The 52,644-nt window shown below is 44.5% G+C and overlaps 1 protein-coding gene across 2 annotated transcripts; it reads left to right on the top strand.

Annotated features, from left to right (window-relative positions):
• Window positions 1-642: 642 nt before the first annotated feature.
• On the top strand, window positions 643-51,519 carry RELL1 (RELT like 1). 2 transcript variants are annotated; one of them, XR_014459025.1, is made up of 9 exons: window positions 643-865; window positions 25,695-25,916; window positions 38,167-38,241; window positions 39,797-39,872; window positions 43,598-43,834; window positions 44,410-44,548; window positions 47,288-47,320; window positions 47,946-47,999; window positions 50,036-51,519. XR_014459025.1 is itself a non-coding variant. In XM_083158527.1 (8 exons), the coding sequence occupies exons 1-7, from the start codon at window positions 802-804 to the stop codon at window positions 47,309-47,311; spliced, it is 837 nt and encodes a 278-aa protein (XP_083014653.1). In that variant the 5' UTR covers window positions 645-801; the 3' UTR covers window positions 47,312-47,320; window positions 50,036-51,519. The 2 variants fall into 2 exon arrangements, 1 of the variants encoding a protein (XP_083014653.1); XM_083158527.1 differs by lacking the exon at window positions 47,946-47,999 and having other exon boundaries at window positions 645-865.
• Window positions 51,520-52,644: the final 1,125 nt, after the last annotated feature.

The raw sequence follows: 52,644 nt of genomic DNA on the forward strand, positions 1-52,644 counted from the left end.
TTTTTTTTTGTCCCGAATTTCGACACATGACATGGACACTAAAATGTAGCACCGTGTCCCCTCGCATGGCTCTCCGCACTCGCTGCGCTCGGCACACTATTTTATTCTCCCACCACGCTCTAGTGGATGGTAGGGCATGAAATACCGCCTGTCAGCACGTCGGCTCGAAAAAAAAGTGAAAAACCCCAATGTCGACCTTTTGACTGTCGGCCTTCCCCATCTCGAACTAATGCTTGTGTCAACCTAATGACCTGTCGACCTAATCCATGTGGACCTCGGACCTTCATTCATGTCGACCTTTCTGCATGTCAACCTAATGCTTGTCGACTCAATGCTTGTAGACCTAGTGACCGTATATCCCACTAAACCAGTTTGGTAAGACAGTAAGTTCATGTCAGTGTGGTTTATGTAGCTGCATTGAGGCAGTGACTGCCATGAATTACCCCAGTAAAACCCTAAATAATAATTATTATACAAGGAGTAATAAGTAATTACATATGATAAAAATGTTCTGCCCTTAGTGTGTCATACTGTACATGTTTTCTCCAGCGTTTATGGATTTAGTACTAGTGAGTGGTGCATGCCTGCATACAAAAGCTAAGACTCATAATCAGTTTTTACGTCCAGTCCCACTCCACAAAGTCACAGGCAAGATGGCGGGGGGCGAGGGCTCCGGAGGAGACACAGGCTCAGCACTCACCCTGCCCAGCCTGACTACGTCACCGCCCAGCCCCGGGATCCGCCCGGCGGGCGGCACTCACCCACAGACTGCAGGCAGAGGCAGCGGGTGTAATAGCAGCGATGTCCCCTGTACTGAGGACCCGGGAATGGCAGGAGGCTCCCTGGAGGATAGAACGCAGCGCCGGTAAGAGACAGCCGGTGGGACCTGCAACTGCGTGGGGGGATGGGGGGGGGGGGGGTATATACTGTACTGTAGTGTACATCCCTAATGCAGCTAAGCCACTGTACCTGCTCTGCTGCAATACATGTGGCAGAATAATGTCAATGCAGGGGACCAAGTGTTTGTGTGTGTGTATGTATATATATTTATTTCACAGGGGATCTCCTGTCTCTGTAGGCAGCTTTACCACCTACATTGACCTCTTATGCACTATATGTCCCCCGGGTCTTCCCTTTGATAGGACTTCTATGGACTTTGCTCAGTGTTTCCCAACTGTCTTAGAACTTTGCAGCCACACTTTGTTACTATACTACACTCACTGCACAATTAAGGGAGGATCAAGGCACTTACTCATACACATAAATTATTTACACACTTCTAGATGACTGTATGAGTGTGCAGAATTCCATTTAATAATGGAGTCACATCTGTCACATAAACATCTGTAACAGGATACGTCTGTGACACGTGTAATGGGGGCCAGACATATCCAGAAAAGATACATAAATTGCTGATACTTTCCAGTGGTTGACAGATCATTTTCATACAAAGATCAGTTCTGTAGATCCCTAGAAAGTGCCCATTTTACTAGTACAACACCAGTAACAGTCTCCAAGTCACTTGATTATTATGTATTAATAATACATTGTCTGATTGTCACCATATTCTGGCAGACCTTTGCATGTAATCAGTGATTCCCTATACATTAACATTTTATATATATTTTTTTTATACACCAAAACGCGGAATTGCCGCAATTGATTGCTGATGTATGAGCCCCTTAATGCTAATGCTGGATTACCTAACACAGCAATGGAGAACCTTCAACCCTCCAGCTGTTGTTGAACTGCACATCCCAGCATGCCCTGCAACAGTTTTGCTATTTGGCCATACTAAAACTGTTGCAGGACATGCTGGGATGTGTAGTTCAACAACAGCTGGAGGGCCAAAGGTTCCCCATCCCTGAACTGAGAGAACATGGGTAATCACTATGCTATGGTAATGCCTATGCTAATCTATGCTCCGCCATGGATTCTTTAGAAAAACTACCCAAAAAATGAGTATGTCCTGCCGTAGATTACAGACATTCGTTTCGCACAGGGACAGCATGGAGATAAAACCTACAGTTGTTATTGCATGCATAGAGTTTTTGTAAACAAAGAAGTTTGAGAGGTTTTGATTATATTGTAAGATGTATAGAAATAGTACCTTCATATCCTACAGTCACATTAACTAACCTGTAGCTGGCTAAACCTTTCTAGCTGTGACTTGTAGTTCCTTCGTGACTGGAGTGTAAGCAGCGTTCACAAGTTACCAGCTTATATTGATAACGGAAGTATCACAGTCCACAATGTTCATGTAAAGTTGGGTTCATTGTTTAAAAACAATCAATAGTTCTGAGGCTAATCAGGAATCAGATGTATTCCTGTGATCAACATTTATCTCTTCCCACAGCATTTTTATACCAATAAGCACAAATGATACCTGTGCCTTGTTTTGTGCCAAGTGTAGATTTATATTATGAGTATGTTAATTGGTGATGTTTACACTGATGGTCACCAAGTTTGTATGAAGGGTAATGGTGTCTTTGTTTTGTGGAGTTCCTGTATTGACTCAGTATTCCATTTACTCTTCTGCTTGTGTTTACATTTTTGGAGTGGGTTTGGCATCCTCCTCTCCCCACGTACTACCGCTCTATATCCTGCCTACAGCTCTTTGCAGCACAAAATCCTGCAGGTAGCCTGATGTATATAGGTGGACTGTATCCGCCATCCTAATCCATACGCATGTCTGAACTCTATATTGCAATTGCAATGTTGACAAACTCTGACAGAGCTGCAGCACCTGTAACTGGGCATACAGTTGGTGGAATTCAATAGGATGAGAGATTCAGAAAGTGAGAGATTTGGTAATCATTTACACTGCAAACCCAGTTTGATTGTGCAGATTGTGTTCCCGCTAGGCTGTTTTAGCGGGGCCCTGCCCCTCTAGCAGTGCCCAGCTAAAACAGCCTGGTGTCTGCCCCGACACACCGCACGGGGAAGCCCAGCGCCGCCGTAGACGGCAGCACAGCGAATTCGGAGGAGCAGGCCCGCCCCCTTTGGTGACGGCTGTGGCTGGGCCCGCCCCCCTTTAATGACGGCGGTGGCCGGGCCCGCCCTCTTTGACGTCGCAGCCCGGGCACGCCCCTTTTGTGACGTCAGCGGGCCCGGTCCGCCCCCCGGGGCCCTGCCCGCACAAAATGCTACAGTGAACACTATGCAGTGTATGCAGTGTAAATGATTGCTGCTTTAAAAAAACCTGGAGATTTCTTACCAAATCTCTCACTTTCTGAATCTCTCATCCTATTATAGTATCTCTAACAGTTCTTGTATACTTTTATAGTAACTGGGCACGACTGACTTTCGCTAACCTAGTGCAAACATTGCTCTTTATACAGCAGGCATCAGAGTATGCCACTGGCGGCACCCAAAGATCAAGCCTTTACTTGCAGCCCCCTCCTTTATTGTCATATCTGTTTATTATAGATTGTAGCACTTGCTTCACATGCCTGCTGATATGTTATTACAGAAAGTTGTCTGTTTCATTAATGAAATGTATTCCTTTATTTTACTATTTGGAATTAGAGAATTGTGTGACCATTTTAAAGGGGTAGAGGGTATCCCAATGCGGCCTCTAAAGTGTATCAGGTTACTTATCTCTGGTGTATGTTCAGCCACCCATGTACTTGCTGCAGATGCAAAATGGCTTGTGAAGTGTTAACTGTTATTTTTTTTAAACTGACATGCCAGATTTGCCTATTGACCTGTTTGTACCTGGCTGCACGTTGGTACAGTTTTGCATAAAAGTTTCTTTGTTTTTCTTTCCTTATGATTTTATTTTTGCGGTCCTATTTTTCATTGCAGCTGATGTTGTTGTTTTTTTGTTTGTATATTTAATTTTTTATATAGTTGGTTTACAATATTGTTGTTATCCTGTGTATTTTGCTAACATATAGTAACCCAGCAATGTCTATTCAGCAAAAGCAAAAACACAGTGGTCTCTACCTGTAGAAAGTCTGCTAATTTCAAAGACCGTGTATATGACAGCTGCACAGAAACAAAATATTTTCTTTGAAAGCGTAGGTGTACCGAGAATTCCTTCCCCACGAGAGCAAGGAGTTTATAGTTTCATTACTCATAGGAGTCAGAAAGGTTTTACTCAAAGTTGTCTGGAGGAGGAAACCAAATCTGTTTTGGTTACGGGATTCATTAGGATATATGCTTTGTATGTTTGTCTGTAAATATTGTGATGTTGAAGTCAAAGGACAATGAGGACTTCTGCAGCTGGTGCCTTTAACCCCAGTCTTAAGATGGCTCGATCATTATTATGTTCCTGTTCCTAACCTGGACTTTACGAATTGATTAAATATAACTGCGCTCAAAATGCGGGTAGCAGCTCAGTTATATGGGAACGGTATTAAAATAGATATGAGCGCTGAAGTAATAAGAGGAAAAAGTGAAAATGAATAAAAAAGTGGAAATAAGAATGAAAATAAAAGTAATGATAAATTAAAGTAAAAACAAAATTGTAAAAATAATAATTATTCTCCCTCCAGGGGTGTCGTGGACACCCACGGAGGGAGAAAGTGTCGGGATTCTGAACGCCGGGATCCCGACCACTGGGATTTAAACTGCATCCCCCCTGCCTGGGGTGTCGCTGTCTGCTGTGGTATTTCTAGCACAGATCTGGTTTGCATATCAGTGCTGATATACAGACCACACTGTGCTAGAAGCACTACAGCAGACAGCGACACCCCAGGCAGGGAAGAGGAACTGCATGGGTTTCCAAAGCTGGCGGGTGCTAGAATGAATACTTACCTTTCCTAGAAGTCGTTCTTCTGCTCGCGGCACAGTAGAATTGTATATGCTTGTTGTGGATGTTAAATATTGTTATGGCTTGTTCTGGTCAAATAAACGTTCTACCCCTCTCATGACAAAGCCCTGACTTCAATCTGGGATACTGAACACCGGTCATAGCTGTGGCTGTACAACCCAGATTAGCCATTTCACCACAAGCAAGTTACCGGGGCTTGGCGTGAAAGGGATTCTGTATGTAATCTGTCTTTACCTGTCACTCACAGTATACAATTGTCTTATATCAAATGAATCAGCAGAGTCTCCTTGTGCATCCTGGTTGCAGTGATTTGTGACTTAGATGCATTTTAGCACAAAAAGATGGCCGACGTTAGCAAAGTTGCACGGGACCTGGTGGCTCGCGCTGCATGGCGTATTGAGTCTAGATGTATGAGGATGCTGTGTGTCTATTACATTTTTTCATTCTCTGAGATGGTCTACATGTTTTGACAATGGGACCAACTTGTGAAACAAGTTTCTTCTTTCAATTGTATCAAGTTCCCAGCTCAGGAGCATGAGAGATTAGTTTTCTCATGATTCGGTAGTAATTTATCTGGCAGTTGTTACTAATCCCCCTTTCCCCTGGTGTCTGTGTCAGCAGCACCTGAGTGTTGATGTCGCTCTTCAGGAATGCGTTCTAGAGCATCTGCAGTAAAGGCCTTTGGCTGATTTATGTATTGCTAGAGATGTGATCCAGTGCTTGGGTCAGTGTGATAGCTGCACAAGTAATCTCGCTACCCTGTCGGTGAGAGTGGATGATGTAATGCTGCACTAGAGGGGTAAGATAACCCTAGGGGTGTATTTACTAAATCGTGGGTTTTCAAAAGTGGATATGTTGCCCCTAGCAACCAGTCCGATTCTATTTGGTATTTATCGAACATCAATTGTTGCTGTGTGGTTTTAAGTGACTAGTTGGTATCCTAACGTTCCTGTACACCAGTAGTTCCGCAGCTCCGTCCTTATTACCCCCATTCATTTCATATTTCCCAGGTCACCCAGCATGAGCTCAGGTGCGCTAATTATTTTACTTGTGATTCCGTGCGAATAACTGAAAACATGCATTGTTTGGCGTCCTGAGAGCCCAGTTTGACCATCCCTGCTCTATACAGTGAGGATGCATAAGGAAGAATACTGTATGATCATTACCGACCTGTGAGTCTTGCATTCAGAGTACGGAGATTAATAGAATCACACTGTGCCTGGGCCACATGGATTTGCTGCTGGAAGGGAATGTGTGATCATGTCGAACCATTCTATTGTAAAATAAAATAGACTAGTGTATTAGTAAATCAGGTTACTGAGATGTCTGTGGGGCAGGTGGTAAAAATAACTCACTATAAATGAATATATAAAGGTCCATACACACTGGGCAATTTTGCCCAGCCTGTATGCTGACTGATGATGGGGAAGATCGCTTGGGGGAAATCACTCAGTTCATACACACTGGGCATTTTCCCCCTGTTTTGGCATTTTTTCCCCCAGGGTGGATGACTTTCCATAGCAGGAGGTTCAAGCATGTGGGAGTCAACAGGCAGATGGGTTGGGGTGCACAGGGGGTCTGAGCGGAGGATCTCACAAAGGCGAGGGAGGAGCACGGTACTAAGCAACATTCGTTATCCACAGGATAGGTCACAGCAGGCGGAAGTTCTGCGGCCAGCCATGGAGTGGTGCCAGGAATAGAGGAGACAGCCCAGCCCCATGAGACTGTACCACCCATATGTGGGGACGAGCTGAAGCCATTAGACTGGAGGAGGGTAGCCCTGGTCGGTTCAAGGATTAAGTTGCAAGAAGGTGACCCTGGCCCCCCAGGTCGGTACATGATTCAGTTGTGATAAGGGTTGGTGTCCCGCAGTACCATCTTAGCCACGAATGACATTATAGTACATTTATACTCCAATTAATAAACGGTGACCTTTTTTTTAATGGGGGAAGGGGTAGGTTTTTGAGGAGTGTTGGTGGCATCAAAGGGTTATCTGCTTATATCAGGCAGATAATTGTAGCGTGTATGCCCAGCAGCAGGGTTGCCAAGAGAAACCCTGGGCCCTGGTACAAAAACTTTCCGGGGGCCCCTTGGAGGGCGTTTTTCTCAAGGCTCTCTGTTCACAAAGAGCTTTGAGAAAAATGTCCTGCATGGTGCTGAAACGACGGCCCGCCTTTTGCAGTAATACGCTTGTACTTTGGACCCCGAGCTGCTCCAGATGACCCACTCCCAAGGAACAAACCGCATCGGGTTCCGAATCTCTCGCGCCTGACGTCACTTCCGCATTGCTGACATCCGGCTCTGCCGGAGTGCCGCTGCCGGCGCCTGCAGAGCTGCCCATGACTACACGCTGTGCAATGGCCAGGGCATCTCCACATCTAGGAAACTTCCCCAGGCGGTGCCGGGGGATATCACCATACCTTACCGTCACTATTGCGTGTAATGAGAGCAGCCTTCCCCTGCCATGACGACAGCATAGTGCAGGTGGGCTCCTGTGGCGCTGTTACTGCCCCACATACTCTCCGTACTAGTTATACAGTTTTGGCAGGTTCCAGGCTGGAGGGCTGTGTAGCAGGTGCCGGGGCTCCAGCACAGTGCGGGTCACAGCCAGCCATATACATGCACACTGCCGCCATGTCTGTACGGGGAGCATTGCACGTATCAGGGGCAGATGTGCCGCTTACCCTGCCACGTGAGAGCAGGCACGTATAGGCAGGTGGCCGCCTGGCGAAAGAGGATAGCAGCAGCGTCAGTGCGTTCCCCAGTACAACTTCCTCATGTGCATGTTTTGCTGGATAATGAGTAGCGCTCCTCCGTGGCTATTCCTGTCACATACCCAGCCACACACAGACAGCCCCCGCATTTACTGAGCCTAACTTTTCTTCTAGAAGAGGGGGGGGAGGCGATTGGCCCCTTTGCGACCCCTTGTATCTATCCTCCCCCTCCCTGCTTGCATTTGTACCTGAGCCGGGTCTGAAGGAGAGCAGGGTCAGCTTAGTATGCAGTGGCTCTGTGTGACACAGTTGTCAGGATGGTGGTCGAGACACTCGCACAGCTGCAGACAGAATGGTGAGATGATGAAATCATCATCTCGCGAGAGTGTCAGGAGAGCTCCGCAGAGGTGGAGGACCCACTCCCATCCTGACAACTGTGTCTCGCACGGCCGCCGCTACATACTAAGCTGACCCGGCCGCCCTGCCCGCGCACTCGCTGCCGGCAAAATAAAAAATTGTATGTCCGGGCCCCCCTGACCAGCCGGGCCCAGGTAAACTGTACCCGTCCCCCCCCCCCCCCCCATTTCTCGGAGGCCCTGTCGAGCAGTATTGGTCTGCAGGTATTTCTTTCTGCAGATGATGAAAAGCTCTGATATAAGTACAACTTGTAGGTGATTCAGATATAATAGAGGAAAAGACTGATGACTCAAGGTAAAATAAAGCATTAAGGTTCGGGATATCTGAAATCAGATAAGAGTGAATGATTATATAATGTCAACAGAGGAGAGGAAGCTCGGGGGTTATAGGTCCAGATTCAGATATGGTGAGCACACAGCAGGAGTAGCCAGCAGGGATCTGTGTGTACAGGAAGAGGCATTACAGGTTTGGTCTCCCATGCCTAAATTGCTTGGGAACAGAAGTATTTTGGATATTCTGGAGGTTGGCATATTTGCATAACATAGGGCCAATGCGTTAAGCCTTATGGGGCCTACACAAGGGGTGATTTCAATGCATTTTCTAAGCGACCTGACTTAAATTGTCTAGATTGCTTAGAAAATACCCCTAGATAGCTCCGTGTGTAGGGGCCATGGCAATGGCGATGAGCGGCCCCACGCACCGCTATTGCCCTGCAATTAAGGTCCAGCATTATGGATGAATCTAGTTAGATCACCAGGCAGGGCCAGTGTTCTCACCAGAAAAAACTGACCCTGACAGATCGCTCCGCACACGTCGCTGTGCAGCCCTGCGTGCTGTGTGATCTAGGATCGCTCAGCAAAATCTCTACGTGTGTAGGCCCCATTAGCGAGTGAGAAAGTACTAGCCAATCAGCTCCTATCTGCCATGTCACAGGCTGTGTTTGAAAAATGTCAGACAGCAGCTGATTGGCTGGTTGTTTATCACTCTCCACTTTATCACTTTTGAAGCTTAGTGCATCTGGCCCTGTGTTTGAGAAATGACAGTAGCTGATTGGCTGCTACTTACTTTATCACTCTTAATCATTCTCCACTTTATCACTTGTTAAGGCATAATACATTTGTCCCATAATGTGATGTCTTGGGCATGAGATCATTTGGAAGCATTTATTTTTCATATACACCTTATATACACACAGCCTGAAGGTCATTGTATAAAATATTTTCAATCATTTTGTGCATGAAACATCGTTTGTGTTCAGGGAACCACAAAAAGCAATGGTGCCACTATCTCAGTTGCACTTAAAGAAATCCATAATTTTGGTATGGGAGACACTAGTAATATCCCTTTCACATTGCAGAAATAATCCGGGTTAACGTGCAGTGTGAATGAGCCTTTTGAAATGATCTGGGTTAATCCCAGGTCGGACCCGGGTTGTTGTGTAGTGTGAAGAAGTAACCTGGGTTGAGCGACCCTGGTCCCATTCACACTATAGGGAGGATGCAGTGTCTGCTTCAAGCACTGCCTCCTCACCCCGTCCCCCCAATGATGCGCCGCCACCCTGCTCCCTTTCTGACGTCAATAAGCCAGGTCGCTGTGGGGGCTAAACATCGGCATTTGCAATGTGAAAGGGGTATACAGGTCACTGGTAACATGTTCTCTATTGGATTCCCTGACCCCAAAAGAGAGACCATGATACTGCATAATAACATTTATTCTGCCTTATAAAACTTTGAGGAGGGCTTCAACTTCTGAACATGTACGAGAAGCTATATGGGTAATATGAAGAAACCATTAATATGAGGAAACCATTAAAAATAACAAAATAATTAATATGCAGCAATGGTTACAGATTAGGTTTTCTAAAACATAATGACACACTTGGGAGTAGAGGGCGACTGAACAGGAACAGGAGGAAGTCTCAGAGCCTTGGAATAATAGCTGGGCCGGGGACTTTCACAGTTAAATAAGTCAAAAATGTATAAGCGACACATTACCCGCAAAGGGCAGAATGCTTGGTTCTGTGACACTCATTTTGTCACGTAGAAATAGTCAAACCCAATATAGCATTTGTATTTGTAAGACATTTTTGCTGTATAAAGGACAGGGCCCTTTCCAATGACCGGAATAGCTGATCTGTAGCGGAGACTATGGGGTTCCGCTGTGGCGCTTGGCAGAGGGACTGTACTTTTTGCTTATTCTTCTTCTGCGGTTGCCAAGCCCTTGCTGACTGATTAATGTGAGTAGGGGTCTCTTAATGCTGAGAACCTTCCATGGCCGGATAAAGTCATACTATTGTAGTAAGGAGTTTTTGCTCGACCTTTCTATCACATCTATGTATCCTGGTTCCGGGTGATAGATCTACAGTGTCTAGATCACAGGTTCTCAAACTCGGTCCTTGGAACCCCACACAGTGCATGTTTTGCAGGTCTCCTCACAGAATCCCAAGTGAAATAATGATCTTTTAAAATGTGTCAATGAGTAATTAATGCACCTGCCAGATAACCTGAAGAACGTGAACTGGATGGGGTCCTGAGGACAGAGTTTGAGAACCCCTGGTTTATATAAACAGTCAATAGGTCTACCTCAAAAGGTCAAAATGTCTAGGGGCATGCATGAGTACCGATAAACCTAAACCTTGGATTATAGTGGAAAGGGGCCTAGCATCTCAGTTCCCTCTCATGGACCTATTATGGTTACCTCCCTCAGACATAAAGCAATTCACCCAAACCTCCACAGTAGTCCAGGGGATATGCAAAACATGGAATACTTTTAGGTCCCGTATGTTAGGAGGGCCACTACCCACGTTAGAACTATCATTGAGGGGGTTAGCACGACTGATCCCGAATTTGTCCCTCGACTTGTGGATATCTAATAACATTATCTCCCCGAAAGACATAATAGACTCAGGAACATTACTTTCCTTCACCCAAATTCAAGAAAAATATTCTATACCTTGGAAAGAGTTCTACAAATACTTACAAGTGAGACACTGGTTGCGAACTATTTCCCCACCCCCTCAGGCTCTAAAGCCAATACCCAATGCGATAGGAGCATTACTCCAAAAGACAAATGGTAAAGGCGCAATATCTAGGTGGTATACATTCCTAGTCACACCCCAACATTTTTCAAAGCTCTCTTCTCAAATCAAATGGGAGGCGGATATGGGCTTGACCTTATCAGAAGAGGAATGGCAATCCGTGTTTCAGATGTGTTTTAAATTGTCTAAATGTATATCCCATGTTGAACAATATTTTAAACTCCTACATAGGTTGTATGTGACTCCCACCCTTCTCCACAGGATAAGCGCCACGAACCCTTGTTCCTGCTGGGGTAACTGTGGCATGGTGGGATCAATATATCACAGATTCTGGTCTTGCCCTCTATTGACTGATCTATGGAGACGAGTATTCCGACTTGTCTCCACTATATTACATAGAGCTATCGCCCCACAATCAAAAATTGCATTGTTCCATATTTTTCCAGACATCACCTCATCCTCTGATAAATATGTAATTGGGCATATACTGTCCTCAACTAAACGTCTCCTAGCCCGCAAATGGAGGACAACTAATATACCTAGTCTTATAGAGATAGAAGAGGCGGTGCAATCTCATTTTGAATTTGAAACGGCTGGCATAACTTATAGTGCATCACCATCATATTCAGCAACCAAGCTATGGCTAAATTGGAAGGAATATAAATCGGATCTAGCAATGTAGAATATAGAAATTGTATGTATTCTCTGAATATGACCATTCTATTGTATTGTATTATTGCACTAATACCGTACCCCCCCCCCCCATTCCACCCCACGCTTGTCTTTATTCTGTACCCTCCCCCCCCCAAAAAAAATCAAACAGTCATAACAACGCTTGAAATGCTCTATTGTTTATTTTGATATGTGACATTCAATACAAATTTAAATTTCAAAATGTCGGAATGAAAAAAGTAGACTGTTGACCAGGTCAACTTGAGTTTTTCATGATTTTTATTTTACCCATCTTGTTCTTACTTCACCATACGGGTTTGATATGAAATCCCGGCATTCAAAATCCCGACAAGGGGGGGATGTGGATGCCCCCCCCCCCCTTGCGGGCTCACTGTGCTCGCCACGCAGCGGGCCCGGTGCCTCGCTACGCTTGGCACACTAATTTATTCTCCCTCTATGGGTGTCGTGGACACCCATAGAGGGAGAAAGTGTCGGGATTCCGGCGGTCATTTCATTAGCAGCTCGTCTAAAGAGGACTCAAAGCGTATGTCTTCTCTGTCTAACCAAAATGTCAATGAAGAACGCCTTACTGTTGTGGTTGGGAATCAAAGAGATTTGGAACTACTTTGTGTTCCATCTTATCAACCTGGCTCTGATCGAAAACCAGGTGATCTCATTGCTGAATCTTCAGGGGCATGGTGAGCCACATAAATCTCATCTCAGATTCTTCAAAATTTGTATGCAATATATCCTTAACAATTCTAAAAAATGTAGCATGGGAGAAAAAAAAATCATTTTTCTTTTAAAAATTCATGGGGCGTTTGATGCACCCTAATGTCAGCATAGAAGGAGAACATAGTGCCAGGCAAGTGCCGTGTCAACAGTTGTCGACATTGACACCCAAATTTGAAAAAATTATGACAACCATTTCATGTGTCTACCTTTTTTGTCAGGTCCACATTTTGACCCTGTCACCCTTTCCTGTGTTGACCTTTTGACCATAAAATTGCACATGTTCATCTTCTGGGAGTCTTCATTAAATAACTTTTTGGTTCTCTAGAAAAAGCTTTAACCTGGTTTGAGAAGAGATCACATTTCCCTGGCGTCTGTGTATTAGCATAGTTAGGAATTCAGGCAGAATAACAGAGTCTCTGTGCCTGGCTACAGAGCTGTATCTAGTGTCCAGAATATAATCACTGACAGACTCTGATGGTTCCTGAGATAACTGACCTTTTATTACATACGCTGTACAACTGACTACAACCTATTATTATCTGTATGACAGGCTTCCTGCTGTCCAATCTGCCAATGTGTGCACTGCATTACATTCATGGTGATCACATTACTTGTGGTAGGTTTGTGATGATATTGGTATCTGGGTGGTAGAGCAACAATAGGTCAACACCAGATGGTCAATGGGGACATAGGGGCAGATGTATTAAGCCTGGTGAAGAGATAAACTGGAGATAAAGTGGAAGGAGATAACATACCAGCCAATCAGCTGTGTTTGAAATATGACAGTTGGGAGTTGATTGGCTGGTGTGTTTTCTCCTTCCACTTTTTTTCCACTTTATCTCCAGTTTATCTCTTCGCCAAGCTTAATACATCTGCCCCATTATGTAGACTGGTAATTCTTCAAGGTAGTGGCACTCGGAGGCTGGCAACTGGTGTCAATGACAATTTCATTCAAAAAAGATGCATGTAAAAATTCCAACCTTTTGGAGTATACAAACATATACCTTTTTGTTGGAACTGTGCAGCTAAAAATGGATGGAAACATCATTGAACAAGTAGATACCCTAAATACCTGATTTCAACTACAAAGAGTCAACAAATAGCTGCTACAAGCATCTTCATACGTCATATAGGTTGTGCCACAGCCAGCTCTGAAAAAAGGCCTCTGAAACCAAAAGTTCAGTGCTATTGCCATAAAAAATAAGGTATTCAAGGCATCAGTGAGAACAAGATGACTTTAAGATTCAGAATCATGGACAATCCTTAAATATGACTTAACAAGGGTGGAATGTTTCCAAATGAGGTGCTTACAAAACATACTAAAAGTAAAACTAACAGTTCTCACTCGCAGTGAGAATACGGTATAAAAGAATACAATACCAGCCACTAAATATCAACACTCCCAGATGGATGGAATATACAGTAGCAGGTGATGCTCCACAGAAAAAATGTCCTTCAACCAAATTCTCTGCCTTTTGGCTGTCAAAAGTCTAGGTAAGTTCACTTTACCGACACTAATTATAATTAAATCTAAGTTGGCAAATCAGACATACAGTATTTTGTCTATTTGGAGGGGGTGGATCAAAAGGATCCAGAGACATTAATAATAAAAAAAAGATTGATCATTATCATTGGAAAATGTTATAATGGGTAGACATTCTTTTAATGCTGTTCCACAGAGCCCCCTGAGAGTACCCAGTCATATGCTGGCAGATTGAAACTACTAGCAAGGGAATATGAGTGTGGCACATTTGCAAGTGACCTCAGCAGAGATGCGATTGTGTGCGGGGCTTGAAAAGAAGTAACGGTACTTGTTTAGTTTCACGGCAGTTCATAACCCCACTATCCACTACGCATGGAGTTGATTTTATATAGTGTGGTGAGCGAAGTAATCCGCGTCCCCTCGCGGGGCTCGGTGGCTCGCTGTGCTAGCCACACTATATCAAATCAGCTTAGTGGATAGTGGGGTTATAAACAGGTAAAAAATTGCATCGGATCAGCCGATATCGCATCCGATATATCGGCCGCCGTGAAACTAAACAAGTACCGCAGAAACTCACGCACATTTATTACATGAGCAGGAATGAATGCAGGATACTGCCATACACATATGCATACTGCATGGTCAGTCCAATATAAGTGCAGGAGAGTTTAAAAGACTCTGATCTATGCGGCTTCCAGAAACCTGCAGCAATATTCACTCCGTATGAATTGCAGCAGCTGCCATGCTCATTAGTGCCTTAATAAATGCAGCAGTGCATGTGGCAGGGAAAATAATTCTGTCTGTGCAAACTAACGCTGAAGACAGACAACCTTACACTGCAACTTGCTTCAGCCCAACACATACCCTAGAAACTCAGCCCCCCCCCCCCCACCACCACCAAAAAAATCAGACCAATCAGAACTTACTTCCGATTTCTTTAGCCCCTTCTGGAAGATAATTAATAGGATGCTGCGATGGGCAACCAGATTCTATCTATTATCTTCTAGAAGGTGATAAACACATAGAATCAGAACTTACTTCCTATCTGAAATAGAACTCTTATCTGAGTATAAGACACTCCTATGTGGCTTATTCAATTGTTTTACCTAATGGCTACCTCTATATTGTGCTCTCTGTTTGGGCTTGAATAGCTATGGAAGGGATGGGGATCTCTGCATCTCGCTGCATCCTGAGATGGTGAGCTGACGTGTGACGTGCGTCCCGTTTGGGTGGCTAAACATCACTTTTTGCATTAGGACAGTGACTTTTGGCCGAGTAAGTGGTTAAACCCGGTGCTTTTGGGCACATCAGAAGTAATAGACACCAATTGAATTACAACAACACAAACCCAAAAAACAAGCAAATCGCCTCTAATGTTCCCATAATGGCTAAGGATGCCATGTAAATAAAAACTGACAGTGTAACATCTTGTCTTGTGAACTGCTCCAGTGTAAATAACCCAAAACACCTATTGTCTGTTCTCACTGTGTGAATCTAATTGCTAATTGTGGCCAGGTAATGGTGACCATGCTGGAAGCCACAAATGTCCCGTTGCAGTTTCATATAGTCGACAATAAAGCCAATCTGCTCCTACGTTTGCTATACAAGTCCAGATATTCAATACATTGATCTGAAAAGACTCAAGCACAAAAACAAGACCATGGTGCAATATTGTGAGGCACTTCAGGAAGTGCCTCACAATATTGCACCATGGTCTTGTTTTTCTGTGCTTGAGTCTTTTCAGATCAATGTGTTGAATATCTGGACTTGTACAGCTAATTTACCTGTGTAAGTTATATTGCATCTCGCCAGTAGGTGTACCATCCTTTCTGTATTCGTCTATGTTTTAAAGCTTTTGGTGGAAGCTTTTTGGTGTCACCCTGGGCAGAAGTGCGTATTGCGCTGTGGAAATCAGTTCTATTTTTCATCTACTGCTCCTACGTTTGCCGAACAGCAACAAGTGCAGATGTGCATGTCATTCAACAGGACGTTCCAGAGTTAGGACTTTGATAATCTGTTCATCTGTAATGACATTGGGGGAACTCCCAGTCACATACCACGAGTTTTTAAATGAGTTTGTCTCTACCACAGCACGTGGTAGAGACAAAGGGATTGCTGAGTTACATTGTGTGACAGCATTGTGTGTCATTGCTCCTGTGGCGGAAGACACCCTGTTGGTGTTTACTACGGTTGCTGCAGTAATAGAGAATGGTTTAGTTTGCATCTGCATTGTCCTGTGCATCTGAACATAGATATTGTTGTTGATATTGTTCATGACATCCTACCAGCGGCTCTTACCTCTGCGGAGGAGGGGGTCTGCCGGGTTGTGGGACCCCCTTCCGCTGCTGCCGCTGTGCTCATCCCTGCCTCTGCCAATCACGGTCCCAGGGTCCCTGTCCCAGTCCTCGGTCCTGGTCCCCACCGCGGGGTCGACGCATGCGCAGTAGCTTCTTCGGTATTGCACATGCGCCGGCCCCCAGCTTCTATGGCCCATGTAGAGGTGTCTCGGAGGGAGGGAACACCTCCTAATGGGACTGGCTTGGGTGACTGGCAGGTCACACTTCCAATAGGAATTCACTGCCAGTCTCAGACTGCATCTGGGGTCACTTAGGCAGGGAACTGTGGCGGATTTTACCTGTTGGGGGGGGGGGGGGCTGCAGCCCATAAGTAAAAACCGCCACGGCATCCTACTATTGTGGTGGGTGTGGTACAGGGGTCCGACAGTCGGGATCCCGACTGACCGGACCCAGACAGCATGTGAGCGTGACTAAGCCCCTTGCGGGCTCGCCACGCTGCGCTCGCCACACTGCTGGCACCTATTCTACTCTCCCTCTATGGGGGTCGTGGACCCCCATGAGGGAAAATAGCAGGTGGCCGTCGGGAACCCGGCTGTCAGTGTTTTGACAGTCGGGATCCCGACGTCGGGTAAATGCCTGTCGGGATCCCGTCCGGCACCCATTGTGGTGTACCACGGAAGAACATGACATGAACCTCAGCAAGTTTCTTCAAAGAATCTGGTAAATGAACATGTAAGTATCTTAGGTTCCTTATATTGATGACCTCCTAAGTTCAGGGCGTATTAACACATAACAGTTGGATCCGCAGTGTTCTTTTTGAATATGGGCAACTACCTTTCAAAATTGTACATGTACGCTGTATTTTACACGCTGCTGTACATGAAGGCGGGGGAGACGAGCAGCTGCAGCATCAGTGCGCATTGTTAATATTAGGCATACACACAAGAACACATTGTCATCATTTTCATTCAGAAGCCCCCTTCTAACCAATATTGGTGCCAATATCTTCTTGTGTGTATGAGCATTACTAGGACAAAGAAAAGGGGAGAACTGGAGCAGTAAGAGTAGATGGGAGAGGGGTAAGAAAACCCCTGCACACTAGCTACAGTAGCTACCCGATGGCTCCAACATACTAGTAACGGCTTATATAGAGCCAGGTTCTTAGTGGACTATAGCAGCTGCAGCAAGTTACTACCTGGCTTCATGCGGGTTCAGTATGATTTACCAAAATACCAACCACCACTGGCCAATAGTTAAAATGTCGACAGGTCAAAAAGTAGACCTAATTGTTTTTATTAATTTTTTGGTGCCTATGTCGACATGGACACCATAAATGTGTACCACAACCCTCGCTGCACTCGCCATGCCTTGGGCATAGTGCCCCGCAGCACTTGGCAAAATATTATATTCCCCCCTTCAAGTCCACTGGGATGGCAAAGTATGAACAAGTCAGTTTCAAAGAAAAAAATCACGAAAAACTCCTGAAGGCATTTTGACTGTGTCGATATAAGGAATTGTAGTATATTGGACATCGGACAATGTTGGTCAGTATTTTGACTGTAGGCAAACTGACTGCATCTCCGTCATGCATATGACTGCACCACTATCTGTTTTGCTGCATCATCTGTATTGGCATCTGTCCCTCCCCCATTTACTGTGCAATAGATCTGTCATTCACAGCTGTCTGTATACATGCCACAAACTACAGCAGAAGTCTGGCTACACTCCCACAGCACTAATGAGATATATCCTTTCTGTGTGGTCACAAGTTTGCTTCCCAGGAACGCCCTTTTTACAGATGGCCGCTCGCATATCCCCCACTAAGGTGCTTATGGATCTGCAGTCTGCAATCGCTTTTTGGCGCATGCATAGTCATCTGATAATCGCTAGAAGTGTTACCTGGCAACAGGAAAATAATGTATAGATTAGGTCAGTTTTCCAACACAGATTTATTCTGGGTGGGAATATTTCCATGTACAGGATATCTGGTGTAACCCTATATCCTGGTAAAGGAAGCGGACAATAGGACCGGGGTATACATCATATTTAGCCCCTCCCCCTAGTCTCATGCTAATCTACGCTTCATGGATATATGAATCGCCCTTTGTTCTTGTGATCCTTTCCATTACAACGTCTGTTGCCGCGTTATTGTGTGTTATGGTCACCTGACCTCTATGTATAGGAGGGTTTAGTTCATTGCACGCTTTCTACTTATTATTGTTATGATTACTCTGTATTGCTTAATGCACATAGAAGCCTGCACAGGATCTAATGGTGTGTACACACGGTAGATGTGCCTTAAGATCCTATCCACGATCTGATCAGATCGGATCGTGGATAGGATCTTAAGGCACATCCGATTTGCATCCTATCTTGACTATATAGTGCAGATCTGCACTATATAGACAAGGCAGCCAAGACTTTCTGGCTTCCGGTACATGAACGCACATCGGGATCGGATCGGGATCGCAAGGGTTAAAACCCTTGCGATCTGCATCCGATGTTGATCCGATGCCGATCCGATGTTGACTATATCGTCAACATCGGAAAGGAAATCGGACCGTGTGTACACATCATAAATCTGATATTATTTATTATTTAACTTAATAATGCAAACACATTCAATTATTTATTACCTATTATGTATTTCCCATGCAAGTCCTCTTTTGCTCTGGGTCTAAAATACAGATAATGGCATTAGCCGATTTTTGACCTATTTGTTGCCTCAAATCAATGTGCTTTTAGCCATTTTGTTTTTATTACTTTGTGAGGTTGCTAAAAAGGGCATAAGGTAATATTTATGAAGCAGTAGTTTTGGCTTTAATGCTTAGTGTGTCACTAATGGCAACCTACCAATGGTGCCGTCCCAACCAGTTGGCTTAAGGTGCCCATCCACTAGTGTGATTTGGGCCCTTTCCATCCTGTTCCAATGCATCGGGCTGAGAAAGCGGATGACCAGTGTCACATCGCATGTGTTTTAGCTCCTGTCCGATGCGTGGTCCATGTGGTGTGGAAGCGGAGATCGCAAGGGCTGCACTAGACTTATCGGATCCGGCCATCTTGGCGGGTCTCGTATATGATACATATGGTATATCATGTATGATCCTGCCACCCAGGGAAATCTTATGCGACGTCTTACGTCAGAAAACCCTATTGAGCACCTTTTGGGGGTCAACTGCAATGGAGATAGCGAATCAGGTGTTCTCCTCCAACATCCGTGCACTGACCTCCAGAAATGTTCCACATAGCCCTGCAGAAACACTCTAAAATCTTGTGGAAAGCCTTTCTAGAATAGTGGAAGCATGCTCTTATATAAATGCAAAAGGGCGACAACTCCATATACGTATATCTGTATACAATGTCATTACAGTCTCTGTGTGTGTATGCGTTCAAATACTTGTGTCCATGTAGCGCAGGCATGTCCAAACTATGGCCCTCCAGCTGTTGTGAAACTACACATCCCAGCATGCCTTGCCATAGTTATAGCATTCCCTAATAGCAAAACTGTGGCAAGGCATGATGGGGCTTGTAGTTTCATCACAGCTGGAGGGCCATAGTTTGTACATGCCTGATGTAGCGTATATGATGCAGATCTCGCTGTGTACCCGTAATGATATTCCCTGTATGACAATCCTCATTAATACAGGTTGAGTATCCCGTATCCGAGTATCCGTTATCCGAATTATTCCGAAAACCATACATTCCAGAAAGTGAAAAAAAATATATTTTTTTGCTAAAAACTCACTGGGGACATTTGTAACAGCACTACTGGTGACATGATATGTAACTGGCACTATATATGTGCAAGAAAATGATTGCTTGGCATTCAAATTCAATATCTGAGATAGTACACAAATTTTGTTTCATGTTTTGAAACAATGTTTTTTGAACAAATAAAATATATTTGTGTGTATTTTATGTTGTAATAAAATATATTTGTGTGTATTTTATGTGTTTATACAGCATACATGCAAGATACTTCAAAATACATAATTGAAATATTAAAATATTCCGAAATACGGAATAATCCGTTATCCAAAATTCTCCTGGTCCCGAGCATTTTGGATACGGGATACTCAACCTGTATATGTATGTAACAATATATCCGCACCACCACAGGTACAGATGCTGTGCCAAAACCACATAAGGCTCATCGATCAAGTACAAACACTTAATATATGACAAATGCCTAGAAACCACAATGATATAACCGTAGTACCAAAAGCCTCCATCACCCTCACCTGACTCACGTCACATTATAACACTTCATTTAATGTAATGGACACGTAAGGGTATTGAAGTTTTGTTAACATTCTCCCATTCGCTGTGTGCCGGTGGCGTGATGCATGTGCCTGTGAGTACACATCGTGGCAACAACGCATAAGAACATCATTTACCATCTACTAGGACTACAATAAGGAATAGTAACTTAAGAATCCTTGCCCGAAGAGTGGCAAGAAAAGGGGATGCGGTCATTTGGTCTACAGCATGATGGTCAATGGTCATTTGGTCTACATTATGATGGTCAACACCATTAGGTCGACATGGGAAAATGTCCACATTGTTCTAGGTCGACAGGTCGTTAGTTCGGCAGTGTCTAAGTCGACATAGGGTTTTTCACTGTTTTTTGAGCTGACATGTGCTGACAGGCGGTATTTCATGCCCTACCATCCACTAGGGCATGGTGGGAGAATAAAATAGTGTGCCGATCGCAGCGAGGCACCGAGCCCGATGCATTGCGCTTTAAACTGTGTAAATGTCAACTGTTTTGAGATTAAGGTAAAAAAAACTGTGAAAAACCCCATGTCGACCTTTTGACTGTCGACCTAGACATTGTCGAACTAACGACCTGACGAATTAATGACCGTTCAACCTTTTCCCATGTCAACCTAATGGTGTCGACCATCATACTGTAGACCAAATGATCCCAACCCCAAGAAAAGTAGTGTACTGATTTTCTCAGAGATGATCTTGTGCATCTACCTTTTGCGGTCGCCATATTGTCTGAGCTGCAACACACCCAAGAATGGCTATCTTCTAGCCTGTAGCTGACATGTTCACCCCGGAGTCTGGCATCTGGAGCTCCTCCTCGTCATAACTTGTTCTCTTCTGACGTTTGCCCTAAAGATCTTCAGCTTACTATACATCCAGTACCTCTATACGATTCTGCACAACTCACTTGGTATCTTACAGTAGCTAATATTAATCTGTGCACGTTCTCAGCACTATAGAAAAAAAGGTATAGAACGTGTATTATATTGGCTAATATACTACCTACTGAAACAATAATGAAGTGATTTTTTTTATGCGGTCTGTGAATACCAAACTTACCTGCAACATCTAGTACTGTATGTGTTGCTTTTACAGTATAATTCCATATAGCTATTGTTACTTGTATGATGTGAGGCCTTATTCAGGACAAATTTGTTCTCAAAATGGGCAAAACCATGCTGCACTGGAGGTGGGGTAGATGTAACATGTGCAGAGAGTTATATTTGGGTGAGTTTGTTTCTGTGCAGGGGTAAATACTGGCTGCTTTATTTGTACTCTGTATTTTGGTTTCAACACACCTCACCCAAATCGAACTCTCTCTGCACCTGTTATATTTGCCCCACCTGCAGTGCACATGGTTTTGCCCATTTTGAGAACAAATTGTTCCTGCAATTACGCCTGAATTGGGCCCATGGATTGGCTGGCCTGGCTGCCAATAACTAATACAGGGTTGCCGACTTTAACATTCTCCTCTCCGGGAGAAGCCCGGAGAGGAGAGTTTCAGCAGCCGCTCAGGGGGCGGGGCTTACGAGTGACATCACTAAGCCCCGCCCCCATACTGTTAAAAGCAGCGAATTCAGGGAACTCCATGGAGGGGGCGGGGCTAAAATGACGCGATTGTGCCATTTTAGCTCCGCCCCCTCCTCTGAGACCCGAGGATTGCAGCATTTTAATGCCGCGATCCGGGGGTCAGCGGGGGTCCCCCCTGAATCCGGGAGGGTTGCCCACCCTTCCGGGGGCCGGGAGGGGGTACCCGATTTTCGGGAGACTCCCGGAAATTCCGGGAGGGTCGGCAACCCTGAACTAATACACTGGGGTAGATGTATGAAGCAGTGTTAAGGGAGGAGAAGTGGCCCATGGCAACCAATCAGCTGCTCTGTATAATTTTATAGTATGCAAATTACAGATGTTACTTCAGTGCTGATTGGTTGCCATGGGCCACTTCTCTGGCTAACTTCTCTTCCCTTATCACTGCTTCATAGATCTATTCCTGTGGTTATTCTAAAACCCTGCATCTTTTAAAACTCGTGCAGTTCCCCTTCCCTGCTTGGGGCGTCACTCTCTGCTGTGGTGCTGCAGAAATGACCATTTGCTGATGAGATATTGTCCCATCAAACCAAATCTTTCTTATGCTGTGTACACAAGGCAGATATGCCGTGCTATGCGAGTCCTGATACGATCAGATGGTATCGGGACTCGCATAGCACGGCATGCTGCGGAGGGACAATTTAGACTATATAGTGCAGATCTGCACTATATAGTCTTGCCTGCCCTCACTATATCGCTGCCGATTTGCGCTCACTCGGGAGCGCGCATCGGGCTCGTTAGCTGACAATTAATATGCAATATGGCTTCCGATGTTCACTATATCGGAAACATCGGAAGCCATATTGCCCCCGTGTGTACACACAATTAAAATAAGAGTAAATCGTTTCCAACACTGTACCACTATGTACAGATCAATGCTTGGGTTTCTTAAGAGGTTTTCAATAGGATTTATTCCTCGCCTCTCATGGTATAACTATTGTAGGTATAGTCATACAATTTATATATTGATCCTATTCATTCGTATACAGGTTGTATAATCTAAATGATTGCACGTATAAACCTCCAAGCTGCAACAATGTGTACTGAAATAGTTTTTCTACCTTGTTATCCCCTTTACGGTTGTTCTGGATCCTATATTGTACCGGATTTCCTTTTTCTGTGTTATAGTAGATTGCAGTGCCGCCTGTAAGCATGTTTATGTAGGGGCTGCATTGTTGAGTTATTTTTGTGTGCTGTTTATATGTATTAATCATGCTTTGGTTAATATATATGTTTTGCATGCTTATATTGAGTTGCTCACCCCAGTGATGGCTCCAGGATCACTGAGCATTATTGTGCCTTCCCCAGCAACTCACAACTGCCTGTTTCTACAAGCTACAGTGAATTTCGATACCCTATACTTCTATAGCTATGTTTGTACTAATGATTTGTGTTGATGTTATTGTTGCATTTATGTTTTTTTGTTTTACTTGTGTTTATGTGTACGCTATGGGCCTGATTATGACATGGACTGATATTACACATTTGCAGCTGTGTTCCAGATACTCAACTAGCTGAAAGAAAGGCCCGTTTTATAGCTTTTGTAACGAGCAAACACTTTTTCAGCTGTGTTAACATAATTGCACAAGGGTTTTCTAATAATCCATTATGTTTGCTAGTCACGTTAGAAGAATAATGTACCATTAGAACACTGGAGTGATGGTTGCTGTAAATGGGCCTGTATAAATCTATGTACAGATGGAGCCTCGCGCGCCCCGTGACTATGGAGCTGGCTACCAGTGGCGTAGCTACGTTTTGGGTGCCCCCCCCCGCGCCGCCACCCCGCCAAGCACCCCTACACCGCCGCCCATGCAAACCCCCCTCAATCCCCCACAGCCTTACCTATCGCGCTGGTCCCGGCGGCTCCGTTCTTCTGCTGAGGACCACCAGAAAATGGCCGCCCCCATACAGCAGACAGTTTCAGAGAACTGTGTGCTATATGGGGGCGGCCATTTTGTGGCGGTCCTCAGCAGAAGAACGGAGCCGCCGGGACCAGCGCGATAGGTAAGGCTGTGGGGGATTGGAGGGGGGTTTAACTATAGCACCGCAGCCCCTGGCGCCCCCACATGCACAGCGCCCCCCCCCCCCCCCGCGGTGGCTGTGGTGCTATAGTTACGCCACTGCTGGCTACGGGTCCCCGCCGCCTTCGCCGTACCCCCTATCCCTGCCCGTCTTTCTGAAATGGAGACGGGCAGGGACCCGCAGCGGCGCCATCCTGAAATGCGTGTCCCAGTCAGATGGAGCGCCTCTGCGCCGGCGATCACCAGCGAGGACATTCTGGCGATCCCCAGGCAAAAAAAGAGGCGCTCCATAGCTATATCTTTAAAAAAACAAAAATTTGCAGCTACTATAGTAATCTACCACATTAACAATGTACAGAGTGTATTTCTGATTTTTTCAATGAAGATAACATTAAATTAAACAGTGCTCTTCTTTAAAAAAAAATAAGGACATTTCTAAGTGACCCCAAACTTTTGAACGGTTTGGTGGTCACTTAGGCTTCTTTGATCCAAGGACTCAGTGTTAGATGTCCGATGTTCACACAGAAGATACGAGTAACCACTAACTCTTTTGTGTCACCCCAGTCTGTCTGCCCCTCCCCTTTAGAATGTAAGCTCTCACGAGCAGTAGTAGTTAGTTTATTTATAAGGCGCCACAAAGTGTCTGCAGCGACGTACATAGCAAACAAAAAAACAAATTACAAGGTAACGTACAGGGTGTGTTGATAAAATACAGCATAAATAGGGTATAGCTGGTAGAACTAAAATCAGCATCAGTTCTGAAGTAGGTGTGGAAATTGTCGAGGAGACTGAAGATGAAGTAGAGGAAGGGAAGAACAGGGCAGGAGCGCTGGTGAGGTAAAGAGGTAGGGTGAGTACGTGAGGCAGGAGGGCCCTACTCATAAGAGTTAACATACTAAAAGGAGGTGGGTGGACGAACGAAAAACAATAGGATAAGTAGGAACGGATGGAGGGGTAGGGTAAGCAGGATAGGAGCAGGGCCCTGTCTCCTCATGGGCTATTGTTACACTAAATATCTCTGCCACCCAAAAAATTACTTGTCCTGTCCCCTGATGCAACCATTTTTATTTACTATGTACTTGTCCTAAATTATCTTGTAGTGGAATTTTTGTTTTGCTCATTTATGTATTGTCGGCGCTGCGGAACTCTTGCGGGGCCAAATCAATTAACAATTTATAATAATAATAATAATAATAATAATAATCCTCCGTTTACTTAGGATGTGTAGGGAAATCACTATGCTGGAGCCAGTGAAGCTGCTTCCAACCCCTGACTTCAGCACATCCAGGGAACTAATTGCCTTTTCAGACAGAAGTAATGACCCTGGCTGTTGCAGGGTTGAGGTGGGGTGTTAAAGCACTAAACTGAATTACACAGGTCGACCTGTGTATAATGGGCGACCCGGGTTTAGTGCGAAAGGGTTGGAACCCAGGATCAAAATCTCTGGTGCTATTTGAAAGCGGTATAAGCTGAGATGCCCCTGTTTTCTGGAACGCTACCTGTCACTGACCTGAAACCACAGCATCTAGTGCGGGCCATACATCAGCGCTGAGTTTCATATTTAAAATCCCTGATTTGCCGATTTTGGGCTGAGATTTGGAAATCCAACATGTTTGCAGATGTATATAACCCATGATACTCTTATTCTTATTGCAATTTTGTTTTTCTTTTTTTTCTTGTAGACCTTCTGACCTCTCAGGAGCCTGTGGCAAGTCCTGGTGACAAGGTGGAGGCCAGCGGGGGCGGACACCCAGAATACATTGCCTTTTACTTGGTTCCTGTCTTCTTCATCATGGGCCTAGCGGGAGTGCTGATCTGCCACGTGCTGAAGAAGAAAGGCTATCGCTGCACCACAGCTGAGCCTGAGCCTGAGGTGGAGGAGAAAGTCACCGGGGAGAAGATTGGTAAGCAGCTCAGACTGCTGTCCCTAGGCCAGTTACCACGCTCTGATGCTGGGCTACACGTGTAACATTGGAAATAGAAGTCAGGTGTAGTCCACTATAGTAATGTTAGCATTCATAATGTCCTCACCGAAATGTCAGCGGTTATGTCGACATTGTTAAAATGTCAACATGCAATATTATCTGAATGTTGACATTAGGGAAAGTTAAGGTTTAGGGGTAACAGTGAAATAATCCCATAAGATGCTGCTGTTGTCGTCGGTAACAGATAAGTCACTGCTGGGCCACCAGCATGACATGTCGACATTCTAACATGTTAATATGTCCTTACTGTCTACATGATGAATGTTGACATTATGACAGCAGCATATACCCAGGGTTGCGAGAGGAGAGGGGGGGGGGCACTAGAAATTAACCGGGCTTCCTGGAGGAGCCCGATGGGGGTCCTGGTTCGACTCCCCACCTCCCGCCGTCCCGGGCAGCAGCTGCATGAGCTCTTGCGCTGTCGGTGTGTTAGTGTTTGAGAGCTCATGCTGTGCCTGTCAGCAGCACAGCGCATGCTGTAGAGTGTGCTGTGCTGCTGAGTAGGGGTGGGAAGGGAGTATAACACTTCCCCCTCAACTGTTTAAACGTTATTTTTTCCGTGCTAATGGGTGTGGCCACGCCTCCTGCGATTAGGCCACACCTCCAAATTTTACCAGGGCCCAGCATACTTCTCGGCGGCCCTGTTCATACCCAATCCAGCACGTACTAACCTTTTTCATTAATGTCTGAGTTAACACTTATTGATTTGAGAACAAGGTTCTAGACTTCCAGTCCAATTCACAGGCTGCTTTAATGCTGTGTGAAAGCCTTGAACTGGCTTATGCCTTATGCGCTCACATTAAAGTCCACAGATCATTGGAAGTCTTAGGGTGTGTACACGCGGTCGATTAGGCTTGCTGTTCAATCCCGATGCGATCAGAATGAATTGGGGTCGAATCGGACGGCAAACACCCGGCATGCATGCGACTTTTGACTATATAGTGCAGTTCTGCACTATATAGTCATTGCTGCCCTGTCTATCTGGGTTTCGATTTGTGCTGTCCCGGGAGCGCGCATCGGAATCGCAAGGTAAAAAAACCCTGTGCGATCTGCATGCGATTTTGACTATATAGTCAAAATCTCATGCTGGATTGTACCGTGTGTACACAGCATTACTGTGCCATGGAGGTCATGTGATATTGCTCGCCCTACTCTTGAATGGTATTATGTAATGTTACAGTTTGAATCCGAGGCTCCGCTTCCTGTGTTTGGCACAGTTCCTTCCAAGCAGTCACCATTCATCAAACAGAAAAATTTCCATGGAACACTGAGCGCTTGTATTCTGCTGGTAACATTATTGCATGGTCACGGATGCAAGTTGTTTCTATTACGTGTGTGCACTGCATGTTCATCTGATTGTTACCTATGTCCGCAGGGTCTTTCAGTCAACCCCCCCCCACGCATCCATATGTTCTCTTAGTGCTGACATAAGATCTGAACTGTTATGTGGAAAAGCCCTGGTTATTATATAGATGTATAATAAAATCTACTGCAAACCTCTCTGAGGGTATCCGGTCAATAAGTTGTAGTAATAATAATAGTAGTTGACCGACTATTGACCTAGACCGTGTTGTCCTAATATTCCACACCCCTCGCAGACATCTATAAGAGCCCTGGAATGAGGAACCGTGTATGTTACATGTGATAAAAACTAATATCTCACATGCCTGGGCTCAGCTGCTGAAGTATGTGACAGTACAGGACTCCGCATGTTGATCTGGAGGCTGTTTTCTCATGTTCAGGCCACCAGCAATGATAAAGTCACATGCTTCAATTCTGGCATTAAAAACAGGGCCGGGCCTCATAGAAAATAATTTATGTATACCAGAAAAAAAAAACGAACCGTCAAGTGAAGGTAGGATCAAAGCTGCCTGTTATATCCTCTTTCCCTGATAGAATGCTGAACACTTCCCCCTGCTGGCCGAGTTCAGAATCTCTTTGCCTACTTCCTAAGATTTTTGCTGTTTAACAGCCCTCTTTACATCCTGAACAGTTAAGTCGTTGCTGAAACCAGAATTGATATTTGCTAACATGTTGTGTTTTTTTATAAAACACAAATATATTCTGGGGCACTGTTCTGTGCGGGAATAGAATCATACATCGGTGGTAATTTGGAATATAAGTTTTTGCTGGAGTTTGCAATGTAAAAAGGAATGATACAAAATGCACAAGCGGGTACTATTAATGGATACTTCACGCCTAAACTTTTTAGGAGGGTAAATCGACAAGGGCTTCATATTACTGAATAAAGCACTTGCAGTATACGGATTACTAGTAGTATACATAGAAAAATGCAGCATCAGGAAGAGGAATGAATGCCGTTATTAGAGCTTTTTCCTGTTTGTTACACACAGAGATAACTGGTCTATGTGGGCATGACAAATGTTTGATGTGGAAAATCACTTGGTTGATGAACACGAATACAGCACATTACAGATCTAAGCAGCTAACTGATTGGATATGTAAAACTCACAGGTGTATAGTTGCCGGAACAGTTAACTGGTTTACAGTATATATGTGGTAGCCGCCACGTTAGGGGTAGCTATATACCCTTGTTGTAGATACGTATATGTTATGAATGTACAGTTAATGTCATACTACAAGTCTCATAGAGAATACTTTATGTTTTGTGTAATAATTAAACCCTATAGGGGACATTAAATGTATGTCTATGGGCATGCCTCCACAGAAGGCAAGAGACTGTTCTTTTAATGGTTTTACACTGTGCTCCCCGCCAGAGAGACATTAGACAGGGAGCAACGAACTGCTGGCAGAAAACCCCTATGTCGATAAAGTTATTCAGCCCGTGCACATGACGGGCACCGTGAGCCACGAGAGCCTGGGTAAAAAACTGACAGCCGTTAACGGCTGTTGAGGAGTTGCTGGAGCAGTAAGGAAGTTAGCAGAGCTACGCAGCTGGAGAGGAAGGTGGAGAGCGGTGCTGGAGAGAACCGGACTGCTTACCGGCGTTCAGGCGATCCTCCTGGTCTCTCTAAATCTGCGGTGACCCAGCAGTGAGTGTCGGAGGGAACCCCGGTGGTGTCACGCTTCCCAGCTTCAGACGGGGAGCTCCGGAGTCCAGACGCATCATCAGTGGGAGGCGGCGACTAGGCGGGGCTGCAGCAGACGAGAAGCAAGAGAGAGGGGTGTGGTGAGTCAGTATCCAGCCCCAAAAAGGCCGCCCGGTACCTCCCCCGTCCAGCCTCTCTCACAATACACGCATCAGCTCTAGCAAGCCTGAGTGACAGTTCTTAACCGGCACCCCGCTGCTCTACTCAGCTGTGGCCACTAATCTGTGCAATATAACAGTGTTACCTCCCAGTCCAACCTGTATCCAGAGCCTGCATACAGGATCATTACTTAGTACAGAGGAATATTCTTTATTAACAGTCATGGTTGAAGTTATAAACTATATGGAGGAGCTTTGTAATTAAAGACTGGTAACTAAAGGCTCCACATTGCTTTAATAGTAGCCAATAGTACTGGTGAGCTTTACTTTAAGCTGCCAGCCAAAACTAAAGCGCTTCTGGGACACTATATCCGGAGACAGACTCATTAGCAGCAGAGCAGTCTCGTCATAATAAACCTCATCTAAGCAGCATCAGACACAGCTCACAAAGTAAACTCTCTGGAAGATAGGTACTGATTCGGCATTATAAACGCCAGAGAGATCAACGCAGAGCATGGAGGATCGATATTGATATCCCAGACACGTCAGTGCAGCTTACTCTTTTTGGGACCTACAACCTACTCTGTATTCAGTATATAGACTAAGGCAGGATATCACTTAGGAAGACTTACCTTTCCAACCTTGGATTACAAATTCCTAGGGAATAGACATCGCAGCGGGGGACCGGAAATCCTACAATAAAAAGTAAAGACAGTTATTTAAAAGCGCTTACATAACAGGTGACTATAGTCATAAAAGGAGTTAACTCTAGCCTATCATCAGTCAGAAGGGTTATTGCGCAATAATCACCCATTTGGGTAATTGAAGGCCTTATAGGAGATAAAAGGTACTGGGAAATGTTTAACGTTTTGATGTAGTTGATATATAGGAAATGTTTTAACAGTAATTAGTTTACCTATCTATAAAAGTAATAACAACTTAGTGTAACGGCTTAGACAGAGGCCTCTAGGTGCTAGTATAGCATTTATTTGCGTTATTTGCCATGGTAATGTTTTGATTATACATTATAATTGAATTGCTATATACTCGTTTATTCTGCTGTCAAACGGTGGAGCTGATTTTTAAAGCATTATTGTTAGACAGTAACTTCTCACAAATGTTATGTGAGTAAATGTTTGTATTTGCATGTTTATATTTCATGCCCAATAATAACCTTGATTTCAAGCAGGCTTTCATCGAAAGCAGAGTTCCAGTTTAATAAAACTACCTTATTATTTTATTTTTGTGCTTTATTGTAACGAACTGTTTATAAGTATATAGTTAGATAACCTGTAAAAGAGAAGAGATACTTACCCGAAAAGTAGAAGATATTTACCTGTGAGGACCACAGAATTGGCGTCGCACGAACAGGATTCGTACAAGAAAAACAGCAAAATGTCCAGCAGAGATTCAGCTGAAGGAACCCCGCAACCAGCCATGGCCACCCCTAACCCAATTACCTTGCCATATCATTTTGGAGCGCCATGGATTCCATGCTATTCTGGCGAAGAAACAGGAAAGGATGGCGTTTCATTGAAAGCATTTAAAAAGAAACTGAACTCTATATTTATACTTCATCCATTAAGTCCACAGCAACAAGTGGAAATAGTTATAGGGCAGCTGAAAGGACCAGCACTAAGGGAAGTTTGGTCCTGGCCAGCAAGAGAAAAGCAGACGGCAGATCAGATTTTTCAGAGACTAGCAACAACCTTCCATATTGCCACTCTATCAGAGTTAAAGTCACGGTTTTATGCAAGAAAGCAAAGGTTGGATGAGACTTTGAGAGATTTCGCCCTGAGTCTTCAGGAAATGCTGAAGGATATACAAGAATTCGATGCAGAAGATGCCCAGATTCCAGACGAAAATGAGGCTCTTATCAACAGATTAATCGAAGGAGTACACCAAGACAGTGTCCGGACCCAATTGAAACTCTTGCGTCTGCAAAAAGACAAAGCCTCATTCCTAGATTTCAAAGATGCGGCCATTAAACTAATTGGGGTTAAGCGTAACACTGGAGCTGGATTCCCGGAACTACCAGGGTATCAGGAACATTCATTTTCAAGTCCAGATGAACTTTTGGGGGCAGCAAAGGAGGTTAAGACACAACAAGTGAATGCTCAGAATGCACAGTCGGCTGCTGGAGATCTAAACTACATCCTAAAAGGACAGATAGAGGATCTAGTTACAGGAATGGCTGACATGAAGAAAGAGATTCAGAGGTTAGCAAACAGTCGACCCAACGAAAGACCAGATTCTGATTGGCATACTAGAGACCGTTCTTCACGAGGCGGATGGTGGGGCCCTAGTCAAGGAAAAGGCCGAAGGCCAACGGATCAATTCGACGCCCAAGGTCGTCCCATCTGCAGGAGATGTGGCCGCGGTGGTCATATTGAGCGAATGTGTCATCAGGAAAGACCTTTAAACTTGAATGCCCCGGGGACAGAGACCGATCCCCGGGGAGATTACCCTCAATAGGTCCGTCCCCAGAAGAGTGGTGCTCTCGATATACGGGGCGATGCCCTGTAATACCTGTATATATCGATGATGTCCAAGTCCTTGCCACTCTAGATACTGGGTCACAAGTCACCACCATAGACTATAAACTTTTTTTGCCAGCTCTGGGATAGAAAGGAGACACTCCCACCGCCCCCCACATGGCTTAGACTCCTAGCCAGTAATGGCCTGGCCATCCCCTGTGAAGGATATTGTGAGGTCAATGTAAAAATAGGACAGACACTGTTAACTCGGCAAGGGTGTCTTATCACGCATACTGAAGATTCGTCTATCCCTGCAATAATCATCGGGATGAACATCCTGCAAAGTTGCCCCAATGAACTGATTAATGCCTTACAGTCAGAATTACCCCACGTGCCTTCCTGTCACCAAAAAGCCTTATGTCAAGTGATAAAAGTGTTGCGTAGCCAAGAACAGTTTGTGAAAGAAACTGGAGAAATCGGAAGAGTTAAGTTCACGGATCAGAGAGCCTTTGTGGTTAAACCAAATACGGAAGTTATCCTATGGTGCAAAGCCCGGTGTGGCCCAATGGGAAGATCCTATCAGGCATTGGTGGAACCGAGCAGAACACAATCCCGACTCGACCTAGTCGTTGCTCGAACCCTTGTCACTGTAAGCAATGGAAGGATACCTGTCAGAGTGCTCAATCCGCATGACTATCCCATCCGAGTAGCACATCACCAGACATTGGCGAAATTGAGCTGGATAGCTTTCCAAGATGTCCATGACGTAGTGAGCTTCAATCAATCCTCCACTGCTACAGCTGAAAGTACAGAAGATAAGCCCTGGTGGAAAGAGATACACATCGGGGAGGAAAACACCCCGGAGGAACTCATAGAAGGCGTTCTGAGAGTGGTGCAGGAAAACGCCCAAACGTTCAGTAAATACCCCTCCGACTTCGGAAAAGTTGAGACCATAAGACATTTCATTCCAACTGGGAACGCACCAGCCATAAAAGAAAGATACAGAACGCTGGCTCCTGCCTTATATCAGCCGGTGAAAAAGATGTTAGAGGACATGAAGGCGAGTGGGGTGATTCATGAAAGCTATAGCCCATGGGCGGCACCCATTGTCATCGTGAAAAAGAAAGACGGAAGTTTGAGATTCTGCGTCGACTATAGAAAACTGAATCAGGTTACTCATAAGGACGCTTATCCTTTGCCCAGAATTGAGGAATCCCTGACCGCCCTAAAGTCTGCATCATACTTCTCCACCCTAGATCTCACCAGTGGCTACTGGCAGATCCAGGTAGCCACTGGGGATCGTGAGAAAACCGCCTTCACCACCCCCATGGGACTTTACGAGTTTGATAGGATGCCCTTTGGGCTTTGTAATGCTCCGGGAACATTTCAACGACTAATGGAGCACTGCCTGGGGCATCGAAATTTTGAATTCGTCTTACTATACCTCGATGATGTGATAGTGTACTCCAGCACGTACCATGATCACCTCCAACATCTACATGAGGTGTTTCAAAGACTGGCAGAATTCGGCTTGAAGGTCAAGCCCTCCAAGTGTTTCCTTCTTCAGAGCAGTGTCAAATATCTGGGGCATGTTGTAAGCGCCCAAGGAATTGTCCCTGATCCAGATAAGATTTCAGCTATCCGAGACTGGCCCGTGTTAAAGACCATTAAAGACGTTCGCAGCTTTCTGGGGTTTATAGGCTACTATCGTAGATTCATAAAGAACTTTTCCCGTGTGGCTGCCCCATTACACGAATTACTACGAGGGATCAATAGACAACAGCAGAACAAACAGACTCCCATTAATTGGACTGAGACCCAGCAGGAAGCTTTCGATACCCTTAAGGAGTTAATGACCACTACGCCCATCCTCGCCTACCCTGATTATAGTCAGCCCTTTCATCTATATACTGACGCCAGCTTTCAAGGGCTTGGGGCCGTGCTGTCTCAAAAGCAACATGATCAAGAGCGTATCATTGCCTTTGCTAGTCGAAACCTAAAAAAAAGTGAAAGGAATGATAGTAATTACAGTGCCTTTAAACTTGAACTGTTAGCCCTCGTTTGGGCAGTCACGGAAAAGTTCAGAAATTATTTGCTTGCAACCCCGTTTGTCGCATTCATGGATAACAACCCGTTAGCTCACTTAGCAACGGCTCAGTTGGGAGCCCTTGAACAGCGGTGGTATTCCCGGTTAGCCAACTTCCAATTTGTCATCAGATATCGATCTGGGAAAAGCAATGGCAACGCTGATGCTCTCGTGTCTCTCAAGAGCAGTTTATTCAAGAAGATGCGGACAAGTGGGAAGAGATAGAAATGCCAGCTTTCCAAGACATCTTCCTTGGTAAAACCACCGTTTCTAAGGAGAAGAAACAGCTAGCCTCTCAAGCTGAAACCGATACTTCGAGCCCTGAAAACAGAGATTATTGGGAGCAGATTCAGGGGGAAAGTCCACTGTTGACCAAATTGAAGACATTGATAACCGCTAAGAAAAGGTGGAAGTATGAATGCGAACCAGAAGCGGATCCTGAGCTCATCCGATTATACAAACAGAGGAGCAAATTCCGTTTCCAAGGGAACCTACTGGTGCGTGCGATCATCAACCCCAAAACACACGCTTTAATCCGTCAGATAGTGATACCCAGATGTCAGAAGGACAGAGTGCTCCAAGCTTATCACAATGACTCCGGGCATTATGGAGCTGAGAAGTTAGAATCCACTGTGCGGCAACGTTTCTTTTGGGTAGAGATGCGGAATGATATGGAAGAATGGTGCAAGAATTGCACGAGATGTATACTTAAAAAGAAACCGGCAACGTCACAAAGAGCTCCACTACATCCTATTGTTAGTCATCATCCCCTGGAGCTGGTTCTCATAGACCATGTGAAATTAGAACCGAGTCGCCAAGGTTACCAATACGCCATCACGATCATAGATCACTTCTCCAAATTTGCTGTCATCATGCCTGTGAAGGATCTTACGGCCCGAACCACTGCTGAAATAATTTGGAGAGCCTTTGTAAAACAGTACGGTTATCCCGAAAGAATCCTCACCGACCAAGGGGCTGCATTCGAATCAACCTTGTTCCAAGAACTGTGCAAATGGTATGGCTGTAAAAAGACACACACTACGGCCTATCATCCCCAGTGTAACGGGGCCTGCGAAAGACTCAATCAGTCTCTAATTAACATTCTAAGAGCCCTACCCAAGTCAGAAAGGCAAGATTGGCCTGAATTGCTACCTGAGATTTCTTTTGTCTACAATAACACGGAGCATGGAGCTACCGGATTCACTCCATACTATCTGTTGTTCGGGAGGAATGGCAGGTTGCCTGCAGATCTAAAGTTGGAAGTGCCCCAGGAAATGTCCTCAGTGGAGAATCCAAAAACAGAATGGGTACAAACTCATCAAAAAAGAATCCGTGATGCCTACAAACTTGTTGACCAAAGAAGGGATAAATTACATCAACAACAGACTGAGTATTATAATGAAACCGCACTGGCAGAGCCCTTGGCAGTGGGAGATGTTGTCTGGAAGAAAAAGAACCAACGAAAGAGCAAACTGGATTCGTTTTGGGAGGAACAGCTGTTCATCATCAAAGAAATACCAAACCCTGGAATGGACATTTACCAAATCTCAAAATTGGGCGAAGAAAACTCAGTAGTAATACACCGAAACCAACTCAAGAAATGTCATGATTCAGTGTCAATTCCTAAGCTTCCTGTCTCGGAGCCTACAGATACGGACAGCAGCGGCTCATTCCCTGAAATGTTAAAGCTATTCTGGCCAGGGTTAGCCAATGGCATGCCTTACTGCTTTATGAATGTTTCTGAAAATCCAAATGTTGTTAACCTTGGTAATGAAATTCCTGTATTCCCTGAAAGTAATGTTTCTGTCATTCCACATGATGAAGTGGCCCAGGATACCTCAGAGTTAAGACGTTCGAACAGAAGTACACAAGGCGTCTTACCTCTCAGGTATAGAGAGTAGAAAGAGAAAGTTTTTAATGTGTTACTGACATGGTCAAATGTAATGCAGTATTGTTTATTTTTTCCTTTTGAATCTTATTCTAAGTAGGAAAGATTCCGTTTATTTTTAAAATTTGTTGCATGGGGACATGCAAGGTTCTACGGGGAAGTGTGTGGTAGCCGCCACGTTAGGAGTAGCTATATACCCTTGTTGTAGATACGTATATGTTATGAATGTACAGTTAATGTCATACTACAAGTCTCATAGAGAATACTTTATGTTTTGTGTAATAATTAAACCCTATAGGGGACATTAAATGTATGTCTATGGGCATGCCTCCACAGAAGGCAAGAGACTGTTCTTTTAATGGTTTTACACTGTGCTCCCCGCCAGAGAGACATTAGACAGGGAGCAACGAACTGCTGGCAGAAAACCCCTATGTTGATAAAGTTATTCAGCCCGTGCACATGACGGGCACCGTGAGCCACGAGAGCCTGGGTAAAAAACTGACAGCCGTTAACGGCTGTTGAGGAGTTGCTGGAGCAGTAAGGAAGTTAGCAGAGCTACGCAGCTGGAGAGGAAGGTGGAGAGCGGTGCTGGAGAGAACCGGACTGCTTACCGGCGTTCAGGGGATCCTCCTGGTCTCTCTAAATCTGCGGTGACCCAGCAGTGAGTGTCGGAGGGAACCCCGGTGGTGTCACGCTTCCCAGCTTCAGACTGGGAGCTCCGGAGTCCAGACGCATCATCAGTGGGAGGCGGCGACTAGGCGGGGCTGCAGCAGACGAGAAGCAAGAGAGAGGGGTGTGGTGAGTCAGTATCCAGCCCCAAAAAGGCCGCCCGGTACCTCCCCCGTCCAGCCTCTCTCACAATACACGCATCAGCTCTAGCAAGCCTGAGTGACAGTTCTTAACCGGCACCCCGCTGCTCTACTCAGCTGTGGCCACTAATCTGTGCAATATAACAGTGTTACCTCCCAGTCCAACCTGTATCCAGAGCCTGCATACAGGATCATTACTTAGTACAGAGGAATATTCTTTATTAACAGTCATGGTTGAAGTTATAAACTATATGGAGGAGCTTTGTAATTAAAGACTGGTAACTAAAGGCTCCACATTGCTTTAATAGTAGCCAATAGTACTGGTGAGCTTTACTTTAAGCTGCCAGCCAAAACTAAAGCGCTTCTGGGACACTATATCCGGAGACAGACTCATTAGCAGCAGAGCAGTCTCGTCATAATAAACCTCATCTAAGCAGCATCAGACACAGCTCACAAAGTAAACTCTCTGGAAGATAGGTACTGATTCGGCATTATAAACGCCAGAGAGATCAACGCAGAGCATGGAGGATCGATATTGATATCCCAGACACGTCAGTGCAGCTTACTCTTTTTGGGACCTACAACCTACTCTGTATTCAGTATATAGACTAAGGCAGGATATCACTTAGGAAGACTTACCTTTCCAACCTTGGATTACAAATTCCTAGGGAATAGACATCGCAGCGGGGGACCGGAAATCCTACAATAAAAAGTAAAGACAGTTATTTAAAAGCGCTTACATAACAGGTGACTATAGTCATAAAAGGAGTTAACTCTAGCCTATCATCAGTCAGAAGGGTTATTGCGCAATAATCACCCATTTGGGTAATTGAAGGCCTTATAGGAGATAAAAGGTACTGGGAAATGTTTAACGTTTCGATGTAGTTGATATATAGGAAATGTTTTAACAGTAATTAGTTTACCTATCTATAAAAGTAATAACAACTTAGTGTAACGGCTTAGACAGAGGCCTCTAGGTGCTAGTATAGCATTTATTTGCGTTATTTGCCATGGTAATGTTTTGATTATACATTATAATTGAATTGCTATATACTCGTTTATTCTGCTGTCAAACGGTGGAGCTGATTTTTAAAGCATTATTGTTAGACAGTAACTTCTCACAAATGTTATGTGAGTGAATGTTTGTATTTGCATGTTTATATTTCATGCCCAATAATAACCTTGATTTCAAGCAGGCTTTCATCGAAAGCCGAGTTCCAGTTTAATAAAACTACCTTATTATTTTATTTTTGTGCTTTATTGTAACGAACTGTTTATAAGTATATAGTTAGATAACCTGTAAAAGAGAAGAGATACTTACCCGAAAAGTAGAAGATATTTACCTGTGAGGACCACATATATGTAATACATGTATAGATGCTTTCAAAATTCTGAAAAGTATACGTGTTTATAAACTCTCTATATTTAGATGGTTTTAAAAAGCACAGCACCTTTTTGTGTTCACTCCTCAAAATGGGAAGCAAGCAATAAAGTTGCGATAGTTGAAAAAATATCGATCTCCAAATAGAGTATTGGCATGCTTGGTGCAGGACCGTACAGCAAGTGACTCCTGTAACGTTAATACACCAAGGTTGAACTGGATTCTTTATTCAGCCTTAAATACTATGGAACTATGTAAAAGAAGTTTGAAGGCGGTGGTGCTGGATGACCAACGTGTATAATGTTCTAGTTACATTCCCTCTTAATAATCCGGCTTGTTGTGTTTTGTTTTTTTTCTAGAAATGCAAGATGCTTTTTCAGACACCAACAATGATACTGTGGGACAAATTGTAAGCTACATAATGAAGAATGAAGGTAGGTGTCCCGTTCTGAGAGTTTGTAAGGTTTTGGACGGTCTTGGCATTTGCTGACCACATTTCTCTACAAAGCCAGCAGCTAGAGTATATGATAAGGCCTGTCACGGTGCTCATAGGACAGGTGGCATTGCAGATCTGAGGGCAGGGTGTCCTTGGGAGTGCTGTTCTGGGACTGAAGTAGTTTGCGAAATCCAGTCCCCGTCATTGAATGTTCTGTGTAGTAACGTAGACAACCCACGTAGACAATGTTGGTGTGCCGTGGACCATTTTTCATGCCTCATTGATAAGCCATAGTGTTCCTGTCAATGCGCTGCCAACCATTACAGACTGCATGCACACTCGCAGCAGAGTGGCGAATCCCTGCTATAATCTCCTCCTCCTGCCCAGTGAAGCGGGCGGGATGCAGTAGATTTGTGTAGACTTCTGTAGGTGCTGGGGACTGCCTAAAAAATTTTTGCATCACCTGCAATAGCAAGTATGGCTGAGCCACATCTGCAGCTGAATACACAGCAATGACCTGTATCTTTTTTTAAGATGACTAATATACATAGCTATATGTCTTGCAAAGTATAATCTGCTATCTGTACCTGGCACCTTGCTTAATATATCTGGTATCTCATAAAATGCATTCCCGAGATGGTGCAATAACGTAACCTTATCAGCTGAGTGGCGGACAATGCTTCTTCCATGTCCTGATCACTACAGTTACCAGACACCCCAGTGCTAGTTGTTTGTCATAGACAGGACAAAGGGTTGAAGTGCAGCTCGTACACCACTTTCAAACTAAAATCTACAATTGGTCAAGTTTCTCGATGTAGAATTGGAGGTGCGGTGTTGGGGTGCCGCGCTGTGGACTGATCTATTGCTCCGGGCTGCGGGGTGTATATAGCTGCATTATCGATGTAGAATTGGAGGTGCGGTGTTGGGGTGCCGCGTGTGGACTGATCTATTGCTGCGGGGTGTATATAGGTGCATTATCGATGTAGAATTGGAGGTGCGGTGTTGCGGTGCCGCGCTGTGGACTGATCTATTGCTGGGCGGCGGGGTGTATATAGGTGCATTATCGATGTAGAATTGGAGGTGCGGTGTTGCGGTGCCGCGCTGTGGACTGATCTATTGCTCCGGGCTGCGGGGTGTATATAGGTGCATTATCGATGTAGAATTGGAGGTGCGGTGTTGGGGTGCCGCGCTGTGGACTGATCTATTGCTCCGGGCTGCGGGGAGTATATAGGTGCATTATCGATGTAGAATTGGAGGTGCGGTGTTGGGGTGCCGCGCTGTGGACTGATCTATTGCTCCGGGCTGCGGGGTGTATATAGGTGCATTATCGATGTAGAATTGGAGGTGCGGTGTTGGGGTGCCGCGCTGTGGACTGATCTAGTGCTGCGGGGTGTATGTAGTTGCATTATCGTTGTACTCTGCATACAGTGTTCCAGATGAGTCCTGGCTCGATTGCTGCAAATAGTGTGCCCACAGCTGTGAGCCGGCACGTGTGTTCACTCCAAATGTCTGAGTGTGTATCCTGACCCTTAACACTCAACTTTTCTCTGCAGCGAATGCGGATATTTTGAAAGCGATGGTGGCTGACAGTTCAATGATGGCAGATAACAGCCTGTATGATCCAGAGAGGTAAGTGTCACTGGCATAGATTACAACTTGTTCTTTACGCTCCATGGCTTTGCGGTTTCCATTGTGCCAGTAGCTCATGTACTGACTACACTGGGTATATTCACCTCTACAAGCCCCTCATCGTCCTGCTACCACAGATTGAAGCAATCATGTACAAGGGTCTGGTTTATGTTCTGTAGTGCGGTGTTCCATTACAATTCCTTTAGAATATTTTTAAGAACACTTTTTTTGTGCTTGATTAGCTCGGTCTACAACAGTCATCACAGTGCAATACATTATTGACCGGAAGCTGGTTTCCAGCCGTTTTTCCCTGTAGACATGTGGACTAAACAATAGTGCTCATTCTAGCATCCTTCACCTTTCAAAACCCATGCAGTTCTCTTTCCTGTCTGGGGTGTCGCTGTTTGCTGTGGTGCTGCTCTCTGGTGTGTATCTGTGCTGAGATACAGACCAGAGAGTTCTAGAGGCACAAAAGCAGATAGCGACACTTCAGCCAAAGTGATATATATTGTAGCTGTATGCAGATGTTATATTGAGAAATATATCTTCTAACTTTGTTTTTAACCCTGGATTGTTCTTTCTTTGCTGTGCTTCTGGAAGATTTGGTGAGTGTCTCTCCTTTCCGGTGTGGGGAGGGGTGATGCTTGTATGGGTTGTGTTTGGAGGAGGGGCAGAGAGCTGCCTGGTCAGGTGCTGCAATTACTCCCCTCCAATCAGGGTGGGGAATTTCTTTATCTCCTTGGGCTTTCGCATATGACTGTTTTGCATCCCTCGGCCCCTGGAGGTAACATTGCTTCCAGCTATCGGCTTTGATCCCAATGTGGATTATGTGCATTCATCATTTTGGGAAGACTTATTACCCCTTCTGAGCATAACACTGGGAAAGCATCAGAGAATGACTACCGTGTACCCATTGTGAATTATTATTCCTTTAATCGGGGGAAGGCAGAGCTTTTGTTCTAGATCTGTCTGAGATCTCATGTGATATGGAATGGTGCATCTGCTGGGTGCCAGACGCGGTCCCGACAGTCGGGATCCCCACAGTCATTTACCCGACTGTCAAAACTCCGACAGACGGGTGCCCGACAGCCACCCGCTATTCTCCCTTGTGGGGGTCCACGACCCCCATAGAGGGAGAATAGAATAGGTGACGAGCGCAGCGAGCCCGCAAGGGGCTTTGTTGCGCTCACCATACTGTCTGAGTCCGGGCAGTCGGGATCCCACGTTGGGCAAATGACTGTCGGGATCCCGTCGTTGAGCTAATGACTGTCAGGATCCCGACTGTCGGTGCCCTGTACCACACCCCATCTGCCAACTACGGTGTCGATCCTATTAACCCTGAACGGTGCAGATGATTGCGAGTTGTGAATCATCACGACACCGGGCGCACTTTAGACGGGCCGAATTCGTTGAAAAGTGCTTGCACCTCCATAGGGGTGCAAGCAATTTTTAGCGAATTCGGCCCTGCGTAGGGTGCGAGTTAGGGTTAATTCTGATGCCATTTTTAGCATTAAAACGGCACCCGAACGGCAGCTCGCACCCTTCGGGGCTAATAGGTTCAACCCCTACATCTGATGGCTGCAGCCTTATTGGGGGTTAAAGTGATAAAGTACTAGGAACCTGGGGGCCATCTATTGTGAAACAGCCCATATTGTGACCTTACTGGATGCTTTCTAATTGATATTACTATGATCCACGGCAGCTTCTATTGTGTTCAGAAGGGTGCTGTGTTTTAATACACTGCATATACTCTATAGCTGGCAAGTCCTTAAATCCTTTCTGGGACCCCCCTCCTCCATTCCCATTGTTTCTTCTGCTAGCTTTGCCAGTTAGGGTTTTATCATTCACTAGTTAAAAGACCATCAAAAGCAGTGTACTATCACTTTGAGCTGTTTTTAGCCCACACACTCTCCACCCCACCCCCAGTCCCTATCTGCTCCTACCTCCAATCTCTGTCTTCACAGCTCCTTCTCTCTATATCCAGCAAGTTTGAAACATGTCTGTGTCCCTGCAAAAATAGCTTTCACTTTCTGCTATTACATCTTTTAGCACACAAAGGAGTAATATAGTCTGTTAAGTGGCCTCTAGTGGTCAGTGGTGGTATTTCACTTCATAGAGGTGATGACTGGTTAGTGCTATATGTATATTTTTTTGTCAGTGTGGTGGCACTCCAGCTGTGCCATTTAAAATGGAGTATATAGCGTATAAATTGGTGCCCTCCAGGAGACCGCTTCGCTGACCCAATAGAAGTATATATCAGTGATTCTTAAGTTATCTGATATTCGCGTATATTCTTGCGTCTTACTTGAATATACGCTGATATCGAATAATTGAATAATCACTGATATTGTGATTGATTGTAATATTTTATTGTTAGAGTATTGCTGGGTGGTACTTTCTATTTAGGTTCTAGCATGCACTAATTATTTCCCTTTGTACTTTCCCTTGGCCAGCGATTCTCAAATTGTGGGTCCCGACCTTCTCAGCATGGGGTCGCGACTCCCTGTTACTGACCATCAGGCTGATGACTTCTCTAATTTCCATCAGTGATTCAAGGAGTCTGAAAAATCTGTTGCATTGTCTGTTATTTTAGACTCCTCCCATCATTTGGCACCTCCGCAATGCTGCCATGTATGTGCTGTCTGCTGACCACATGTGAGGTTGATGACCTTCTGCAGTAACTTTCTGGGGTCCTGCTATTATTTTTAATGTCTGATGGGGTCCCAGAGCAAAATAGTTTGAGGACCCCTGATATAGGCTATTACCTCTATATAGTACAAAGCAGCTTCTATTCTATGGGAAGACCCAGTTGACTTGCAGCTGCAGAGGCCATGTCTGTGGAAAGTGTTGTGTGCAGTCTGTCTGGTGCCTCTTTTTTTTATTTTTTATTCCTTGTAAGTTAAAACCAATTTTATTGGCATATGTAACCAAATAGCCATGGTGGAAATCACTGCTGTGTGGCCCCAGGCAGTAAGACAAACCACATGTCTTGTGAAGTGATATAAAAACTCATTGACGTTTCACAAATCAAAACATGGCAAGGAATGGCAGGGTTCCATTACCCAAAGCCCCCTCTACAGTCCGCATAGCTAACTTATGCTGTGGCAGAGCCTGAACTTCTTTGTATGAATTGTATCAGATGGATTATTATCTGTTTGTAATTTAATATGATCTTCAACTGTAAGTCACTGTTTTCCTGTTTTGATTATATGTACTCTGTAAATGGGCGCTGCAGAACTTTTGTGGCACCATATAAATAAAGGATAATAATAATTCAATTTAATTAAACAAACAAAACCAGTAACTACGAAAAAAAGGCAAAAAAGTTTGTGGGAGCTTTACAATGAACACGATCAAAAATCCATGATCTCCTCTGTAATGAGACATAGACTTTCTGCAGTGAGCACACATGTATGCTACACGTGTGTTGCTGTACAGGAATGCTGCAGGTGTGCTGTTAGTTTTGATCTGCAGTGATACAGGACTCCAGCTCCACTGTGTCCTGGTCTCCAGGGGACCACCGCTTACACAGCCTTCCGCTATCATTGTCACTCCGCATTCTCCAGACATCTGCCTTGTAGCTGATTCCATGCCAGTGACTGCCGGGATACCCAGCTAGACAGAATATATCATTGCTTGCCTTTACTTTGGGTACAGAACGTTGTCACATTCTGTGCTGTATTCATACAGTTTTTACTTCTCACTTATTTATTGTTTTCCTGTAGCCCCAACACGCCAAATACTCCGAATACTCCTACAAGCCCAACTAGTCCAACCTCACCTGGCGCAACACCATCCAAACACACGTGCCACGGGAACCACTTTCACACAGTTGGGGGCGTGGCTGAGAAAAACGTCTGCAGCCGCTGTAACAACAAGCGATGGAACTTCAAGTCGCCTCAGAAACACAAAGAGACGAAGAAGGGCCGCCAAGGAGCTGTCACGGTCCTGGCTGTGGGGAGGTAATATTACCCTATATTGGGATCTTCTCTGTGCACTGTAATGGACCAGTCAGAGACACCCTCTGCAAATATGATCTTTTTTTTTGGGGGGGGGGGGGGGTTTGGGTAGATGTTTGGCTCCAAAGACCCAAACATTGCAAATGGTATACCAGTACCAATAACTTCAGCATAGTGGCACAGTGCTATCAAAACTGGGAGACTATGGTGTTTTTGTATATCCGTAGTGTTCCACTGATATGCAGAGGGGTAAATGTATGAAGCTGTGGTATCTATACCCATAAAGAACCTTATGTGCAATGTGCTAATGCACCAGCCAATCAGCTCCTGTATGTAAATTGACAGTTAGGATCTGATTGGCTGGTGCATTATCACCTTGCACAGAGATACCATTTCTCCAAGCTTCATACATTTACCCCAGAGCCACCAAATTATTCTGTGTGATAAAGATCCTGGATTTGCGTGGTGAAGAATCCGCAGTAATCCGACTGATTCTGCTTTACTGCAGTGGATTCATCCAGATCTCCATGAGCTAGTGCTTTACTCCATCCTACATGCCCTCTTTATTTCACCGGCAGGTTCCGAGTTACCAAAGTAGAGCCAAAGTCCAAAGAAAGGAAACGCTTAATGTCTGAGGGAACGGAAGCAACAAACGGTGAGGTACCCACTACACCAGTCCCCGCGAAAACCAGGCACAGAAGCGGCACAGAAACAGAGGTAAGTAATCCTACGTGTTCTCTGATTGGATAGAACTATGTTGAGTGAATTAATAGTACCTGAATGTAATATATTGGTGTCTACTGCATGCTTCATTCGCACACAACAGAGGATGGTGGCGGCTATCTGTGTACAGACCAGGCGCATGCTTATGGCATATTTCAGTGATGGCTAACCTTGACACTCCAGCTGTTGTTGAACTACAGAACCCAGCATTCCCTGCTACAGTTTACGATTTGGCCATGCTAAAACTGATGCAGGGCATGCTGGGATGTGTAGTTCTACAACAGCTGGAGTGTCAAGGTTAGCCATCACTGGTATATTTTATTATGTGCAATTGATATAGATTGCACTAATGGCACTGTATTAGCAGAGTGTGCCTCCTGGAAAGTGTACACCTTATTGGCAAGTAACATCTGAAGGTTTAAGTCTGGGTGTACACATGGAGAGATTTTGGCAGGAGATTTTGACTAGATAGTCAAGATCTCCTAGAAGGTTAGCCAAAGTCTCCCTATTTTTCTCCTGCTTAGTCAATATTGTCTAGCAGAAATTGCTTAGTATATATTGACTGTGCAGGCAAGGCAACTTTGACTAGATCAGACATTAGACTATCATTACTTAGACAAAATCGCTTAGCCAAAATCTCTCTCTCAAAATCGCTTAGTCAAAATTGTCCATTAGCCAAAATCTCCCTGTGTGTACACCCCTCAAGTCCGTATCTCCTAGCATAGATAGACTGTGCAGGCAAAGCAATTTTGACTAGATCTTATCGTGGGTAGACACGGTGAGATATGCACTATATTTGAATTAAATCAAAATTGAATGCACATCAAATGCTTTTATTAGCATGATGCAGATTTGATCCCAATGCGCGCTCCCGTGTAGTGGAAATCGAATAGAAAAAAAGTCTTGGCAGGCAAGACTATCTAGTGGAAATCCAATGTAAACACGCATCAATTTGCTTTCGTTTTCCCCAATTCCACCCCCTTCCGATTTGGCCTTTGCTTTCCATTCAATTTCACATTCGATATCGATGTCGATGTGCATTCAAGGCACAGTGTACGCATTCGATTTCCTGGATCAAATGTGATGTTTCCTTGCCTGCACAGTCTATTTTTCTTTTCGATTATAGAGAAACGAGAGCGCGCATTGAATCGAATGCTGATCAAAAGCATCTTAAAAAAAACTTTTGACTTCGATTCGATTTTGCTTCTGTAAACAAAATTTGAATCGAAAACCTGTCAAAATGGAAGCGTGTGTGCACCCCTTAATGCAGATAGTGTAAATGTATAAGTTATTGACACCTGGTCACAAGTCCTAGACACCACTCGATACCCTCTGCCAAAACTTGGAATTGGTAAACAATACTCCGGAATGTGTCCAGAACAAAATTACAATGAAATAGAAATTCTTAAACCCTTTTTCTAGACCAGGCATGTCCAAACTATGGCCCTCCAGCTGTTGTAAAACTACAAGTCCCATCATGCCTTGCAATAGTTTTACCATTTCCTACTAGCAAAACTGTGGAAAGGCATTATGGAACTTGTAGTTCCACAACAGCTGGAGGGCCATAGTTTGGACATATGCCGGCCCTAGACAGACCATCATGGAAAATAAGACCCTGAAACCAGATGTCCCACACATTACATGATTTACTATTGTCCTTGGCACACTAGAATGTGAAATGTCAAAACCGATGAGCGACAGTAAAACCATTTTGGCACTCTTTACCTAGAAGGGCGGGCATCGCATGCACTAAAAAATCGCATGCGATGCGACCGACGCGATGCCCGCGATTTCCCATAGGGAACAATGTTAAATGTCCCGATTGACCCGATTTTCCTGTTCATTGTCTCAATTGACCCGATTTTTCCATAGGAAACAATGTTAAATGCCCCACAGAGGCCAAATAGGCACCCTGAAGTGTGAAATGGCCCCCACAATTGTTAACGCCACCCCACGATCAACGTCAACCCGAAGCGTGGCGAGCGCAGCGGTACGCGTCCTACGACCTTTTCATACCCCCACTATCCACGTCGGCGTGGAGTTGAGAATAGAAAGTGAGGCGAGCGCAGCGAGCCACCGAGCCCGAAGCGTGGCGAGGGGACGCGGACACCTTCACAGGTATACGCGTCCCCTCGCGGGCTTCACAGCTGTCCGCGTCCCCTCGCCACACTTTCTTTTTTCAACTCCACGCCGACGTGGATAGTGGGGGTGTGAAAAGGTCGTAGGACGCGTACCGCCGCCCCTCGCGGGCTCGCTGCGCTCGCCACGCTTCGGGTTCACGTTGATCGTGGGGTGGCGTTAACAATTGTGGGGGGCATTTCACACTTAAGGGTGCCTATTTGGCCTCTGTGGCCCATTTAACATTGTTTCCTATGGAAAATCGGGTCAATTGAGACATTGAACAGGAAAATCGGGTCAATTGGGACATTTAACATTGTTCCCTATGGGAAATCGCATGCGATGCGACCGACGTGATTTTTTTTTACTAACGATGCCCATGATCAAAATCGTGGGCGCCGTTCTAGGTAAAGAGTACCACCATTTTTATTTTTTAGTATAGATCTGTAATGTAGCAGAGGACACCAGAAGCAAGAGATTTGTGCTTCCTATGGTCATGCCTATAGTCTGGTATAAACCCTTATAATCCGGGACACTAGGTTATACTATGGAGCAGTTAGTAGTAATATTGTCGCTGTTCATACAAGTAATACTTTGTTTCTGCTTGAATTTCAGAACCGTAGCACAGTGGAGACCTGAAGTGTGAGGGTATGTGTTGTGTTGTGTTGTGTAGTGTTGTGTTGTATTATGCCTTAATTTCGCACTGTCTAGCTATAGAAATAATTTGTGCTCATCCTTCCTTATTTTTACGATCATCTGCCGCATCCTGCCAAGCACCTAACCCTCACTCGCTGTGTATTTGAGTTGTATGAACGTGGAAACGGCAGGGGTTAGAAATCATATCCTTGTCCTGCATTGTTCTGTACAGGAAATTATTATTATTTTTTTTTTTCTTGTTGTTATCACATGATCAGTGTACTTTGCAAGGCACTGCAGAACCCTTGTGGCTCTATATAAATAGTATAATATGTATGTGCAAATTCTCACTAGGCTGGTGCGGGCTGAGGAATGTTTCCATTATCCTGTGTATACCTGCTGCTGTCTTGGCCATGAAACTTGCTTTTGACTTTTTTAAACATTTCTGAAGTTAACAAGAGTTCGTGGTGATAGCTGCCTGTCTCAGATTATCGTTTATTTCACCTTTTAAGTCTCTCTCTGGTTGGGGTTTTATCCTCTCCTCCTCCTTGTCTTTCATGCATCATTGTTAGTGTACTGACACTTTTCTTTCACTGTTAAGTCTGCTCTAATATTTCTCTTTCTTTTCGCTGACCAGGAGTGATCTTATTCCCTGACAGACATTTACCACATAAAGCCCTTCGTCCACCAAGTATGGCTATTTACCATTCTGTTCTTCCATTTATTCTCATCAGGTGATCTGTTGCCCCATATTGTATGTAACCCTCCCATTGCACATAACGGGCTCCTAATACTTCAGAGGGTTCCAAATTGGCTGAAATTCAGCTACTCTGGGTAAATCACCCAAATGACATAGAAACATAGAATTTGACGGCAAATCTGAACCACTAGGCCCATCTAGTCTGCCCCTTTTTTAAACATGTTATCTCAAACCATATTTGATCCTTATTGCTTTGTAAGGATATCAATATGCTTATCCCAAGCATGTTTAAATTGCTCTCCTGTATTTGCCTCTATCACCTCTGATGGGAGGCTATTCCACCTATCTACTACTCTTTCTGTGAAGTAATGTATCCTCATATTTCCCCTGAATCTTCCTCCCTCTAGTTTCAGTGCATGTCCTCGTGTTCTGTTGCTCCTCTTCCTGTGAAGAATGTCTTCCACCTGTACCTTGTTAAAACCCTTCATATATTTGAAAGTTTCTATCATGTCCCCCCTTTCCCTTCTCTGCTCTAAAGTATACATATTAAGATCTTTTAGTCTTTCCTGGTACGTTTTGTGATGTAGGCCATGCACCATTTTAGTTGCCCTTCTTTGTACGTCTCTAATGTATTTATATCCTTCTGGAGATATGGCCTCCAGAACTGAACACAATACTCTAGGTGAGGTCGTACCAATGACCTATACAGTGGCATTATTACTTCTTTCGTTCTACTGCTGATACCTCTCCCTATGCAACCAAGCTTCTGACTTGCCTTCTTCATTGCTTTGTTACATTGCCTACCTGCCTTTAAGTCCCCTGAAATAGTGACACCTAGATCCCTCTCTTCCTCAGTAGTTTCCATTATAGTGCCATTTTAGTCTTTTTATATTTAGTCTTTAGATTTTTGTGACCCAAGTGCATGATTTTGCATTTTTTGGCATTAAACTGTAGTTGCCATGCTCTTGACCATTCCTCTAAACTACCTAGATCCTCAATCTTGATTTGTTTTACCCCTCCTGGTGTCTACCCTGTGGCATACCGCATATCTACAAAAAGGCATAGTTTACCCTCAGTTCCATTTGCAATATCACCAAAGACTTCTTGGTCTATTGCAGCCAGATGGTATTGGGGGACAACTGCACCAAGGCGACCCCCCCCCCACACACACACACACACACCCCTTTCCCCACTTGTCTGTGTTTTCCTCTGTGCCCGATACGAATCCTCACAGTTTCGGGAGGAATATAAATGCAGTTTACAGTCAGTGCACCGTTCTAACCTTTTCTCCATCTTGCCGACCGGCTGTGCCGTTGAGGGCACTTTGTTACGCTGCACGTTTCGGAGCTGGGTGGGTAATTGTAGAAGCTATTTTCTCTGGTATCCCCTCCTTCCTAATTCTTCCCTGAATGTGTTTTATCCTTGTACGTCTTTGTATTGTGTTAGTAGAGCCCCTGAGCCCTTCATCTGTGAAATGAGCAGACATGCTTTTCCTCTGCTCTGTTTAATCCAACTGGTCCCCAGGCCCCCAGTAGCTGGCCCGGTTTGCACATCCCTACTAACAAGTGTAACCGTTAACAGCATTTTAATGGGACAGGAGAGGGCACCGGACTACAATCCAATAAAGCTATGTATTCCCTGCACATGGGGCTGTGCCACTTACTACAGCTATTTCACGTCCAGACAGTAATGTCACCGGTCTCGTAGAACTCACTGTCTGCAATAATAATAATAAATATATATTGCTGGATTAGAAACCTATTACAGATGCGTATGGGGCTCTGAGGACCAATGCACATAATACAAGTTGGAGGCTTTATGTGTCAGACATGTCCAAACTGTGGCCCCCCAGCTGTTGTGAAACTACATATCCCAGCAGGCCTTGCCATAGTTTCAGCACTCCCTAATAGCAAAAGTGTGGCAAGGCATGATGGGACTTGTAGTTTTATAACAGCTGGGGGGCCATAGTGCGGACATGCCTGCTTTATGTGAATGCTGGCTAAACCTGTGCTGTTTTCTTCTTGCAGTTCCCCAGTCCGAGCAGGGACGGCGCCTCATTCCTTCGGGCCTGGAGAAGATTTTAGAACGGCTTACTAAGCGGAGATGTCCGGGCGTACGACCTGCACACAGAAAACGCGGAGTCTTCTCTCTTTCTTTTTTTAGCAATACAGAAATTAGATTTAAAAAAAGTAATTTTGTTACATTTTATAGCCGTGTGCATCTGTAGAGGAAACTACTTTTATAATAGATTGAGAGACCGATGTCCGTGTGACCCACTGCACAAAATAAAGGCGTTAATATAAGGGCTACTAATAATGCAAGGTGACAAATGGCTTTATGTCTGCCAGTAGCGATATGGTATAGGTAGAACGCTATGTGAGTACAGGAAGGCAGCTGTCGCCTTGGTTACTGTGTAGTTAGTTTCTGGACTAATACAGTATTTTTTAAAGTAGGTCATTCTGACCGGGCTGCATTATTCTATATTGTCGGCGTATAAACTGTTTAGTTATGTGTTGTGAAATAGGAACCTTTTTTTTAAATAAATTTAGCATTATATGACAAATAGCCATGGGACCAGTATACAAAACTAAGGGCAGGTGATGGGCTAATACAGGATCTTATTTTATTTGTTTGCTCGTTTGCCTACTTTATTCAGCTATCTATTCACATTCAGGTTGGTGTTTTAGTGCAGGGGTTCTCAAACTCGGTCCCCAGGACCCCACACAGTTCATGTTCTCCAGGTCAGCCAACGGGTGCACCCATTACTGACTGACACATTTGAAAAGATCCACAGGTGCAGCTAATTATTTCACTCGATTCTGTGAGGAGACCTGCAAAACATGCACTGAGGACCGACTTTGATGACCTGTGGTTTAGTGTATGTATATGTCCAGCATTACTATGTGCCCTGTTTGGCAAGGATGCAGATGATTTTGGTAGCCTTGCAGCGGGGTTGAAAGTTACAATTTCTAAACTAAATTTTTTTTTCAATACTTCTATAAAGTGAAGCTTTTCTTTCTGTTGCAGAAGTGCTGAAAAATCTTCACTTTTTGCCAAATCAAGAACCAATACATTTGCCTAATGATGTCTTTTGTCTAATGGTATTTATAGAATCTATGGGATATACAGTATTTACTAATGTGCGGGTTTCTAGAAGTGGAGATTATGCCCCTAGCAACCAATTTGGTTCTAGCTATTATCTTCTACATTCAGATGGTGCAAGGTAAATAAGTCAAATCTGATTGGCTGGTATTGGAAAACATCTCCATTTCTATAAACTGTACTAAAAATCTACCCCATGGTTTTTGTTTTGTTTTTCATTTTGCAACCATCCATTAAGATTTATTTTTGTCAGTGAATATCTGGTTGTTGAATATTTATTTGTACCCTGTGCTATTAAATGATCCTTTTTAATAGTCTCCTATATCCACATTCTTTGCCCTGCAGCTGACAATTATTTCATCACAGTATAAGCCTGTATGGACCGCTGATTTATTATTTTTTTTTTAAAGAAAGACAAGTCGTAGTGACTCCTAAATTACGGATTCAGTATTGAATCCCGGCGGTCGGGATCCCGGCGTTCAGAATCCCGATGCCGGAATCCCGACAGCCGAAATGCCGACAAGGGGGGGACGTGGATCGCCCCCCCCTTGCGGGCTCGCTGCGCTCGCCACGCAGCGGGCCCGGTGCCTCGCTACACTCGGCACACTAATTTATTCTCCCTCCTGGGGTGTCGTGGACACCCCAGGAGGGAGAATGTGTCGGCATTTCGGCGGTCGGGATTCCGGTGTCGGGATTCTGAACGCCGGGATCCCGACCGCCGGGATTTTAACTGCATCCCTAAATTACAACTTAATCAATAAACAACAATCACATGGAATTTGAGCCTAAGATATTATAAGAGGCTGACAAGAACACTAAATGCGTGTTGCATTCTGGGTGTATTAAGGAGCATTGAAGGTTGTCCTGATAACAGAGACAGATAGCTTCCCCTCTGCCGCATGGCAAATGCTATGATGCCAAACCTCTTTACTTCTTTGGGAACTTTTTACACGAATATTCATGAATTCTACTACATGTTTTTTTTTTTTTTTTTTTTAATTTTTGATCATATTGTTTTTATAAAAAGGTTGTAAACATCTATATACAAATGTTGTAATTTATTTTATCTAGACAGTATAATTACATTGAAACATTTTATTAACTAGGCATATGCGCAATCCTTAATTTTCAGTAATAAACATTGCTGCCAACATGTTCGCTGGGACGCACTTATGACACAACTGTAGAGGAATTTGCACAGTTCTTTTCAAATACTGTTCTAGGTTTTCTTGATGAATTTTAAAAATGTTTTTGTTTTTTATTTTTTTAATTATTCTTACCTGATTTCACCTGGTGTTTCAAGTGTAGGGCTGGATACACACCTACAGATTTATCTGCACAATCGGTCAGTTGAGGGGGGGGGGGGTAGTCTGGTAATGTATGGGAGCATATGAGAATCAAACATTTTCTCCCAATCACTGGAACCAGACACTGGGCATTCAGGTAAATTGTTTAAATTCATGTGATTGATCTTAATTATTTGAACAATTGTTTTTGTCCATTTTCCAGTGCTTGGGAGCAAATGATTCATTGT

The sequence above is a fragment of the Crinia signifera genome, chromosome 1 (genome assembly GCF_055691185.1).
Source record: "Crinia signifera chromosome 1, ASM5569118v1, whole genome shotgun sequence".
In the NCBI taxonomy this organism is placed as follows: Eukaryota; Metazoa; Chordata; class Amphibia; order Anura; family Myobatrachidae; genus Crinia; species Crinia signifera.

Coding starts and splice junctions, on each gene's coding strand:
- RELL1 (XM_083158527.1), top strand. CDS start 802: ATGTCCCCTGTACTGAGGACCCGGGAATGGCAGGAGGCTCCCTGGAGG. Junction 25,917..38,166: donor AGTCACCGGGGAGAAGATTG/GTAAGCAGCTCA, acceptor TTTTTTTTCTAG/AAATGCAAGATGCTTTTTCA. Junction 44,549..47,287: donor GAAGCGGCACAGAAACAGAG/GTAAGTAATCCT, acceptor CTTGAATTTCAG/AACCGTAGCACAGTGGAGAC.